Below are 72,089 nucleotides of genomic sequence, written 5' to 3' on the forward strand. Positions count from 1 at the left end.
TGATAACGGTCAACATCACGCGTAAATGGATGGCCACATTACCGCCCCAGCGAGGTCTTTTATGGACTGCATTTTGACCCAGCGGAGTGATCGGCTAAGGGTTTTGAGCATCTCTCCGTGATGGGAGGTGTCTCGCCTGACCTCCATGAATGACGCGCGGCGGTTGAAACCTCAAGGTTCAAACGGAAAGTGCCTATCTGTCTCACGCGGGGGCGCAAGTAGGATCCTGCGAAACTCTGCCCGGCAACAAGAGACGTCCGGGAATGGATGGAGGGTGCCAAACGGTGATTATGCTCTCTTGGTGTCGTGCTGTGAACACCGCCAAGGAAAAGAGCCGAACGCTGAGATGACAAAGGAGAACACGGTGGCGAGATGTTTACTACCTCGCCTGGTGTGCGGGAGGTTGTGGGTTCGATCCCGACCCTGACGCCTGCTGTATATTTGGAGTTTGCGTGTTTCTCTCCCTGTGGTTGCGTGGATGTTTCTCCGGCTCCTCCGGTTTTTCCCTCCACATTTAGAAACAGGCGTTTCGATGTCAACACGATGAGCTACTTCGTAGAGCTAATCTAGATTTTAGTAGAGTTAGTTTGTGGCTAAGGTCGCTTCTGAATAAGAGATATGCAGCTCAGTGGGGCTTGCCTAGAATAAAAAAAATCGTTTAGTTTAGAATACGAGCGATTCCCGAACCAACGTGCCAACCAAACACCTATTTGTGGACCTAGCCAAAATACTCAGTGCAAGACCCTCCGAAAAAAAGAGATCTTAAACTCAGTGATACATTTCTAGGTAAAATGCATGAAATAGCATGCATTTTAATGTGTGCTAATATAAATCAAAATACACAAACGCGTCCGTTCATTAAGACCGACGACTCAGCAATCACATGTTGTGTTTACTTCTCCCATGCAGGCACTACAGCCTGTAACTTTGCAACGATTTCCATGCAAACCGCTTACTATGAATCACTTCATTAGCAGCACGAGCCACCAGAGGCAAGGCCAGCAGGGGCATAAAATCAACCGCGCAAAATCCAGACGAGCTCCGTCTCCATAACGCTGCTCCGGCTACTAAATCACGTGCAGGCGATTCACGTTTTGCCGTACTGTGGTTGGCCTGGCCAGTGTGGTTACCCGTTTCACCTGGAGTGGCCGTTTTTACGGTTGGGTTTTGATGGACCGATTTACAAAGTGACGGGGATAGATCGGTGTGCGAAGTTCGATAAGTGGACACTGCTAACGTGAGTGGCAAGCGATATCTGAACCACAATGCCTTTATCAACACGCCCTGACCAGCGTGGTGAAGTATGGTCAAACAACTCCCCGTGACTGATACGACACAGAGCTGCCTTCATCCAGCTGTGAGTGGCTTGACAAAGGGCTCTACATGATAAAGAAATAAATATATATAAATGTGAACTATTAAAATAACAGAAGTTATCAAATGATAAGGGCCGCAGACAAAGGTTATATGCACATAATGACAAAGGACGCTTTTGGGAATTAACATTCTTTTTAACAAGTCGTCAAAGAGCACTTTCATTTAGTGCTATTCTGCATCTCCATCCCAAAATTACCTCCCACATTACTTTCAGTGTATGGTATACACACGTTTTTGTTTTACTTTTGCAACATCCCCAATGGTTTGGCAGTACCTCGTATTTCTTTGGCGTTGGCTTCCAATCTCCCTAGTCCACATTACCGTCTAACCGATGAAATAGAAAAACCCTTCTCACATTGCTGCCCCCTTTAAAACACAAAAAAACGAGACCAACCTTGTGCTAATGTTACTGATTTTTCTAACTGAAAATGATCATTGATTTATTAATAATACTGCCTCGCTCCTCGTGTACGCCTGCCCAAGGGCGTTCTCGTGAAATATCATTGCTCCCCGGGCCGCAAGGGACTAAGCAGGCTTTGGAGAAATAATATAAAATAAAAAAGAAAAGCGGGGCACGTAATAACCCCATGGCATGGGCCCATGCCTTCGAAAAAAAAACTAATTAATCAATTAAATTTGGACCCCTGGGTTATATAGGGCACAACAGCACGGTGACGAGAATTCAGCAATATAAGGTGGAAATAACGTCGGTCGCACACGCACACGCCCTGGCAGCGTCGGATTTATTGTGCGGTGAGCAGCTCTTCTAGGACACACAACCCACAGGGCCGGTCAGATCGCGTTCTCTCACTCGAGTAAGACTGGAGCTAAGGTCAGCGCTGTGGCATTTTACCGGCTCCAAAGTGTTCGCCCATGTTCAAATTGATCTGCGCTCCCTTTCATAGATTTATCTATTTATACGGCTGCTGTTTATTTTCACTGCAACACTCAAACACGTGGGGTCCTGGTAGAACTAGGTTAGCACCTCCGAGTAGCACGGTTGGCTATGTGCGGTGCAAAAGAAGTTCAACATCATACACGTATCTCGTCTCTCCATGTAGTTCCCTAATATTGCGCTGCATGAGAGCATCTCCATCCCGTATGGGATGTGGGTGTCATTTGACCTTGCGGGTCAGTGAAATCAGGAAGCATAGAAATACATTACAACTATTTATTTTGCTGCACTGCCTTCTAATGCTCACCTATGTAGACCCCCAGCAGCCTGGTGGTCACCCATCTCAGCACTCTCAAGTTACAAGCCTTCTTAGCTTATGCAATCAGAGGAATTCTGGGTGATTTGGTCATCGGCTTCCTCATGATTCGGTCATCTATTTACGCAGAAAAGTTTCACCGAGTTCTCAACACTCTTTTGTCAGGAGGGTCCTGCATTGGGATATTTGGCCAATTTTGTTTTAACGAGTTTTCCACATGTGAGAGATAACCTCGCATAAACAAGGAGAGAGCACTCAGCTCTCTCCAGCGGGTGTCAGGGTTTCGCGTAAATATCTGCATGATCCACCAACGCTAGCCTTTGAAGCGCTGCACCGCAGGCATGCAGGGCCAGCACGCCTCTAACAAGTGCATGCTCTCAACGTTTTGACGCGAATGCTGTCGAAATGCGTTTAGAAGATGTGGAGGAGCTCGCTTCATGCGAGTCGCAAGCGATCGCGAGCAGTGGTAAGAGACACCGGGGGAGGCATTTGCATAGCAGTTGGGATGTCACCAGACGAAGAAAGAAAAATAAAGAAGCAAGTGTTAATGTATGCTCCACATCGTGTGCACTGCAGGATGAAACAGCTGCTAAGGCAATAACATCAGAGTCCACGCGCAGGTAATACAGTGTAGGCAGCACACTATGCACGACCTCCACAACCAATAGGTCACGTCGCCATTAAAATTGATCGCTGCTTAAAAAGTAAATCTATCAGTGGCACTCGCCATGTGAGAATTACACTCATGAGGACCCACATTAAATCTGGACGCGTGGGATCATCAAGAAAAATGAACTAATAAACACTCGCATCATCTAGTGTCAAAAATGCTCTTAGGTCAAAATTTTGAAAGCGAAAATTCAAAAGTCTGTATCGCCGGTCCATTGTTGGCTTTGAGCCAGTGGTATAAATTCATTTTTTTACGGCGGGATTAAGTTTTTATTTACACATCATTATCAATAAGTCTCGATCTGCCCATCTTTATTCTACTACTTATATTTCTTTGTGCCTTACTTGTGTGTGTGCACGTGTATATCTTAAAATGTGTTGCACTTGAGGTGGTCAGATGAGTAATTCTGTGTCAGAGGCATGTTACCTTGTTAATGTGACAATATATCTGACAGAGTAATAGTCTGAAGCAATGCCGTGTCTCGGACACAGTAGTGCTCAGCCAGAGAAGACTTGGAGCCAGCACTGGTGAGATTCCATTTTTTTTTCCTTTGCATATTCATTTGCGTTTTAAATAAAGCTTACTTGAAAAAAAAAATTCGAGAATTAAACGGGGGTCACAAGACATCTGGACCGCCCTGTACATTGGACTGAATGGGGGATAGCCTCAGTCCAGTCACCAAAATACTGCACGCAAAAAAACCCCCATCACATCAAATTTGGTTTTCAATTAGTTTCCACAAATTCCCTCTCTGGTCACTAAACGTATACATTTTGATTTCCACGCAACAGACCGGCTCTGCGGACCACATGAGAAGAAGCACCATCTAGTGCTGTAGTGTAGAGAAAATGCCGATAAGAGCGGACATCAGACGGAGTTCTGTGATGTTGCCTTCCAGAGACCGTTCTCTCCAACCTGTGGTGGTGCAGTGCTTTCTGCAAGAGTTCCAGGTGGAGATGTCTTCATCTCGCGAGTCGTCGCCGTTGGCACAATCGGAATAAAGTTGGCGGAAGATTAAAAAAAAACGACTACGTTGTACTCTCTCTCTCTGTGCGCCACGTGAATTTCAGGCAGCACCCTTGAGAGGTTGCATTTGTGAAATGTTCTTCCCAGGCCCCAAGTGGATCGACAGTTGAAAAGCCCTGCAGGTAAAGATGCTAACGAGCCTCAATATTTACATTAAACGCCGACTGAACATGAACACTTGTTTGGCGTGTGAGAGAGCAAGTGCGTTGGAAAGTTCATCTGTATGCAAGTCGGCGTGTACCAGGCCTGCGGGAATCCACTGCTTGCCGTGTGCTAATTCACAGACACTAGTAGGAGGTACACTCTCTTTTATTCCGGCCTTCACAGCCTTCGGGGATAACTCTACACCAGGTCGGGATAACCAACATGCTGCCAGACCCACAGCTTGCGGAGGGTGACGATCACGACGACGACGACGACACAACGAGTTCCACTCCAGCTCGCAGCAGCCCCGACTGTGAGTCGGAGCTCGCCTTTTATCCTGCCCAGCGTGACCAGGCTTCGCCCTCGCCCCCCCCCGCACCCCTCTGGATCCCCCAGGGGGCTCAGTGCCTTGCCCGCAGGTGCAACTGGTAGAACGGGCTGCTATACCCCTAAAGCTATTGTCTACCAATCTCCCAGCGACACGCGCTACAGCGACTCATTCCATGTCACTACACATGTAGCAACCCCAACGTGAGTCCACTGCTCTCCTGTACAAGTAACTACCCCTGTGTGAACCCACTGTTGGATGAGTACCTTGTCTTGCAATGCGGGACGTGAAAGTTACTTGAGCCATACCTCACCACGCTGGCGAGTGGAGCTTGGTGAAGGCAGGGAGGTTGGTTGCTGCCCACGACTCTAACACCTGGTTATGCGTGGCGATCTCCCATCCATAGCACCATCCAGGCTCGGTGCTGCACAGATGACGCGATCTCACGAGCGATTGGGCGATTTTCTTATTGGCGTAGAGATTATACTTCACCACACTGGTTCTCGCGAGTTAGTAAAGCCAGTTGAAAGCGATCACTGGCCGCTGATGGTAGTCTTCGCCGGGATTCAAACTCAGGTAACCAAGTTCATCGTGGTGTGTGTGTGTGTGCGCTCCCCACTGCATTGCCTCCACTGCATTGCTCCACTGCATTGCTCCACTGCATTATTATGGCATCAACACTTCGTTTGTATGACACACACAAAGATCAAAGATCTAGCCTTAACAGACTGTTGGGGCAAGTGCTGTTAGCGAGCACCTATGAAGCCCGGTACGGCACACGAGGGAGTGGGTGGCCAACACCACGCCCGGCCGCCTTTGTCTCCCTAGTGGCGATGCTCACACATCACACCAGGTACTCATCTGAGGCTGAGTCGACCTAGGGGAGGCCCAGTACCGGTCTAGATAATCGTCACTGCTGCTGGCCGTGTGCGAGAATCGAACCCGGGTCGCAGGTTCGTAGCGCAGCGCGCTGACCACGACACTACCGTACCACCCCCACGCACACGCAAGCACACACGCAAGCACGCACGCAAGCACGCACGCAAGCACACACGCAAGCACACACGCAAGCACGCACGCAAGCACACACGCAAGCACGCACGCACGCAAGCACACACACACGCAAGCACGCACGCAAGCACACACGCAAGCACGCACGCAAGCACACACGCAAGCAAGCACACACGCAAGCAAGCACGCAAGCACGCACGCAAGCAAGCACGCACGCAAGCACACACGCAAGCACGCACGCAAGCAAGCACACACGCAAGCACGCACGCAAGCACACACGCAAGCAAGCACGCACGCAAGCACACACGCAAGCAAGCACACACGCAAGCAAGCACGCAAGCACACACGCAAGCAAGCACGCACGCAAGCACGCACGCAAGCACACACGCAAGCACGCACGCAAGCACACACGCAAGCGAGCACACACGCAAGCACGCACGCACGCAAGCACACACGCAAGCACGCACGCAAGCACGCACGCAAGCACACACGCAAGCACGCACGCACGCACGCAAGCACACACGCAAGCACACACGCACTCGGACCATAGAGACTTTCCTCGTTTATCCACGGTAATTAGAGGAACAACTTGGGGATTTGGAAACGTGTGTGAGTGATGGCGTGGTAAAACGCCATGCAAACAACTATTACATAAATTAACGGCCGATTATATATATGTCGTTCTTTTATATCTCCCTTGCCATTCATCCACACGTGCGTTGTGCGTCAGTGGAAGAATGTTCTGGCAATAAACTGCATTTAATCAGAATGGTCTATCCACTGCTATTTGAAGGCCTCGCCATGCCGCCATCTCTCACCGTTATTCTGAGATGTAACAATACTTATGGCAACTCTGCATCGCATGAGCTGATTTTCGTTACTCCGTCTCCTCACAGCACTGCAACCAGCGTGTGTTCCCTCCGTTGGCTGCCGCTCCAATGTGAGTCTCGACCCCCCAGTAATTATCTTTTCTCGCGACGTGTCCTGTCCACGCCACCAACTTTGTAAAGAGCATAGACATGCTTGCTTCACTTTCTCCAAGTTAAAATAATGTTTAGTCCATCGTCCGATTGACCTTGTGAACAAATGTTATCTGGCGGAATTTGTCTAAGCAAACAAACTCTGGACATGCTGGATACCATTGGCCAATATGCTGATGAGACTAAATATATTTAACGTCTGTCCCTTTGTTTCTAATGTATGTGTTTACTTACCCAGCTGCCTATGACTAATTCACCCACAATGTCCCAAATCCAGTCAGATCGTTTATGTTACTGTATCCATTTTCTGCAACCAGTGCTGACTAGCATGGTAAAGTATTGTTAAATGACACCCTCGGAATGTGGAGGCCCATATTCGGCAGTGGATTTACAAAGGGATGTACGCAAATACACTTTATAATTAGGTGACATCCAACTGGCACGGATAATATTTGCAAACGAAAATACATAGAAGGTATACTGTAGACCCAAAAACGATCACAATTTACCATAGTATATATTGCAAAAGGGTTTCCTGCTTTGATATAGATACTCGTTTAGATAACCCAAGTCTGCCTTGCAAGAGAGAAAGAGAGTCTATGCTGCCTTATTGGGGTGCCACGTGGTACACATTAAGGATACCCATGTACCACGACTACAGTATTCGTCTTCAGTGAAGTTGTGACATTACACGCAACTACTCACTCGTCTCACGGCTAATGAGCGCCGTGATAGAACAACAGCGAAAACACTTTAAAAGAGAAAGTTTTAACTTGTACGTGTTGCATTCATTTATTGTAAAATAAAATCTAGTCCACATCTGTTACATTTTTTTGTTAAACTGTATTTGTTATTACATCGGTATAGACGTTAACCCAGGTTGCCCTTGTCTAAGAAGCGACACTGTTTAATGTGTCTGAACAACAAAGTGTAAATTGCAGAAAACATCGTCAACGCGTCAACTACACGTGCCGTTTGCCTTCTAGGTAAACTCAAACAAACTGCTTCCTCTTAACAAAAAAAAAACCTCAATACATCCGTCAAAAACACTTGGGAATCAATCGGAAAAAATATATATACAATAGGCGACGTTTCTGGAAATGGCCCTTCTTCTTAGCACATGCAAAATTTGAATAAACTTGTTGATGAACAAAATATAGGATTGATAAAACATTTAAGGACTGTCAATTATTTCATGCGCTATGAAGAAGGGACGTTGTCCAAAATGCCACGTATTATATAGTTTCCCTGTGAAGGCGGCAGTGTTATTGATGTTGGGGCTCATGATGACTTCCTGAGCATTGCACACGTTTAATGACAGACCGTATCTGGCCAAGAAACTCTCAATGAATATCAAGGCTTTTTCAAGAGTGTCCTGAACTGGGATGTCTGGCCAATTCCGTTTTAAACAATATTGTGTATGTGTGTGGAAAGCAGTGTACTTGGAGAAAACCAAAGCACATGATGGAGTAACACTCACATATCTACGCACACGCATTCAAAAACCCCACTATCCGTATTGCCATACCATAGCCATCTTTGCTTGAAGCCCTGGCGGGTTTGGGAGTTTCACAAATGACTCACGTGAACCACCAACCCTTCTCTCCAAAGCACTGGATCACACGCGTGCATAGCCACCGTGACCTGAAACAATACAGGGCATCATATCTCTATGTGATGTTTAGTCTTGATACTTGTTCCATACTTGGCCACCCGAGATGAATTCCCAGGCACGCCGAACATCAGTGGCCAGTGACAAGTAAACTGCTCCTACCACCGTGACCGACACGGCATCGGGGGTAACCTACATCCAACAGTGGAGTGACACAAAGGGGGTTGTAAACACGAGTATAATTGTGTAATTATTGTTCTACCTGGGTAGAGACGGCTGTCAAAATTTGACGACGCGTTGACGAAAAGGCTTCGCCGTTAATTGTGACCGAACGTGTGAAAAGGCAATTAATGAATTTGAATTTCAAAAAATCCTCATCAGACGTGTCTGGATATTTCCTTTCACGTGAAAAGAAATATAGATAGTCGCCGCGCGCGTCATCCTATTAATTAGGACGGGCGGCAGGCGCTGATTAACGAATACCTTGAACGACACGGGCTGTGTGTGTGCACGCGCGCGCTCTGAATGAAGTCAAATCCAATTAAATGAGTAGTCGCACTCCGAATTGTCGCGGCGCATACCGCACAATTTAATTGTTGGAAAATAATAGACTGCCGATTGGGGCAGTTGCAACTACGTGAGCAAGTTTCTTTAACCTCCCCGCCTCTGTCCACCCAGCAGTTACAAAACATGTACACCACATTCCATCGGCAGATTGGGCGTGGTGGGATAAAGCGTGAGTAACCCATCCAGCGTGGAAGAGTAGGCCAAAAACAACCTCCCAGAGGGAGCTCTCGAGAGCTCCGTCGAAGTGGAAGTAGCCTCTTCCACCACAGCATTGGCTTGAGTAAGCGATTGCAGGGACGCATCTTTTACGAGGGTCGTTGTCATGGCCAGGGGACACTGGGGCTTTCAATCGGGGGGGTCACCAGGTTCGATTCCATAGCCCCCCGCAGCGGTTGAAACCAATGTCTCTGCCTGCCCTAAATTGCACCCCCGCCCTCCCCATCGCCGTCTCACCAAACGGTGGGATAAAGTGTGGGTACGCATACCTATTCCCGGGTAGAGGTGTTTTGGGTTAGATCGCGTAAGTCGTTAAACCCGCCACCAGCCGACACAGCCAACCAGTAAGGGTTGTCACGTAAACAGAACGTGCCAATTCGTCACTAGTACAGCACTAGTGTATAGTGTAGAGTAGTGTAGTGTATAGTGTAGTGTACTGGTACAGCACACCGGTGTGTTGGAGAGCCAAGACACAACATTTACAATCTGAGTACCACGTGGCTGTCGCCTGATGAAGCTAGTTGTATTACAGGCGAAACATCGTACTCAGATTATAAATGTTGTGGCTTGGAAAACCATTACCGGGTTCCTGACTTTCCAAAACCGGTAATCGATTCTGAAAACGGTTACCGCTTTCAGAATGTAAGCATATGCATGTCTGAATGTGTGTACGTATGGGTGTGTTATTACAAGTGGATACATGCATATAGGATATTTGCGAATCTATGAATGTGTCTTTGTGTTGGGAGCGGTGGCTCAGTGGTTAGCGCACTGCGCTACAGAACCCGGCGACCAGAGTTCGATTCTCGCTCACGACTCAATACCAGTGACAATTATTTGAACCGCTCTCCTGGACCTACCCCTAGATCTACTCAGCCTCAATTGAATACCTGGTGCGATGTGTAAACGTCGCCGCGAGGGAGAGACAAAGGCAACCGGGCGTGGTGCCGGTGTGCCGTGTCACAGATCCCCTCGTGTGCCGTGCCGTCCTCGCCCCAACAGTCTGATTGAGATATCGAAGGCGTCGTTGGGCAAAGGTGTTGGCGTGTGAATGTACGAGTGTGTGGTGTGTGTAAAAGTGTGTGCGCGCGCGCGTGTGCGTGTGTGCCATGCGTGTCACACTCTCCGCTCCATTCACCACAGCTCGCTGACATCACCCGCGCCGTGCAGGGGGAGACCCCCCCGCCGCCCCTACGCGCACCCTCCTCCCCACCTCGCCGCCAGAGTGAATATATTTGGGGCAGAAAGCGCCACGCACGCCGGTGGTGGCTGCCCTCCTCAGCCAGGAGGTGGACACGGAGCGGTGACAATCAGCCCACTCTGGGTTCACTCAAGCAGAACTCACTCACGCGCCAGCGGGTCTAGAACACTCCTCGCGCACGGCGCAGGCAGGGGAGTGGGCAGTGAGCAGGAGGGACAGGAGGAGTGCGAGCGAGCGCCAGGGAGGAACATCGAGGGAGTGGAGTTGAGTGGCGCATTCGGTGAGGTACAGCGAGGGGAGTGGAGTGCGTCGGAGTATCGAGTAGTCGGTGAGAGAGGGAGGTTAAGGTCAGTCAGGGAGTGGAGTGAGTCGAGTGAGCGGTGGTGGTGGAGGGAAGGCGAGGGAGCGGAGTGCGTCGGCGGCGGAGGAGGAGTGAGCAGTAGGAAGGAAATGTGAAGTGAGTGAGCGACAAGGAGGGGAAAGGTGAGAGCCAGCACAGTGAATCGGATGAGTGAGTGAGCGGCAGGGGAGGGTGGGTGAGTGAGGCAGCAGAGTGTACGCAGAGAAGCTGATCACATTGGCTCCACGTGGCTCGGGCGAGTAGTCGTAGTAGTCTCGTAGACGCGGCAGCCGAGGAAGAGACAGAGTAGCAAGCCAGGGGACCATGGCCTCCACGCCTCCTTGCCCCTTGGTGCTGGGCACAGTCGCCGAGCAAGACGTGTCTTCCCGGCGGCCCAAGATGAAGCGACGAAGACGGAGACGCTCGCGAAGGAAAGGTATGTGGGTCCTGTGGGGGGGGGGTTGAGTCATTGATTCGAGTCTCTGTGTGGGTCCTGTGTGTGCTCGCTGACACCCCAAGGAGGCTGCTAAATGGGGCGACCTTTGTGATTGTGTGGTGACGGTGAGTTGCGGTGAGCGGCGGCACAGTGGTCAGCTTACCGGGCTACGAACCTGGCGCTCTAGGAATTGTAGCTAAGATTGCCAGTTATGGATACCACAAAGTGGAATCTAAATCTGTCCCAGCCCTCCCTTCCTCTGGAACGACTCAACTTTTACATATGTATGGATGTATGTAGAACTTCTATGTATGTCGAACTTCTTTCTCACCGTACGCAGCCAACCGTGCTAATCGGAGGTGTGGAGAAAGGACAACACATTTGAACACAAAAGGCAGTTCTAAAGAAATGAGTTTAAATCTAGATTATTTAAGAGTGCACAGCTCCAAGTGGCTTCGTAATATCGGAAGGAAGAACGTTCCAGACGGCCGGAGAAGCGCATCTGAAAGCGCGCGATGCAGTGAGACCGCCTTTGTTCAAAGCGAACACCTGGAGCGGTGTGTGACACACCAGCACTGGCGTAGTTGTGGCCACAACCACCGTGACGACCTTGAGTGCTCGCAAACGCCTCTCGCACTGGTGCCTTTGTTTACGACGGGGGGGGGGGGGTGTTTTAAGAGGCGGCTTGCTCAGTCTTCTCTAAGCAACTCATTGTGGACCGGTTTATCCAAACCTGCACACCCATCGCTGCTCTAGACACTCGCCGCGTAACTTTTACAGGTCCCCCTTGCAAAATGAGCAATCGTCTCGATGGGTTGCCAGCCATGCTGTCATCTCGATCTCGATAACATGACGCCGACAGAGCTCCCCACAAATGGGACATCACGCGGCTGGCGCTGTCACCCGGTGTGTGTTTGGGGTGTAGTTGGACGTGACTTTTGATGAGCGGTTGGTTAAGATTAATGTTCACGATGACGATGATAGTGACGATGAGCTTTGAAGCGCTGTTGATGAACGTCTGTGTCGCAACACCAGCAAGGATAGCAGAGGCGTCAAAACACCGGCTCTCCCGTGTATTTGCGCCACGCACGTGGACCGAAACGTCGGACATCATGCTGAACGACGAGCGGCACCTCGCGAAAACGTCAGAGAAGCTATACTGAACAATTCTAGATTTGAAGCTTTCGTGACTGCAAGGATTCATATTCTTAGGTTGTTTCGGTAAAGTCATGTAGGTGACTTTGCCGAAAAAACCTCAGAATATACTGAACAACCTTGAGAACTTGAATAAGTTTGATGTCGTCTCTGCGTTGGTCGTTTGTTTTTGAAAAGCGCTGCTCGTTCCGCTTGGCTCAGGCTCTATCCACAGCACGTGCGCTCGAGTGAGAGAAAGCGTCAGAGGTGAATACTTGCTGACCCTCCCCCCCCCCCCCCCCCCCCGGCTGGACATTTATGAAAAAAGAGTCTTTATAGCTCATGGGATTCCTCCAGTCTTAATAAAGATTCTGATTCTGCGGTCTGTACAACGGGCTTTGATTCGACTCGACTGTCCTCACGGTCAGTGGGCGATGCGTATCCCTGCAACGCCAAGCACTGTCGTCCGTCAAGACTGCTCGCGCGGTGAAATATTCCCAAACTTGTAAATCCATTGTTACGATTTGCATACGCGTAATGCGAAGTGTGTGTGTGTGTCCAGTGGAGTTGCGTGGTTGGCATGGGCCCTGGTGCACAGCATGCAATGGGACCACTGCCTGAATCCCCCCCCTCTCTCCCCAACCCCCCCTCCCCCCTAACCGCTTATTTGTAGCAGTGCGTCTGGGTTTCTCTGGCCCGTGGGCCCTCGTGCAATTGCACCGCCTGCACACTCGATCGACACGCCACTGTGTTTCGTGTGTGAGAGGTGCTCGGTAAGAGCACTTGCCCCAAAAGTCTGTTAAGGCTATACAGGGGGTTTTGTCTTTGTGGTGCACCCCCGTATAATTTACAAGAAAAACTACCGAAGCTAGGGCAGAATAATTTCGTGATTTTCATGGAAATGAAAAGCGAGGGCGCCCATTGAGGCAAGCGTGCTTTGCAATGAATATCTGGATAATAAAATTATTCACATGTTGATGTGTGCCTTTTATACATCTCACGTCTCAAAGATATCAATTTCGAATCGACATTTATTGCGACTGCATTTTCACTATTTGTTTTGTAAGAATCTCTCATTACAATGGGTTGTCACTTGGCTTCAATAAATAACTTTCGTCTGATAGTTGATCTATAAAATCTATTTTTAAAGCGGTGTGTTAAAATCGAATTAAGAACGCATTTCAAGCTGATGACATCAACGTTACATTGTGTACGTTTTAATTGTATGCTTGGAGCATGTTCATCCTGATACAAATATCACATTTAAACTGGTCAGTAATGTAGCGGCTACGTGCGCAGGCAGTGCAGCTGTACTGGGGCTCACCCCATCAGAGGGGCTCAGGTGATGAGCGACACAGAGGGGGGTGGGGGGAGGATTAAACAGGGCCTATGCCAACCTCAATATGCCACTGAAAATGATGTTAACATGATGTCTTCCTTCTTACAAATATTCTGCATCATCATCATTGTCCTTAAGCTTCCCCTAGTAACCGTAATATTTACTTTATAAAGTACAATTTCTTACTCAGGTATGATTTTCAGTATGTATGTTAACTTCTTTCGCATCGTACGTATCCAACCGTGCTAATCGGAGGTGCGGGAAACCCACAACAAAGAAAATTTGAGCACAAGCTCTACTTTGGTACTCCTTCGGGTGTATTGTTCAGTATAAACTGAATAGTTTCGACGAGGCATTCCCATGCAAAATATCTACTGTGGTATGGGGGGAGCGGTGGCGCATTTGTTAGCACAACCCAGCCACCTGAGTTCCTTTCCCAGCCACAGCTAACATCAGCCACACTGACCAGCGTGGTGAAGTATGGTCGTTACTGCCCTACAGCGAGCACCAATCATAGCCACAGTCCACAGTAGCCAAGAGGTGGGCGGGGGGGGGGGGGAGAATACTAATAACCTCTTCTCCATCCAAGATTTTTGGGGGATGCTTCCCTGCTGGGGTCGAGCAGTGGTGCACTGGTTAGCGCACTCCGCTTTGAATCTGGCCACCGTGATTTTCTTACCAGCCACGGCTCATGTCAGAGGCGAGTGATATCCGAACCGGTCCTGGGCCAGAACTTCACCAATCCGCACTGACCACCGTGGGGAATTATGGCCCATCAACTTCTCACGATTGAGACAATGTGGAGAGAGGCCTTTATCCCAGCAATGCAGTGGCAAAGAAGCTTGAAGAGTTTCGATTTAAAGCTTTCGTGACTGCAATGATTCATCTTCTTGGTTCTTTCGGTAAAGTCACGTAGAATGGAAATAATAAAATAATAAAAATAAAACATTATAAAATAATTCTCACGACGTTTCGGCCACAACGCAAGCAACCGATTCAGATTCAAAGAACACAGGATGAGATGTTACTATCCTTTGTGCAAGCACTTCCAAGAGTTCATGAACAGTGAGCCTGGCGAAATTTGGGGAGCGCATCGTCAGTAGTGTACCTTTGGTTCCTAGGGTGTTTCGGCCTTTCATACTATACACCCTCCCCAAAGGCGGCCAGCGACAGGGTGATCAATCCTACGCTTGCGTCCCATTCCCAATTAGTCATAGGAGTTGCCTTGTTGTAGATAGCCAACATCCCATGGGACTATGCATGGCAGGGGCGTCCTCCTCCCTGAGTCAAGCATTGTTGACCGCATACCTCCTGGTCTTCTCACTTTGGGGCCCAGCTGGGGTCTTTCCTCTTCATCCAGAGCCACTGACTGCTGCCTTCTGCCGCCTCCGATACAGCTCTGATGCCGAACGCTGGCTCTGGCCCTTAATTCCCAGGTCTCTAAGCAGTCTGGTTGTAAATGTTGCGACAAAACCTCTGCAGCCCACCTCCACTGGTCGGACTTCTGTGTTCCAGCCATGATGCCGTGCTTCGGCAGCTAGATCGGCATAGCGCAGATGTTTTCGCTCATAAGCCTCATCTACTGAGTCCTCCCAGGGTACTGTGAGCTCAATGATGAAGACCTTCTTGAGCGAACGGGACCAGCGCACAATGTCAGGTCTTAGGGTGGTGGTTGCGATCTCTCGACAGACCTGCTCTCCACCTGAGGACGGCTGCTTGCGTTGTGGCCGAAACGTCGTGAGAATGATTTTATTATGTTTTATTTTTATAATTGTATTATTTCCATTCTACGTGACTTTACCGAAAGAACCAAGAAGAAGAAGCTTGAAGAGCCTCTTTCTCCTCTACCCCCGCCAAACCCCACGCGCCACCCCTCCCATTTTCTAACGCACAAGCTCATTGTCTGCCGTTTGACAAGACGTATTCTACAATTAGTTATTAATAATAAATAGGCTTCGCAAAATAGCTTAATATTTTAAAGCTTTTTCCCCCGCCTCCAGTTGAAATGTTTGTCGAGAAAAGACGTGTGGCGTTTGCCCCGCGATTACCCCGGCGGAATAATTTTTGCGTTTGGGAGACGTCCCGTGGTAGCACCTTGGTGCCACGTCGCCCAATACGATGTCCTTCCCACGTCCTAGACTCCCCAACTCCCATCACTCAAAGCTGCCAGCGCTCCGACCGTCCGTCGCCCTCCACCTCGTTTGTGGTGGCGTATGGATACGAGGCGAGACTGTGCCCCGGAGCGTTTCTGATAGACTTCAGCAGTGTACTCCATCATGAAGCATACATTGCTTGGGCGAAGTGGGGGGGGGGGGGGGAGAGAACAAGGGAGAAAAAAAATACACAAACAGGCACAATGTTCGCTCAGATGTATTCAAGGCTGGATTGTTTCAAAGCTCTGGCACGATGTTATACGTCGTTTTTTTGCAGCAGGTCCATTTTAAGAAAGGTCGTTTCTCAGCCACGTAATCGCACACCGCACACTCCTCTTGTCAATCCACTGCTGGGCGAGGGCCCTCCGCACATCACGTGGGTCAGAAGCAGGCCGCGGCTTTAGCTTCGGAGCTGTTGTGTGTGTGTGGGGGGGGGGATGCACCTCGACAGCGATTCACCGTAATAGAGGCTTTGTTTGGGTTAGATCGCGTGAATATATTCTTAGGTTTTTTCGGTAAAGTCACGTAGGTAAAACATTTCTTGTGATCTCTCATTTACTTGACACAGCTGTCGTGGCTGTGACGGTTCCACCTGAAGACGGATGCTTGTGTTGCTTCCGAAACGTCGTGATTTAATTTTTTATTTTGTTTTATTTTACTTTTATTAATTTAAAATTTTTACCTCCGTGACTTTACCGAAAAAACCTAAGAATATGAATCCTTGCAGTCACGAAAGCTTCAAATCTAGATCGCGTGAATATAAATGTGTCGTTCAACCCGCCACCGCCTGAACAGAGCCAATTAGTAAGGTGTGCCCCGTCAACAGAACGTGCCAATGAGTTACTAGTACAGCACCAACCGGTGTGTTGGAGAATAAACCCACAACATTTACAATTCGTGTACGACGTTTCGCCGGTAATTACAACCAGCCTCATCAGGCGACAGCCAGAGTTGTGGAGAAATGTTCCTCTTTCGGTCTTAAATAGGGACCGAAATGTTCACCCTCGCATCAACTTCGGTGGGCCAGAGGGACATTTGGTGGTGCAGGGCCCAACTCAGCAACTCCCTAGCGCTGGTCCTGGTAGGAAGGGTTACATAGCCACACCTGACAATGCTGGTCAGTGAGGGTTGGTGAAGGCAGACAGCATGTACGCTGGCGCATCGTAGATCACAACAATTAATTTTTCTGAACTGCCCACGGCTGGCGATATAGTGCCGCGGTGTGTAACAACCTGTGCATTGTGGTTGCCCGTCCACACACTATCCAGGCTCAAACGTGCTTAGTTTCCAATATTTGACAGTATCGGGTGCATACCTGGTGATTTGGTCCTTGGCAAACATACATACAACCATTCATGCAACACACTAAGCTTTTATATGACCTTTAATGTGTAGTAGTCCATTAGAACGTGACAGAAATCAATCCAAAAGGACCTGTACGTCGATAATTTGACCCATAATATTCATGCTCAGCATTGCTGAACGCAGTGATCACTATCCCACTGCAGCGTGTGTGTGTGTGTGTGCACACGCTGGGGAGCAGTCGTGTGGTCGTTAGCTCGCTGGGCTAAGAACCCGGCAACCAGAGTTAGATTCCTGCTCATGGCCAACACAGGTGATGATTTAACACGTAGGCTTTCGCGACCAATGTTATTCATAATCAACGTTTTTGGGTTTAGATCGCGTTATTTATGAATGTGTCGTAACCCTCCACCACCCGACACGGCCAATCAGTAAAAATGTGTCACGTTGACAAAGACAAATAGTTAACTGCTTTAGCTCACCGGTGTGTTGAAGCCACAACAGGTGATGATTACACTGGTCAACAAAAAAAAAAATCTGGCCTGGACTTTTGCAGCTGTTTTAGACTAATTTCAGGGTGCTGATTCCAAATCTGATCTCAGATTTGCTCTATCACATCTCATTTTTATGCTATCGGCATACCCCATTTTCATTGATTTTACCCGAAATTCACTCTGTCACTTATGATTGCAAGTTGTTGCGAGTCAGTGACTGCTTTAGTGTTAAAATATGGTGCTGTATTTTAGGATAGTGTGTTTATAATATCATTTTATGGAGATATCCACAATTATTTAATATTTTTCTTCTGCAGTTTTAATTGAAAATGCAATATTTGATATCTCAAAAACTTGATGTGATAGACAAAAACTCATGCCAGATTTGGAATCAGCACCCCAATAATTACCTTCCAACCGTTGGAATACCTTATGCCAGAAAAAGTGTGTTGACCAGTGTTAGCTGAACCCATCCTGGGCCTCCCCACGATCAACTTAACCTCAAATAAGTAGCTGATGTGGTGTGTGAACATTGCTACGCGGAAGACAAAGGCGACCAGGTGTGGTGCTGTTGTATTACCCCCCCCCCCCCTCATCCCAGATTTTATAGGTGCTCACTAAGAGCACTTGCCCCAAAAGTCTGCCAAGGCTATGCGGGGGATCTTTGTCTTGTATATACACACGGGCGACAGATGTGCACTGTGGAACTAAATTGTGCGCGCAACATAATCATATATTGTTTATACATATACATGCTAATGCGTGAGCATAAAGATATACAGACTAAATAGCCATCGTGCGTCTGTCCAAGCAAATTTGCCAACAGCTGCTCATCGCTGGATGGGAGAAGGGGCCGTCTGTGTAGCCGTTCTGGTGTTTGTATCTGCCCTCTAGTCTGTACGCAGGAGGTGTTTTCAGAATACAGAGCTCATCATTGTCGTCAAAAATGTTGTTTGTTTGTGGGTGTAGTGAGGTGAGAGGTGAGGTAGGAACTCGTGAGTGAACCCCATGTTGCTGGAGTGATAAAGAACTGTAATGTGTATAGCCATAATTCTAGATTTGAAGCTTTCGTGACTGCAAGGATTCATATTCTTAGGTTTTTTTCGGTGAAGTCACGTAGATAAATTTTTTTAATTTAAATTAATAAAAGTTAAATAAAAATAAAATAAAAATCACGACGTTTCGGAGGCAACCTGAAGACGGAAGCTTGTGTTGCCTCCGAAACGTCGTGATTTTTATTTAATTTTTATTTTACTTTTATTAATTTAATTTTTTTATCTACGTGACTTTACCGAAAAAACTTAAGCATAAAATGTGTATAGCCCTGTAGCCCTTCATCTATCCACTATATGTCTTTCAACTCATCGGCCTTGTTTCACAATACTTCACCACGCTGGTCAGTGCGGTTTGATGAAGGTGGTGCCTAGGACCCGTTCAGATATTATTCACCACTGATGTTAGCCATGGTCAATTCGCACGGTTGGGCTCGCAAGGTGCGAAAAAGTTAAATATACATACATCGAACTCCGATAGTAGAATGCATCATATTCACACATTGTCTTGTCCTTAATGTCTTTCGCAAATTCGTTATAGATCATAAAAGTTCCACTGCATTTGCGCACGAAAACCCAAGGGAGGCAAATGTGCTAAACTCAATATAAAAAAGAAAGTCTAACTCTCGTATTAAAGCTTTCGTGACTGCAGGGATTCATCTTCTTGGTTCTTTCGGTAAAGTCACGTAGAAGGGAAATATTAAAATAATAAAAATAAAACATGATAAAATAATTCTCACGACGTTTCGGCCACAACGCAAGCAGCCGTCCTCAGGTGAAGAACAGGTCTGTCGGGAAGACGCTGTCTTCCCACGTTGTCTTCCCGACAGACCTGTTCTTCACCTGAGGACGGCTGCTTGCGTTGTGGCCGAAACGTCGTGAGAATTATTTTATTATGTTTTCTTTTTATTATTTTATTATTTCCCTTCTACGTGACTTTACCGAAAGAACCAAGAAGAAAAAGTCTAACTCCTTAATGTCATTCCCCAAGCTTTACTCACAGTGATGACTATCAAACTTATGGTCATTGCTATGAACATGCATTCAAATGTAATTCCTCTATTTTGAGATCATGCCTGTGGCCCAGCGCAATGGAAGGTGACGAATCGTGGATCGCAAAGATCTGCGAACATCACACACCTACCAGGCTACGACGTGGCCAGGAGATTGCAGCGCGGCAAGAGGGTTTGTGCACAAAATTCGCGCAGGTCTCTCAATGTTAACCCACTTGCACGGGTGAGTTTTCTCCCAAGTGTTACATTTTCCTTCCACACAAAAACAACACGTATTCGGCTAAACATTAAAACGCAGGAACAATGCTGAAAACGTCTTGAGACCCAGTCAGCCTTTCCTACATTAATAAACAGCAGTATGAATCATAATAGAGTTTTTTGGGGTTAGATTGCTTAAATATGAATGTATACAAATTGGCATGTTTTGTTTACGTGACAAACCTTACTTATTGGCTGTGTTGGGTGGTGGTCGGTTTAATGAGACATTTATATTTACGCGATCTAACCCAAAAAAAACCCTCTATAATGGATATTGTCGTGTAAGCCTCCGTGTTAAACTAGCATCATGATTGATTGCGGAGAGCAGTGACGCAGTGGTTAATACACTGCGATGTGAACCAGGCAACCTGAGTTGGATTTCCAACCACAACAAACATCAGTGGCGAATGATATTTGATCTAATCTTGATTTGAAGCTTTCGTGACTGCAGGAATCCATACTCTTTGGTTATTTCGGTAAAGTCACGTAGGTAAAATTAAAATAAAAGAAAAAAAACATTGATCTGGCCCAAAGCTCTCATATCCACAATCCACGCTTGCCAGCATGGTAAAGTATTGCCAAACAACATCTCATAACAACACAGCGTGGAGGGGCATGCATTTGGCAGCGGCTTGACAAAGGAATGCAAACAATAATATCGTAAGTATTATGGTAATAGACTCAAATGTGAAGGCAGAAAACGCTTTCTGATTCGGGCTTAACCTTGCGTGGATGCGTTTGCTAATTCAGATAGTGCGCTGCTTCTGAAGACCCGGGGGCAATACCAGAGCGTCGTCAGGGTACTGGGGCCGCGTGGCTGGGGTAACATCCACCTCCACCTTGCCCTCACCCCAACAGCCCCCCCCGTCCACCGCCCACCGCCCCCACCCCATGCCCCATGCCACCCATGAGCGCGTGGAGCTGTTAGCGTTGTGATGAGATCCAGCGCGCGGCTTCTCTCAAGCGATATGTAAATTATACGTGGCCTGTTAAACCGCCGCGGCACCACGGGCCCGATGTGCGCAACAACGCTCGGAAATTGACGAGGCTGCCTCTGCACCTTCGCAATTTAAATCTCCAGTAAACATTTCAGTTTTGGGATGAATAATATACATTCGTACGTATACACCGCATCATAGAATACATGTCCGTAGGAGTGTGTGTACACTACGCTTCAATGTACAGCGTTCATATTTGGTTACATGCTGAAGAATTCTGCTGCTAGTAATTTCCACGCTTCGTGGGCCATATGGTGTTTATGGTGGCATTTGCAAACAGGTCCTCATCTGTCAGTAGACTGAGAAAGTTGTAGGACGCCACCACTGATGCTGATGATGATACTCTTGGTGGCGGTGATGTGTGTGTGTGTAATTTAGGCCACCGCATGCAGTGCTTTGCAGATTGCTGGATGGGAGATAAAGGGTCCTGTGTGGGACATTTTAGAAGCGAGGTCTTAAAGAGCGCTTGTGATTGAGTTGCTAGATTGTGTACGGTTTCAAGAGAAAGTTCAGTGTTCTTCTCTACACGATAGGGAATGCTCTAAATGAAGCAGTCAGGTGGCTCAGAGGTCAGAGCACTGAGTTTGCACCACTATGATCCGAGGTGTGAATCCGAGGAGCTTCAAGTTATTAAACCGGATTATCGAGGGCAGTGAGTTGATGGTGGCTTTGATTGGTCACCAAATACATCACAAAAAAGCATAACGTTACATTTGGTTCTGCACCTAATTTGGCAAATTCCACCTCTGAGAATATAAAATATGGGTTTACCTGGCAAGCGATGAACAATACTTCCGGTTGGCAGGGCTGATGGGAAAGTGCTGCCCCCCCCCCCCCCCATAGCATGTGGATATGATGTCACTTGAAGGGATCTCAGAGGTAGCTCTGTAATATCCACTTTTGTGGGCTGTTTTCTGATCAGAAGGGTTGCATTGCTCTGCAAGAGTTCCGAATAGATTTTGTTTTGCCTCGTGATATGTCTCGTGGGATAAACTTTGGGGGAAAATACATTAAAAGCAAACAACGCTCACTAAAGAACGGCCTTGTATTGCCCGGTGTGGTATTGCAGCTGTTTCGCACACAAAGCTCCGTGGCAGCTCAGCAAGAAGGTGTCAATGGGAAGGCACTGGAATGTAAGTCATGTAAGTAATGTAAGTCATGTAAGTCATGTAAGTCATGTTGTGCAGTAGGCATGTACGGTGGAATACCCCGCGTAAAGTGGAGCAGTGGTGTCGGAGTCAGCACAGCACGCTATAAATCCGGCCACTTGAGTTTGACTCATGGTCACGGCTAACATCAGTGGCGATATTAAAACCTGTTCTGGATTCCCCCCCCCCTCGTTTCTCCAACCGCTAATGACCAGTATGGTGAAGTATGGTCAAACAAATTCCCATAATCAACACGGATTGTTGAGTCCTTCATCCACCACTGGGTTGAGATTTTGGCTGAAAATTATTATCACTACACAGACCATAATAATTTAACGCCAATGTGTTCTGTTGGAGGAATTAATCTCGTCCGAAGTCCACACGGCAGTACGTGGCTTACACGTTAAGAGATGATGATGATGATGGCATTGCAACATCACACGAACGCTGCTGATACCTTCTGCACAAACGGAGACCCAAGGGCACTCCACAATGCGAATCCAGTGAACGACTTCATACCATGGAACAGCTGGTGAACAACTCTTACTCATTCCCCAGAAACATCTCCAAAAATTCACTCCCCCATCTCCCAAAGCTCCTGACTGGATATTAAAACGTAGCATCATACTGAAAAATGTTGTTATTCTTCGATACTTCACGATGATGATGATGATGAGAACATTTTAAGTGTATACCTGCATGTCATTAGGTGTGTATTGCGTGTTACGAGGGAGCGGTAGTTTAGTGGTTAGCGAGCTGCGATACGAACCCTGCGACCCGAGTTCGATTACCACTCATGGCCAACACCAGTGACAATTATCTGAAGCGGTCATGGGCCTCCCCTAGGTCAACTCAGCCTCAAATGAGTACATAGTGTGGTGTGCAAGCATCACCACTGGGGAGACACCACCCACTCCCTCGTGTACTGTTCCGTCGTGGTGCTCGCTAACAGCACTTTGCTAAAGGCTACACGAGAGGATCTTTGTATTTGTCTCTTGTTACGTGTAAACACGTGTACGCACCAAAAGTGTGTGCACTGCATTTTGCAGCGTGCCTATTAAACCTGAGTGTTAGGAAAGGTGCCGGGAGGATAATGTTTGGTGCGAGCGGGGAGCTGGGGGCGCTGAGCTGCGGTGAGGCCGTGTAAAGTAATCAGTGCTCGTGCCAAAGGCTAATTAATTCTATGGATTTTTATGAAATAATGCCTCTTTATAGTATGGAGCGAATTTGGGGTGAAGAAAATCAATGGCGGCATTGGCATGGAGTTGTAATTGTGCGTAGAGGCATTTCACAAGTTAAAAGTAATCTGTGGGGACTAACTGTATTAAAATGCAAATTGTAAAAAAAAAAAATCCCTCCATCAACGTTATTATATCTACAAATAATGCAGGGCAGTGGTGTAGAAAACACGTGTATCGGAGTAAATGAACGCATTCAGGTGAGATTAAAATCGATGTTTTTTTTATATACCTTCAACGTTTACCCTCGGGCTAGGAGGAAGAATTAAAAAAACGTACAAAGTGTTGCACGCTAAAACTAAAATGTTTTTAAGCCAGCCCAGGAGGCATGGCAAACCTAAGAATATGAATAGGGATCTCCACACCGCGTCTGGTCGCTGGGCTCATTTTGTTCAGGTCACATTGAGAAATGAGAAACTCGCAGATTGAGAACGAACTTTGATTATAAACATATTTTCTGGACCCAGTGGAGGGTGAGAGAATGAGAAGAAGCTTTCCAAATTTAGCCCACGATATTGGGCGTCAAATTGTTGATTACTTTTGTTTTTATGTTATTTTTTTTTTGGGGGGGGGAGCATTTTCTTATTTTTTTTGGTAAACACGTTTTAAGCAAAGTCATGCAGTGTAAAATAGCTCGCGGACTGCTGCAAGGGAACACCTAAATTGGTGTTTATTTGCTCCAGTGGGTACGTTTAAGTGACACCCACGCTGGTGTGCCATGGCAGGTTTACTCTCTCCGCGTGACTCCGGCCAGCCTTAGTGAAACCGACTCGTCCCTTCCACGCATACGCCGAGGCCAGCGTGGGGTTAATGTGGGAGGTTGACTCCCTGCTGGAGGCTGCGTCAGCCATCTCCCTTCGGCACACAAAAACCCTCGGCCGCTGGAGGTCACTGTGGCCATTCAGGGTCCAGTAGTAGCTGGTGCAGCCCCCCGGATTGACCGATGTAGACCAGGTAGCCCTCCTGTGTACCTATGTTTGTTCTCTCTCTATGTATCTCTGTGATATATGTCTGCTTATATGTCTGTCTATATGTTTCTGGTTCTATGCTTTATCTCTCTTTCAAATTTAGCATTCTCAGGAAGAATGTAATCAACCAGGTAGGGTGTTGACTGTTATGTTATCCGACTCTCTGTTGTATTACATTCAATTTGTAAGTATACTAGATTTGTGTTTCTATTTCATTCATACCTGATGATGATTGCTTGTGTTGCAATCGAAACGTCGTATGCTAGTATTTAATTTTTTATTTTATCTTTATACGTGACTTTACCGAAAGAACCAAAGAGTAATTCCTGCAGTCGCGAAAGCTCCAAATTAAGATAGGTAGCCCTCCTGGCATGTTTAACTTGTACACGGTTGCTATAGCGGCGTATATAACAGGCTAACTACGGAACCCCAGGACACCATCAGTAGCTCCTATTGGGGTCCTAATACGAGTTGTAATGTCGTTAGTCACCCCAGGCCGAAGGATGACGACTACCATAATGTAACGGCGTTGTCTATGAGAGAGTTACGATAGTTGCTGGGTTTTCTTTTTGTCTGTGTGTGTTTTTCTGTCTCTCTCTCTCTCTCTCGTTGTCTAGATTGTGTTTTATTTGGCGTTGGGCTCCTTATATGACCCTCGGTGGTTCACATCGTTGCTTTTGAAAACTTTCCGCACAAAAAACCCGGCCAGTTTCTCCGCCTCCCCATTCCATCTATTGCCAGCCCTTTATTTATCCTCCTTGGAATTCCACTTTTTGTTAAATGGAACTGCAGTCCGTTGCGAAAGGTACGTGTTATTCTCAGCGGTGATCTTGCCAATTCAATTATTTAAATGACACAAATAAAAAGCCTAAACATTTTGTTCCCTGCACTTAAACTATATAACCATAGTCAACACGCGCCATTTAGCTCACCAATGGACGAGAGGTCCTTTTCCCTCAGGGGATTCTTTCCATTGCAATATTTTGAAGGATAACTCCTCTGAAGTAGAAACAACACTGCAACAATATCTGTACTGTATACGGATGTGTCGATTTGCAAATGATTGCGAGTCCAAATGCCTGTTCGGGGTCAAACTTAGTGTTTAATTCCTCCGAGGTAAAAAATAAACGAGTGCCACTTTGTCAGATGACGAGAACAGCAGCTGTCCTATGGTGAGACCTGGCCCTGTTATAGACATCCAGAATTTCCACCACCAATGGATTTTGGTTGTCAACAGGGATGCGCAACGCCTCGCATTTGCTCGAGCATGGGGTCACATCATTGTCGACTACAGGTCTGTAGGTATGTACGTCTGTGCGTAGCTATGTGTTCTGTAATGAATGTGTGTTTGAACTTTATAACAGCGCCTTGGACATATGCAGTGACTGCCACCATCATTATCATAATACAATAACCCAACTATCATCCAGTCATCGTCCAATCTAATAATTGTCATACAATCAATATTTATTACGTCAACTGATCCAAGCATTATGGGGACCTCATTTGCCAGTAAAAATATGATAATTGGTTCTTTACCCTTCTATCTGGCAACAAAACTGACACCTTTTTGCAAGGAGTCATGTTTGCATAGACCGCAATACCTGCAGTCATAATACAAACAAAAGAACATAACTCTGATAATGTGCACTGTCCTTGAAGTTGATTGGTCCACACCCGAGACAGCTTTCCTTAGAGCCTAGTCTCACATGGGTTGGACCAGATGACGCCTTTTGGCTGTCTCGGGTGTGGACCAATCAACTTCAAGGACAGTGCACATTATCAGAGTTATGTTCTTTTGTTTGTATTATGACTGCAGGTATTGCGGTCTATGCAAACATGACTCCTTGCAAAAAGGTGTCAGTTTTGTTGCCAGATAGAAGGGTAAAGAACCAATTATGATCCAAGCATCTTACAATCATCCAATTATTATCATCATAATCATTCATTATTATTAGAATAACAATAACACCATTATTATAATCCAAGCATTTTCCAGTCACTCAGTGATAATCCAGTCACCCTGACATCATCAAACTTGAAAACGAATTTCTTGAACATTGTTGTCTTTCCCCCTCGTCTACGATTAGCACGGTTGGCAACGTACGGTGCGAAAGAAGTTCAACATGCTTAATGCAACATGCGTACATCATGAACATGATGCTAACAACATCATCACCATCATCATCATCCAATAGCCGCTTCACTCATCCTGTCAGTGAGCTATCAGGAAAAGCCGTGCCACATGGCTCCCCCCGTCCCGTGTCGCTCCCCGCTCAGCCTGCGGCTCCGCTGTGGTTTCTTATTTATTTAAATCCTTTATATTAAGTTCACTTGCTTGCTTGCTTGCGCGCTTACGACCGTGCAAATCTTTCGGTCGTTTTTTAACCCACTTCCCGTGATCCAATCGAGTTGACATTTTGCACACAGACTCGTTGTGCGTGACAATTTATTTTCGTGGAAACATTTTTCCAAAATGTTCCACTTTTTAGGAATTTTTTTTTCATATTTTATTTAAAATACCAATGTGATAAAAATGAAACTCTTACTCAAGAAAAACAGAAATGAATAATAAAATAAAACCGATGCCACGCATATAAAGGATTTATAGTGAAAAACTTGGTTTTTACGGGTTAATTTTTTTGCCGCTCGAGTCTCATCCCCATGCGCTGCGCGGATACCACGAGACGGCGCCGATTCACTCGGCTCGAGTCGTCGGCGCGCCTGACTCGGGGTAAAATTAGATTACATTTAGTTGTTAATTCACGAGGGTGTGTAATTAGCATATCGTCTCCACTCTCGAAGAAAAAAATCTGCCTCCAGGCTTCACGTATCTTGATAATTTCTTTTTGGAAATCTCGTAAACATTCACAATTACCGACTTTATGGTTCCGCAGGTTGGACGTTTGTGTTTGGGGAGTTTAAGTAGTTTGTTTCACCATTTCCTTCATTGCTTGAGCAAAATGAGAGGCATTGCACAGAGCGCGTGTATTAACAGACGAGTGAATGAGAAATCCGGTTGGTGTTATAGCCAATGCCGTGTTGGAAACATCTTGGAAAACAGTCTTATCATTGTGGTAAACATACAGAGTAGAATTTAAGTTGCTGGGGTGGAGTGGTGGCGCACTGGTTAGCACACTACACTACGAACCCCGATTCTTGAGTTCGATTCCCAGTCATGGCTAACATCAATGGCGAGCGATATCTGAACTCATCCTGGGATGCAACTTCAGCAACCTACACTCGCCAGCGTGGTTAAGTAAAGTCAAACAACTCTCGTGACCTACACAGGGAGGCAAGGGGTGTTCTTCTTCCAGCAGTAGATTTACGAAGCGTTGTATTATTTAGGAAGCTGTAAACGAACGTATTTGGAATGCTTGCCATCAAGCTATTGTTCACAGGGTTGATATTCGTCAAAATATGCGTGGGTTTACAGGGAGTACCCCACGTGAAGGCAAAGGCACATTAGTGGACAAACATCCCAGTGGAGGACCCTCCTAACAAAAAGATGTTGTTCGAGACGCAGAAATGCTTCTCCGGGTAAATAATGAGCGACTTTAGTGCGTAATTTGCAAGAGCAGGTCTTTGAATGCTGGTGTCAAAGATAAATCACAATATTTACTGCAATGTTCATCATAAAAACATATATTGTTCACAGTCAAAATTGTAAATTACACAGGTCTCTCTCGCAAAAAAGATTCGTATATCACCACTGCTTTCTAAAAATGATAATGGCTGATAATCGAGAAGAATATATGGCCAAACAAAGCCACGCACTACTGGCTCCACACGTCTACCGCTTCTTAAGCGACTTGAACAGAATCCACACGTCAGACGCCGAAGCCGCAGAAAGTCCGCAGTAAATCCAGTGGCAGAATTTTGTTTTTTCCCCATTACATTTGTTGTGAGTTTTTTTTTTACAGCAACAATAACAACAACCCTTTGAATTTTGGGCCCGAGCTACCGTAGAAACACGTGGCTCTGGGGGGGGTGGCAGTTGATGGCTTGTGACCTTTGCCTTCCAGGCTCGGCTTGGGCGATTCGTACAAAACGAAATGCGTGAGCGCACAGTGAGACTCCCCTCCACCCCCCCCCCCCCACGGCGCGGTAGAACCCCGTGGAGCACACGGCGACCCGAATCTACCTTTCTTGCCCTGTGGCCAATGAGCAGCAATTATCAGAGATGCAGTCATACCTGTCAAGCCGTACGGTGCAGCCGTATTCTTGAACAGGGGAATTCAGCTTTTTTTTTAGGTCCATACGGCGTACATCCGTTTCAATACGGGCAAAAAAAACAATGTGTCTATTTGTTAGTGTTTCTCCTTTGTGATGAGACTTTTGGATGAACGTTGATATTTATAAGGGCACGGGGTGACCAATAAGATCTGAATTGGTCTGTAATAAGAAAGGGCACTGATAAGGGGTTGACAGGTATGTACAGTTGTGAGTGATTTAGCCATTGACTCGCCTGAGAGTCATGGCCCAAATACGCGGCAGCTCGGGTGATGATTTTCAGATTCAAAAAGTTGGATTTTTTGGGGGGGGAGGGGGGGAATTTCCAAGGTGAATCTCGAAAACTTTGTCGGATTTTCAGATCAATTTATGTGACGTAATAATTTTAACACCTCTTCGTGCTCGCCCACGCGACGCCACTTTTGGCGGTAGGAGCGCATAAGTGATGCATCGTAGGCGACGCTTCTTCCCGCGACGTTGCACTTTTAACTCTGCATTTCGGATCTTAAGCCCCCACTGTTGGATTTGTTGCAATTCATCGGGAACGCACGCACGCATCCCTTAGGAGCGGCTCTGCAAGCGGCTCGCAATCGTGCAGCTCTCCACGGCTGCATCTGCTGGATCTCCACTTGCACTGCGGTTGTCGTATGGAGCCTTAAGTGTGTGTTCGTGTGCGTGCGTGTGCTCTACGCATCTCCATAACCGATCCGTTATTTTGCCCTGGCACAAGCCGCTGGCAGCAGGAGAGCACGGGCAGACCGCGGTACGCGCGGACTCCCAAAGATTCCCCGACGCGCGTGTGTGTGTGTGTGTGCAAAGACAAAGATCCACCGTGTAGCCTTAACGGAATGTAGGGGCAAGTGCTGTTAGCGAGCACCTATAAAGGCCGGCACGGCAACACGAGGGGGTGGGTGGCCAGCACCACAACCGGCCCCCTTTGTCTACCCAGTGGCGATGTTTACACACCTCACCAGGTACTCATGTGAGGCTGAGTCGACCTAGGGAGGCCCGGGACAGATTCAAATAATCGTCACTTGTGTTGGCCGTCAGCGGAAATCGAACTCGGGTCGCCGGGTTCGTAGCGTAGCGCGCTAACGGCTACACCACCGGTAGTTCACTATCGCTAACAGCACTTGCCCCAACAGTCTGTTTAGGCTATACGGAGGATCTTTTCTTTTGTGTACTCAAGCAGACAATCCCCGCCACGCACCGGTTTTGACGGTGGGAATAAATTGGCCGTGGGGGGGGGAAGAAAAAAAGAGAAAGCAAGAAGGCGATACTCTGAGCAATAGCTCACTCTAATTGGGACCGTGCAATGGCTCTGATAGACAAACGCGCTGCAGGGAAAATAACAATAAAAACGGAGGGAGTGTGTTCTTCACACCAACGTGAGCACAAAGGAGGCGCAGGTTTAATTAGGGTAGCCGCTCCATATTAATTTCCTTTGGCTTGTTAAAACATTCCACCTTCACTTTTCGACGTCATTGTGCGCGCAGGGCAGGGCGTACAAAATTCATTAAAATTCTCGGGTAGCATTAACATTATTTCAAAAACTTTCTTTTCTGTCAACTCTTCGCAATGTTATTTATGGTTCTGAGTCACCCCCACTGCTAAAACACCACGAAAGCGTGCGAATCGAGGGAGCATGCTGATGGCTGATATTTATGTAGCGAGCATCATCCAAGTATTTCCTAATGGATGGCAACAAAGCACTGCTGGAGGCTTTGAGCAAAACTGAAAATTTAGTATTGAGGACTCCCATAACACAATCGATCTCTTACCCTCCCACAACCAAGCATCATCGTGACGTCTCTGAGCCGAACAATATAATTGTTGAGATAATTTCTAGATATGTAGATAGGCGCATTTGCATATTCTAGATACGTTATAGGGTCAAACAAAATAAAATTAAATTGCTACGTAAGCCGCCTCGTGTTAGAGATGTCTTGGTGGCGAGTGGTGGTACGGTGATTAGTGCTATGAACTCGGAAACCTGCGTGCAGTTCACGACCACCCCTCATCAGCAACCCACACCGACCAGTGTGGTGAAGTATGGTGAACAACCCCCAAGACTGACATGGTGTGGGGAGATGCCCACCGTGGAACAAAGAACGACTCGGTGCCTGATTCACAAACACAAAGGAGGCATCGCGGCATTACATGTCGCCACTCATTACGCAATTATCTAGCTCAACTGCCTCGATGTTCGATTGTAGCTGCTGCTCTCGGTCAACATCAGCCAGACGAAGAAGACGTGGATTGACAAAGGACTGTAAATTAATGTAAATGTCTGAACGGTCTAATTTTTTTGAAAATGCGCTGACCTTTCAGCACGACCACTATTATTCCGCACAAAGAAAAGACTTCGACATAGGTGTGTTAGGTTAAGTGTAATTAGGGTTCCATCTGTGTGCAAGTTAAGCATTGGCAAGATATGAAGGCCAGGCTTGGCTGAGCACCTTCAACTGGAATTGAGCCACGTCATCAGCTTTAAGCGACGAGGCCAGGCGAAGGAAGGGAGCTCGTGACTCTGAGCAAGCGTCAGCCTCTCCTGGCTGACAAGAAGTGTCCAAGCAGAGAAAAATAATAAAAAAGGCAAAAAGAGTCGAAAGCAGTTTTTCAAAAAACGAACCCTGTTTCCAATTTCTCTGCTCGATTGCACACGCAAAATAAAAAAGGGGGCCGAGTACAGGAAGAAAAAAAAAAGATGAAACATTAAAATTCCGAGAGTAAATAGCGGTTCTCAAAAAAAAACTTAGATCGGGAAACATGCACGTCCTCTGATGTGGCCATTCCTCCGGCTCTCAGCGCTGCGCAAAACAGACACGTGCATTTCGACCATTTATCTCAAAGTGACGGTGAATTTTTAATGCCGCCGTTTGATGGATGTCGCATAATGAGAAAAAATCTCTGCACGGCGAATGTTTCAAACGGGGCCATGCATCGCTCATTTCCCTGCGAGCAACAGTCATACGTTAAATTATTATTGTATGAACACATGGATAATAAATACGGTGTGTTAACGCTGACTATAATAACCTTCTTCCCGAGAAAGGGAATGCTAAAGAGGCTGCTGCCATTTCGCACATGAGTCACCGTTCTTACCGGGATTTTCCTTTCATTAGGTGCTGCTGCAATGCTCAAAATGATGTACGTGCGCTTGTGATGGCCAGATGCATGCACGCGCTATTCAGCAGCCTGGCTGCAAATTGGCTTCCCGCGTGGAATGTTGTTGCACAAGTAAGATAAGTAAGTGCACGCAGTGCTGTGTCTACATATGTACGTTATGGTAAATGTATATATAGCATACACACCTATAATGCATATATATGGACGGTCTGTATACAACATCGCGTACGTGTGTGTGTGTCTGGGGAACAGTGTTGTAGTTCGTGATTGGCGCACATCGCTACTCCGAAACCAGCTACTTGAGTTTGATTCCCGGCCATGGCTAACATCGGTAGTATATGTCCAAGCTGGTGACCTGGTACGGGTTGTAATAACATCATCACTGGGCAGAGGTGGTTGGGCGTGATTGCTGGCCGTACCACGTGCTCGCTAAAGGGGCATTGTCCCAACCGTCTATAAAAGACTACACGGGGGATATTTGTAGTTTTACGTGTACGCCTGTGTGTGAAGCGATGGCACTGTGCTTTTAACCCATGCAACATGAGTTATATTCTTTGCCATGGCTAACACCGATGCCAGGTCGTGTCAGAACGTATTCTGTTGACGCGGCTTTAAATGAGTACCTGGTGCGGTGTATTAAAACCCATCAGCAATGGGGAGATGAAGGCAGTTAGGCTTAGCGCTGGTCACACTGCCTCATCATGCGCTGTGCTCAATAGGCGATCACTAACAACATTTATCCGGAAACAATATATATAACTCTACGGGAGCTCTTTGTATACACGTTTATATGTGTGTGCATTGGTAATAGGGCTTCCTGCCTGTGCATGTTGACTTTGGCAAGAGCGATGTATTAGTAAACGACTTCAAAAACAAAAGCGTTCAATCATAAATTATTAAAATGAAACTAAATCTTGAACTGCACGCATTGCAGTAAAGACGTTTCACTGCAAAAGATGAGCCTACTATGGCAACTGGATCTTTTGAAAGGGTAATAACAAAAGTGCGTTTTGCAGCGAAGACTGGAATTTGATAAAAGCCATCGAGATGCTCGTGTGCTGTGTGGACTGTTCTGGCAGACAATTGTTGTTGGACAATGGATATGCAGCACAAGGTTAAGAAGGGACACTTTTCCGTGTATGCTTTGTCGTAACTAATTCTAGACAAGTTCGAATGAAAGCAGGTGGCTAGAGTTCTTGTTTACATCCAGAAGAAATTGATCCACTCTTAGAAAAAAATTATTACAAATATCGTTTGTCATCATTCACCGTGCCCTGCGTGCATTTATTCTAAGAAAAAAAATTCGGATCTATAAATGTAGCAAGGAGGTGGAGAGGTGGTGCAATGGTTAGCGGACTGCACAATGAGCGTCGCGCCACGGCCAACATCAATGGCGAGCAATATCTGAGCCGGTCCTGCCTCCCCTTTGTCCACAGACCAGCGTGACAAAGTGTTGTCAAACAACCCGCATGATTGACACGGTGTGGGAAATGCCTTGGTTCATCATTGTATTGATTGAGGGCTCTAACATTAATTGTATTACTAAAGGTAGCTTTAAGCTATTGTTCTTGGCATTCTTGCCATCTCAATGATTATTTGAACCTCCTTTACTCCAGTAAACAAAATTTAATTGAACGGGGGGAAAAAAACGAATGGGAAATCCAATGAATTTGTATTTATTTAAATCTTAAATATAAAGCAGAACTTACACCTGTTTTTTTGTTTGAAGCAGCAAAAACTGTCCAATGCCGGGCTTTGGCGTCATGAAATTTTCACAGCTTTTGCTGTCTGGAATTTCGAAGTGAACGCGACTGTTTTCAGCTCACCACGTCATTCCCTTCCCGAGTTGCCAAAATCGACATTACGTAGAAGTGGGTTAAGGTTAAATTTCCTTCAGTGAAAAACATCCGATTTAGTTAAATTGATTTCTTTCAGCTTTTCTTTCTTACAAGAATCACTTTTTCAGGGTTTTTCAGTGAAATATGAGGGAATATTAAATTAATCCAAGACAAGAATCCAAGTCCCAGGCAAAGTCGGGTAGTGAAGCTAGTAGACTATATATTAGGCCACCCAATGAAGTGGTGGCGCGAGTGGGGTTTGCGGTGTGGCTGTTGAAATCACTTGCGGAGAAAGTCCGCCCCGTAGCAAGCGTGAGGCTTGCTTTACATAATCCTGTGGGCGGCAATGACTTTCCAACTTCAATTTGTGGAAAGACCAGGTGTGGGCAATTACGGTTAATTAAACCACATCTGCACATAGCATCGTGCATTTAGTCTATTGACCACCATATATTATGCGTAAAACATATTTTACTCTGTGCGTGCGCATATGCTTGATGGGGTGGTCTGTACATTTGTTGACAATGAATCGTTCGCGGGTGCTGTACACGTGTCCATGTGTAGAGGCCATCATCCAGCAGTAGAGCGCCACGGTGACGAGATGTTAACTACCTCACCTGGTATGAAATATGTTGTGGGTTCAATGCAGACCCTGACGCCTGCACATGTGGAGTTTGCATGTTCTCCCCGTGGTGGCGTGGATTTTTCTCTAGGACCTCAGGTTTTTTTTCCTCCATAGCGTGCGTTGAGAGTATTTGACTGCTATAAATGTCCACGCGATAAGCGACGTTGTTGAGCCATCACTTGCGGCCAGGTCATTTCTTAAAAAAAGAGCAAAAAAAGCTCAGTGGACCTTACCTGGTAAAATACAACATTGTTTGCGGCCAGGTCATTTCTTTAAAAAAGAGCAAAAAAAGCTCAGTGGACCTTACCTGGTAAAATACAACATTGTTTAGTGTTAGTGGATTGACAAATGCCCGTGCACGAATGTAAAGTCGCATACGTAAATGACCTTTGAAGGATGCCGACAAAGACAACGGAACTAATATGGAACGAAAGCCTAAACGTTTGCAAAGAAGCGCGGAGAGTTGCACGCTTTGAATTTCACTGCCGGGGGAGCACGTGTGCATCGTGGATCAAACGCAACTCGGTCTTCATGTCGACCGCTAAGCATAGTGAGTGTGTTGCCTCCGAAACGTCGTGATTTTTATTTTATTTTATTTTTTATATTTTTTACCTACGTGACTTTACCGAATAAACCTAAGAATATAGTAAGTGCACTTGGGCAGAACACATTTCGAGACGCGATGATAGCTGTCGGCATGACAGACGAGGATGAGAACGTGTCCCGAGAGTACCGCCACCGCGGAGATGGAGCGATGAGAAGAGTTTGCATGGAACAGCAAGAAGGCTTGTGAGCAGTGCAGGGCTATGAGCGATGGTAACGGCGTGGAACGGTCTTGATACAACAGTCGACAGACAATGACTGGTTGTGATGATATACATCTCGGTATGTATGATCACATACTGCTTCTAGTTCACGCGTCGTCCCAGACACTTGTAAACATTTGAAATGGGTGCCAATCTTCATTGCCAGAAAGGGTAAAACCTGTTCTTATTTTTTAATACATTGTATGACGATGTTATGTTATTCTTTTTTTACGTTCATAACAATATTATAGTTGAGTGAAGAAAGCCGAGGCATGTAACTCATTAAATGTGCTCACCACACATGTAGATGATCTACATTTATAATCAGGGAAGAGCCCATTGATACCATTATAATAATTTCCAATGTGGAACGGAAGACAATGCAGTAACGCGAGTCAGATTTCAGTTTATTTTAAAGTACCATGTGAGCTAAGAATCTCTTAAGTCGGGTTTCATCAATAAAAACCACACACCGTTTCCACGACAGCCATACCACATCAGAGAAAAACAAATGACTCGTACAAATGAATGGAAATGTAAGAAATCATATCATTTAAAATATAAAGTGTATCTTAAAAATGTTTGCGCTAATTAAGCTATCAAATAAAGTGCAAGATTATGCATAAAAAGTTCCAGTGGTAAAACTAAGGGCAAATGTACAGCTATATTTGTCAATTCACTGCTCGATGTCCTCCCCGCTCTTGTGTGGGTTGTGGGCGTTACTTTACCATCTTTCACCCCGTGCCGGTCAGCGCAAGTTAATGATGGTGGGTAGCATACGAGTTCGGTACAACAATGATTTGTGCTGCACTGCCGTCTGCTCGTCACAAATATTGAACATATGAAAAGTTACATATTTTTGAAGGTTCAGAAGCAAAAAAAATACGATTCATTTTGTGTGCCAGTTGGTTTATTGGGTATTTTGAATATGTTTTTAATGCAGCAAAGGAAACAGTCAAAGGTGCTTTAGAACGCCCCTCCTATAGGGTAGTTGGCCTACTCTTCCACACTGGTCAGATGTCTTGTAAGAGGTAAGAGGACCTTCACTTTACTACACCTGACCTGTGGTGTGCCTATTCATACTGTTGGGTGGACAGAGAAGGGGATGATTTAAGAAACTTACCCCACTTCTTCGAATCCACATCCTACAGATTGCAAGCCCTCTGGATTGCAGTGAATAAATACATTTAAATAATTATACAATAAGAGAATTGTTTTTTTGACCCTTCTATCTGGCAACAAAACTGACACCTTTCTTACAAGAGTCATGTTTGCATTGACCACAATACCTGCAGTCGGAATGCAAACAAAAAACATAACTCTGATAATGTATGCACTGTCCTTAAAATTGATTGGTCCACACCCGAGACAGCTTTCTTTAGAGCCTAGTCTCACATGGTGTTGGACCAGATGATGCCAAAAAGCGTCATCTGTTTGTATTCCGACTGCAGGTATTTTGGTCAATGCAAACATGACTCCTTGTAAAAAAGGTGTCAGTTTTGTTGCCAGATATAAGGGTAAAAAAACAATTATCATATTTTGTTACTGGCAAATGAGGTTCCAATGGTGGAATAATTATACAGTTATGGTAGTTGCTTGTGCCGTAGTCAACGGACAAATGTACTCGTTGTACAAAAAAGGGCCTTTCTGGGACTATAAAAAAATACTTTTTCGTGAAATTTTGAAATGTAACCCGTATTTTCAAAAGCTCTGAAAACGACACTTGATTTGTTCGTGCGTCGTTGGATTTTGACGTCTGGGAAAATGGAAATGTCCCTTTCGAAAGATCAATGATGTCGGAGGCAACCCTTTAAATCATAATGGAGAGTCACGTCTTGACAGACACACACACACACAGACGCGCAGCGCCGGGCTCCACGCGCGCGGCACTCAGAGGCTCAGCTTCCCTTCCAACGTGACCTGGACCCGCAATCCACAATGGAGCAATTAAAATTCACACCACCATTCAAGGTTAGTGCTCTGCTAAACAGCCACTCTTTAATTGCCTCTAATGACCACGTCTGGTGTGGGGATTTTTTTTTATCCCTTGAGAGACCGATGGTTAAAAGTTGACCGCCTACATGCCTTTGGGAATGTTCTTTGACATTTAAGGCTCAGGGCCGTGCTAAGACCTTTTGGCCCAAGTTTTGTTAACCTGTATTGGTTGTGTTATGCTTGCGTATAGAATCAAATTTGTCAGTGAAATTATGACATGAGCATGAGGCCACAAGTGGTGGTGTTGGAAAGGAGGAAACATCCAGAGTGGCTCAATACCTGTCTGGATTGTGGCATGCTACTGGACTTTGAGAAAATATGAGGACATCATGAATGTGGTGATGATTAGGGCCAGATTAAGTTTGAGGCATCTCAGGGCTGTTCGACTTTGGGAAGGCCCCTCTTTCTCTGTCCATTTCCTTCCCTCGATAATGATACCACCACCCATGCCCTATGCAAAATGCCCTATTGTTATTTACCTTGCCTCTTTCAGTTCTAGTATTTTCAAATGTGATATATGAAATTGTAAAGGCGAATCAATGTTAAAATGAAAAGTTATTTGCCAATATTTTAATTTTGGCACGTAACTGGTAGCAAGTAGTGATAATGTGGCTTTAATTATCCAATTACCTATCATAGCACTACAGTGATGTGTTTGATCCATTCTAAACCCTATATATCCAAAGCACTAGGCTTGCAGCCCCTAATACCATTGAATTAATTGGGTTTAACCAATGAAGATTAATGAGGAAACGTTGGTTATATTATCTCTTATGGGTTTCCTCAAGCGATGTGTATGTGTAAAAAAATATTGGCTTGTCAGAAAGCATGGCTTTATAAGAGTGTTCATGCTGCAAAAGATTCGTATCTAGATATACATATTATCTTGATGTATAACCAAGTAGGAGCTCATTGATTAATAGAGGTCACTTTCAAGGGACACCTGGGATTCAATGCAAAGTGTTGTTGTGCTCCCATCGAGTTTTGCGCGTGTACCCTAAACCGGAAGCAATTAACGAGAGACAGATCATTAATTAACTATTAAATTAAGCTGGGCCAGGTTTGACAACCTGTGCTTCTCCTGACAAATGTTGGCTCGTCTCGGGAGAGTGAACGCGTTGATGGGGAGGTGTTGTCCACACGGCCCTCACGGGGCCACTCAAGAGTGTGGAGCTCAATTACCTGTGCCTCAAAATTCGCCGTGAATTTCCACCACCAAAAAAAGAGTTCCTCACCCCCCCCCACCCACCTCTCTACCTATGACTGTGATTTTTATTGTTGTTGTTAAGTGTGATTGAGCTCAGCTTAGTTGCCATGTAATTAAAATGTTACTGTTCTTGTGCAAACGGTAATTAATTTAACGAAATGTGTGCTATGATGACATTTTAATTAGAAATCTGGACCATCATTGTCAGCTAACAATGACTTACTTAAAAACATATATATAAAGTTATGGTCAAACACTTTGGCTTTTTTTATATGGAATCACAATGGTGCCACCTTCACTCGCCTGCACGCGAGCACTCGACTGCTGCACGAGGCTGAACTCATTCAGACTCTGCCTTCTCGACAGACCTGTTCTCCACCGGAAGACGGCTGCTTGCGTTGTGGCCGAAACGTCGTGAGATTTATTTTATTAAGTTTTATTTTTATTATTTTATTATTTTCCTTCTACGTGACTTTACCGAAAGAACCAAGAAGATGAGGCTGAACTCTTTGACTTTACGCTGGTCTACTGGAAAAACCCGGCCTGGAGACCGCCACGTCGGAGCAAACTACATACAGGAGGGAACCTTTGGCTGCCATTCCTTGAGCTCGTAGAATTTGTTTGTGAATTACCGTCGAATACGCATTTACGTGCCTCTTGGTCAAATATGTAATTCTTGACTGCAATACAGCAATGAAGATTGGAGTGACAAGGCAATGTACTGTGCTCCAAAAAGAATGCCCATAAATCCTGGTTCAGATCCATAGTTTCAGACTTCCAAGTCCTCTATATACAGCGCATATTAAGAGACCGAGTTTAATCCTGCGTTAATAATACAGGAATCAAAAGCGTGACATTCCTGCTGGATGATGACCCCCCCCCCCCCCCCCCAATGACCCGTAGGTCATGGGGAATTCTGACTACACTTCATCATGCTGGTTAGTGTGGGTTGGTGAAGATTGGGACCAGGACCGGTTTCTGATATCTGTTAGCCATGACCAGGAATAGAAATAGGGTCACAGGATCCATAGCGCCGCTGATCCCCCCCATGTTAATAACACACTTTGCAAAAAAGAAATGTTGAAATATTGTGTAGCCAGTCGCCCCATTAGCTTAAAATAAATACAAGATGTAATTCTCAGCTGCTCGGCGCCCCCCTGTGATAGTGTACCAAAACAACCCCAATTGTCTAGATTATTACAGAGGCTGGTCTATGCGACTAACAGTGCCGTGAAACTCCAAGAGCCGAGCAATTTGACTTCATCTTGCCAACTCTCCCACGGTCTTCCATGTTTTGCCTCTCTCTCTCTCTCGGTAGCAACTGTGTAGTTCATTTTCTCTCTCGTCAGTTCTCAGGACGTGTCCCGCCAATGTTCCCACTTTGATTCTCTTTACTTTCGCACAAGCCGCATGATAAACACAACATTAAAATGCCCGTGTGTTTAAGAGAGTGATGATGAATTTTGCCTTTCACATGTCGTTAATGTGCCGTTTGATTAATATACTGGGATGTATAGCTGTTGTTTGCAGATTTCCACCGAATCTGTGCGCAGCTGTCTCTTATAAAACTTTAGTAAGTTGGTCTCAGGAAAAGATTACAATGGATTGTTTAATAATAACTTGTGCTGTTCTGCTCTCGTTCTGTACAATCGTGTGTAATTTCAGAAAGTGTTACACTTTACCCGTATGACTCCCGAGTAATTGCGCAGCCGAGTGGCCACTCAAATCACTTCGCAGAATTCCATGACAGAGGCTTTCTGTTTGTTTGCTTGTTTGAAAGAAGTTTTCTGTTTGTGTAAAAGAGTACGGCGCCATGCAGTCATGTCCGTCAAATAGGCGTTGGTAAAAGCATTGTGTATTTCATTTGTAGTGTTGCACAACTTCCTCGTTGATGCCTCAACTTTGTGCCGAGGAATATTCGGCGTCAATATCCCTTTGAAAATCCTAAAACTGAGCGAAGGTATCCCCGAGCCAAAACGATGTCGACCATTTGGGGTTGTTGTTGTTGTTGTTGGATTATACTTCACCGCGCCGATCATCCCAGGAGAGTGAAGTCGGTGAAGTCGCGATTCACGGCCAGGGATTCGCTTGAAAAATCTACTTTTAATTTTTCACATTTGCGATGGATGTCGCGGCCTCTAGTGACTGCCGGGAAGTTACACGAGCCCAATACCTATAGCACAGCGTGAGCGTTGCAGTCGATGATGGATTGACGAGGCGTCGTTACGTACCCAGCAGGCCGAGTGCCTTGGCCACAAGCCACGTGGGTCTGCGCGTGCGTCCGTGTCAGCGCGTGCGAGCCACGCGTCCCCCCCGTCCTTGTTTCGTCTCGATGCAAATTGACAAATGGCCGCTGCCAGCCATGCAGAATAATGACACGGTATAAAATGAAGAATATTTTTAGCCAAAGTAATTATCATCTGTTTTCATAGCCGCGGAATTCATTTTTCACATTAATTAGCAAATAATTTCATCACGACCACCAATTCATTTCTGCGCTCATTATTACGTTGCTAATTGAGCCTCCCCCCCTCCCCCCCTTTCCCTTCTATTTTTTATTATTACTTTTTTGGTTCGTCGTGCGATATGCTTGGTAAACGAATATAAATGTCAAGACAAAATATAGGACCTCGACGTGCCTTGCATTTTTTTACGTAATTTTTTTTGGGAACCATCTGCTCTTGCATATGTATGTTCGTTCATCCACAGACGCATCACAATGCAAGCTCCCTGTCAGGATTTTTTGACACGTAATGAATATCTGTGAAGATCTGAAACGCATAATTTTATTGCGTCCTGACATGCACTAAATTATTGTGTCCTGTGAATGACACAAAAGCCAAGGTTTTTTTCCCATTAACTTTTTTATTCATTTAATAAGTGCCGATGAATGAAATCCAAATATTTTTGCAAGGACGGTTATATTTAAGCCAATAAATGCATTTTGGGCAAAGTCAATAAGTTGAAAGTTCAAATGAAACTCCACCTCATGGATTGTATCCAGCCACAGACAGTTATGATCAGGATGCTGCTGTGAAAATAGCACCGGTAGTTGTGACCACAAAAAACACAAGTATATTTTGGGAAACGGTGAGTTCACTCAACGTGTGCGAACACTCCGTTTCATTTGAATGAGCTTAGAGTTATTCATTCCACTTCTTCCTGTTTATTGTACATTTGTGTTCGCTTCGTGGGTCATGTCAGTCGGATAGAGCGTGCGGCTTCAAGTCTGCAGGTCACGCATGGAGTTGAAATCCCGCTCGGGAATTTGACTCGGCCTCTTCACATCTCCAGGGGTCGATGCAATCAAAGGAGCACCACTTTCTCCTACACTGATTCTTTTATCAGTTTATGTGAGGGGAATGACACAATGAACACGTTTTCTCATTGAAAATATGTAAATTTCAAAACATCACTGTCCTGGTCCCAAAAGCAAAGTTTGTGGGGAATAATAGCCATTGTCTGTACTTTTGAAGCATAAGAAATGAGAAAATAACACTTACTACCCAGGTACAAAAACAAATAGTGAATTATCCTATGGATGGACTGGCCCCTGACATGAGATTGTGGAATTTTGAACCAATGGTTCGGAATTGTAAACAAGGGATGAGCCTCGCTCCACAATCTTTGGCTTTTGATTTGATACAGGGACGAGTTTGTTGATGATAATGATGACAGTCTGTGTCACTCTGGGCGTCGCTACCACTGCCAATAACAGTCTGTTAGACTTTGTTACAAGTTGTTCTCTTGAGCATATCATTATGAGTGTGATATGTCTTTTGATGCTGCTGCAAGTAGTTTTAATTTCTGCATATCTGAGATGCGGTGCATTCCAGGGGTAATTCAGACTCTGAAGAAAACACGTTGCATAAGACATCACAAAGTTGTGCCAGTGGGTAAAATTAAACACCACGAAAGCTCTTTACATGAGCCAATTAAACCCAACAGTAAAATGAGAATAAAGTTGCCGCTTCCTTAAAGTCTTACACAAGGCACAGGTTAATTAAAATAAGATATATTAGTGTTTTCCTCTGTCACTGACAGGCTAGAAATATCTCAAATTGTATGATGACTGGCCTTCGGAAAACATCGCAGTTTATGAAGTCGTACATTTTATTGGAGAGGTAATTGGTGGCTTTGCGGTGGGGGGAGATGTCAGATTTGACTCGATTGAGGTGCAATTAGTTATCACCGATTGAATATATCCGGATGCGTTTCAGAAGTGAAGTATACTATTGCATCACTGAAGTGTAATCAGCTCTCAGTGGAGAATAAATGCATTCGGGGGGGGGGGGGAGCAGCTCACAGTTGGTTGAATGTTGAGGTTTAATTAACACTGTGGAGGTGCATAGGAATGTGGATGTGAATAATGATTCCGAGCTCATTGTCAACCGACTATTGGATGAAGGCATCCCCACACTGTCAATTATGGGGGGGGGTGGGGGCTGTTTGACCATACTTAGTTATGCTGCTCAGTGTGGGTTGGCCATTTGGGGAGGCGAGGACCAGATCAGGTATCACTCCATCTCAGGTTGGCGGATGCATGGCTCGGTGTTCTAAGCGTTTTAATACGTTTTTTTTATTATTTGCTGGTTTATTCCAGGATGTTTCTGTTGCGCGTCGTCGCTTTGGGATGTTCTGTGTTCATATTTTGTTTGTTGCGGTTGCACCCGACTTAAGAGCCGCATGGCTCACAGGGCTATACCAAATAAATAATAAATTAAACTTTAAACTTCAAACCACAGGCCCTATTGAAAAACAAAGGGCTCGCATCTTAGGGGTCGAATTCGTATGTTGACGAAGGAGGCGAAAAAAACCCCGGCTTTAATGATTTGTTCCATTGTTGGCAGAGATGACATCGGCAAAACTCGGGCGAAGTGGACGTACGTAAAAAATATATGTGCACTTCGCCCCAAGTGGGTGCCATGGTGGCGAGATGTTAACAACCTCGCCTGGTATACAGGGGGTCGTGGGTTCGATGCAACCCTCATGTCCGTATATTTGGAGTTTGCATCTTCTCCCCGTGGTCGCGTGGATCTTTCTCCGGATCCTCCGTTTTTTCCCTCCACATTTAGAAACATGCGCTTACAGTATTTGGCTGCTATGCATTTCCAAGTGATAAGCTACTTCGTTGAGCTATCATTTGTGGCCAGGTCGCTTCTGAAAAAGAGCTAGATAGCACAGTCGGCCTTATCCTGGTAAAATAAATAAAAATAAATATAGTTTATAGTAACCCTGCATTCCAGCATGCGCGACAGCGGCTGTGAGACGAGAACAATGAGAGCTCCGGCGCTTCGGGAGTAAGAGAAAACCACGCAGTTCAATCAATTAACGGGTCCTGCAAAAAAAATGGGCTCCAGATCAAGGTAGACACCTTCCACTAGCAATATCTGATTACTTTTTTCAGAGAAGAGACAGATTTGTTCAAACGTGCTGGTTCAGGAGGAATAATATTAGGAAGAGAGGGAAAAAAACACGTAGGACCCGTGCTTTCTTCCCCCCCGCTCGCTCCAATTGCCAGCACGAAAAGGAGCAGAGATTAGTCGCGTCCACTTGTTCTCATTGTTGGCCCAGACGCTGGCTCCCACGTTTTTTTTTCCACGTGTGAAACGCTCCGCTGACTTGCGCGTCGCTCGCTAGGGACACACGCCCCTTCTCTCCCCGCACGCTTGACCCTCGGAATGACGGATAGCGTGTCGACCACCGGGAAATGAGGTCAAGAAGCAATTTTCACCGACGGACACATAGAATGTGGTAGACGTCCACCGGGCGGAAAGTGGCACTCCTCAGCCGTGTTCTTCCCCCTGCTTTCACCGGCTTCTGTTAAAGTGACGTTATGACCGTAATGTATGACTGGAGGAGAGAGAAAGAGTGATCATTAAAGTGTCAACCCCATCAGGTGCCCCATCAGGAGTCCCTGACGTGATCACGATGCCATCACGTCACCAGCTCCCACCGTGGGGAGTCACGGTAACTTTATTTAATCAGGTAAAAATTGCCCGGTTCATAAGAGACACTTCTCTACAAAATGACATGGACCAAATCTGAACACAACAAGAATAAGAGACACACACTGCACGGTTTCCAACTCATCAAACGGTTCCGTTGTTAAACCTTAAATGTGTACATCATAAGGCAATCAATTAATTTCGTGCACATAGCATCGATGTCAGCCATGCTTTATCCACTTCTGGATGAAAGTGTTGCCAAGCTGTCACCATCTGTACAAATCAGAGTGCTGTATGTATACCTCGGGCAGCTGTTGAAGACAGGTCAGGATGAAATTGATTAAATAAATGGGTGGACAAGAGGAGGTTGGTGTCCTTCTAGAAAAAAAAATGAACTTAATAATGAAAAAAAGCACAAGAAAGCTTTTAAACTGTGTATATGCCCTACTGTGACATGTTAATCATAAACATGGATATAGACGCAGAACATTGAACAAAGGAAGCCTGGAGACGTGGCAGTGAATGGTTATGTTCAATCAGCAGCATTGAGTACAACAGTTGGCCAAACCCCTTAATTATCCTTGCATGCTCTGCCATTCAGTAATTATTTGTGGAGCCTAATTAACAGTCTCTTAGCGCCAGTTGGATCAACCACTGCTCCATTGCATTGGCCCCAGTGATCACGTGTCCACACCGCCACCACACCAAGTTACAAGACTCGTCAAATCGCTTTCTTGGGACCCAATACTCATGTTATTGGCTTATACGTTTTGCACGCTGTCAGTAATTGATTACCGCACGCGTTTACTGCAGGTGAAGGGGTGCAGGAGCACATGATGAATTAGAGCGTTTGCTTTATTCGCCTGGGAGGAGGTGGGCTCTCATCAGGTGAATGTAGCGGAGGGAGGAAGGAGGGGGGGGTCTGCGCAGCGTGGACCGACAAAACACAACGAGTGGCGTGCTCCGTGAGGTGCCCAGTGGCCGTGATTGATCCCGGCACGTGAAGTGTCATCGCCCGCTTGAGACCGTCGCACCAATGAATTTGCGTTACGTGGCTAATTGGCATCTGTTGTCGCGGGCGGTGACATTGATGGGCGTGCATCTGGCAGGTGCAAATCACTCTCCGCGAAACGGGTCCGCATCCCTCGACGCTAAATATGATCAAGCTGTAGCGTGCGTGCATGAATGCTCAGAGAGCCAAACTAAGGCGCCCTGATGTATACCTGCAAGCCAATTTACACTTCTTTGAAGTCCCATTCATTATTATTATTTTCCCGCAGAGAGCGACAGCGCCTTGCGAATGGCTACGTGCAGCAAAGAACTAAAGGTGGAGTGGCGTGGCGATGTGGGCGAATTGATGAACGGAGAGTACGAGTACATACATTCTACGCTTTAAGATTGTCGGATATTTTGCGCGATGTTTTTTAGTCTTGACCGTAAGACTCGTTCGCTCTCGTAAGTGCAGTTGATCGCCCTCGTGCATGGCTGCCGATGTATTTCCGGCTTTTCGCTGCGTTTTATTTCGGCTTGCTTTAAGTCGAGTATAACCTTTATGGAGGGAGGAAAAAAAATAGCCTCTTTAAAAAAAAACTCACGTCGTGAGGTGCACTTTGGGCTTCCAATAAGTTCCAAGTGTCGCTGACCTCTGGCTGACCTTACTTGGCGTTATGTTCTAGGGCGATTTTTTTTCTATGATTGCGGTTAACAAAAGGAAACGGTGGAAGGTGATGGGGGAGATCGATGAGTAATTATCAAAACTTGCGGATGGCTGCTGTAAAGCTTTCATTTAAGACACAGAATCCCTTGTGATGGTAATTGTTTTCAAGCTGTTCTTAAAAAAATGGAAAATGTGAGCTGTGGTCAAAGAACTGCTGCCACAATTTTTTTGTTCAGACGTGCCTGTATGCGTAATTTGGAGTTTGATTTAATTGCCTTTCAGAAATTTTTTTCTAAACTCTGAAAGGACTATATGGATTCCTTTGTAGTACATAAACGTAACTACTGCAATTCGCGGGGTCCCTTGTGGCTATCTACAAAGCTGTAAATGAAATTTCAAAGCCGGTCATACTTGCAGAAGGGGGTAAAAAAAAAAAGAATCCCTCACCCTAATTGCATTTTTCCATCCAAGTGAATGGTGGCAATTTGCCATTACGTGCGGCTCAGCTTTAGCTCTAAAGGCAAGTCGATCTCGGCCTCGTAAAGTGCCAGCCTCTTGTCGCCGGCTCTACCTGCCAATTGGGGACCCATGCAGTGCCGCGCGGGGGCCGCGACAATTTCAGAGGGGTTCTTCGCAACGCCGAGCCGGTCGTCACGACGGACCTGACATTGCGATTCACTTTGGCTCCTTCTTTCTTTCCTTCTGACTGGGTGACAAAGCCAAGAGTGAGTGACCTTTGCCATTAACATTGAGCACTTGCCTGCGGCTCCGACCTGACTGACATACTCGGGGTGGCAATTTGCGGCAATTTGTGGCATTGAACGCACACGCGTACACAGCCCCCTTTTGCCAAAAAACACTGCTGGATGAGTGTCTCCCGACGCTGTGAGGGTCATGGGTTTTTGGTTTTGACCATACTTCACCGCGCTGCTCAATGCACCTTGGTAAAGACAGGAAGCACATATGTTGTAGACCAGTGTAGTACAACAATGGTTTGTTTTTCTGCACTCACACTGCTGGCAAGACAGTACCGCAGCAGCCTAAAACACTTGTTAAGCATTGCGGTCACCCCACCTCGGCACCATCCAGACTCAACTCTACTTAGCTGCCAATGTCTGACAAGATCGGGCATCATTCTGGGCGATTTGTTTAACACGTAGGCTTTCACCACCAATATCATCCGTATTGGTCGCGACAGCCGATGGTGATTTGTTAACAGCCTTTCGCGACCTGCGTACATGCAAACCTAAATGGACGCACCGCGCACACCCATGCGTAATGAATACTTCAGCTGACCAAGAGGCATGTAATGCCGCTTCAATTCACTAGCTTAACAATTGGGTGCGTGAGAACGTGTTATTTACGCCTTGTTGCAAACGATATAATGTAACCGTTGCATTTAAGCGCACGTGGTGAACACTCGTGTGCAGACGAGATAGATACATATTACAGGAGCAATTGAGTCTTGAATTGGATCACAACCATGCAATTATGTCGATTAATCAAATCAATGGGAGGGGCGGTGCGTGGGGCGAATCGCTAAATGCCACTGTTCCATATTTGTGTTGTTTAAAGATTCCCACTAAAGTTACTGTGTGTATATATACAAATGTGTGGGGAGCGGTCGTGTAACTGTTACCGCGCTGTGCTACGAACCCGCTCACGGCCAACACCAGTGACGATTATCTGAACCGGTCCTGGGCCTCCCCTAGGTCGACTCAGCCTCAAATAAGTACCTGAGGTGGTGTGTAAACATCGTCAATGGGAAGACGTGGTGCTGGCCACCCACCTCCTCGTGTGTCGCGTCGGCCTTCATAGGTACTCGCTAACAGCACTTGCCCCAACAGTCTGTTAATGCGACACGGGGGGGGAGTCTTTGTCTATATGTACATAAATAAATGGCAAACACAAAATGTTATGGCAAGATGTTAACGTACTTTACTGCAGAACGACCAATAACCCCCCTGACGGCAGTGTCTGTAGAACTCGACGATGATATTGTAGTACAGCGGGGGCTGGAAGTAAGCACACCTTATATAAGCACAGTTCTGATATAAGCAACACATGCTTACTTTACACTCCTTGGGACTGGGGGTGGCAATAGGCAACTTCTCATCTCAGCACACTACTTCACATATAAGCACAGATGGACTTGCTCCCAATGAGTGTGCTTATATCCATCCTTTGGCGCAGTTGCGAATTGCGTGATTCAAACACGCCATACAACAGGTTGCCAAATGAACTCGCGAGAGACACCAGACCATGGAAAAATATGTTCACTAACATCACCTTTGTCTCGACTAGACACTCCAGCATTGTTGCGCACATACAAGTAGGAATGCGGTCCATTATCTTTGCCATTTGCATTGTTGCGAAGTGTCCTGTGTTTGTTAATAAGGTTTTACGTCCATTACTCTCCGCATTAATTTTCGACAATCTGCGATAAGTGTGAGTGATTGTGTTTCTGCGTTGGAATAACGCACGCGGTGGGTGGAGGCGGGACACACACACACACATACGCGCACACTCACACGGTATAATTAAGTGCTATGTTGCTCTTTGTTTAGATAAACTCACCGGAATAATCCACTCCGTGCCCCGGGATGACGAAGACGACACGAGTGAGTTTGAATTCTCACCTTTCACAGCGGGAGGGGGGGGGGGGGCGGGGTGGGGTGAGGAGGCAAGGAAGAGGGGACCCTGTGGAGTGGGGTGGAGAGAGCAGACGTTTGGAAATACAGGTTGAAGAATGGTTACAAAAGACTGGTTCCAAAATTGAAGCCTGTCGAATGATCTGCCATGGGGATTTAAAATGCCGCTCCCCACCCCACCACCACATCCCACCGCTTCAACACAATTGGGGCTTGAGTGACCACGCATGCATGTGCAGGGTAGGGAATTGTGCGCGGTGCTATTCTCAATTGAAATATTTTCACTTTCTTTGCAGAAAAGTATTTCGCCATTCTTCATGCAATCTGCCCGCTACATATGTGTGTCCTGACTTATTTTCCAGAAATGTAACGTTACGTTTCACAGTAATTGGGGTCGTATGCACACTTGCTTGGTGATGTGAATGCATTTTTTTGTTACGTTTGTTTTGATTTTATTATTTTTGTCAATTGACAATATGTATTATCGTGTCATTTAGACAAGACGAGGCTGTGAAACTTAATGGCCAGATTATTCCCCTTGTAGACCTGTGATGATTTTACATTCGAGTGCAAGTGCATGCGTGCGAATTTACGTGCGCATGTAAGTGTTTGTGTGTGTGATTCCATGTATGGGGAGCAGTAGTGTAGCGGATAGCGCTCTGTGCTACGAACCTGGCCACCTGGTTCGATCCTCGCTCACGGTCAACACCGGTGACGATTATCTGGGCCTCCCCTAGGTCGACTCAGCCTCAAATTTGTACCTGGTGTGATGTGTAAACATTGCCACTAGGGAGACAAAGGCGGCCTGGCCTGGTGTTGGCCACCAACCCCCTCGTGTGCTGTGCCAGCCTTCATAGGTGTTCGCTAACAGCACTTGCCCCTACAGGCTATACGGGGATCTTCATCTTTTTTGTGATTCCATGTACATGCAAGGTGCACCTTGCCTGGCATAAGGGTCGTTGTGACGTCACCGCTACTTAGTGGCGAACGGCGGTTGTTGATGTTGTTGTATATCCATGTGTGTACGCATATATGTGTGTGTGTGTTGATGTGCATGTATATATTTTTTACGGGAAGCGGCAGCGTAGTGGTTAGCGCACGGTGTTACAAATTGGCGATCCGAGTTCGATTCCCGTCACGACCAACGTCAGTGACGAATATCGTCAACAGCCCTGGGCATCCCTTGGATTGAATCGGCCTTCAAGTGAAGCACCTGGCGTGGCGTGTAAACTTTAGCCCTTGGTAAGGAAAGGCCTCTCAGTGTGGTGTTCACAACACCACCTCCTTGTGCGCCATGTCGGCCTTAACAGGTCCTCACTTACATTAATTGCCCCCCACCCCACAATCTGTGAAGGCTTCGTGGGGCACCTTTGTCCCTTTGTAATGACGACTTGACACACTTCTCTTGAGATGGCACTTTATTGAAGACACGGTCACTTAACATCAGGCGGAGACCCCCACTGCAACAGCCCCGAGTCTCCCACGCATCTCCCCCTTTTATACCGACACGAGGCCATGCCCACCTTCTCGATCATTCTCGCTGACTCTGGACGCTCCCTCTACTGGCAGACTCCGCCATCCTCTTCCGTCACCTGACCACGCTGCCTTCTCGAACTTTCCCGTAGCCACCAGTCCCTTCACACTCGCAACTGATACCCCTGACATTACCTCCCGTGGCCATTAGTCCCCTCACACCGCATGCAGGCTCTATTGACATTACACTTGTATTCGTCTGTGTGTGCTCCAGGCTCGGGCAGCGTCAAGGAAAACTACGCCCTCTCCGATGGCGAGGAGACTCGCCCACCTCCACCGCCCACCCTTTCCGCAGAAGTCGCGCCGGCCGATTCGGTCAGCAACCCAAGTTCCAGCGTCACCTCACCCTCAAGTTCTACCGTTTCACTTCCGCCTCCTCCTCTTCCTTCTCCGTCGAAAGAAGAGGGGGGCACGAGGCAGGCGCCGGCTGCCACGGTGGTGCCTAAGATCCGCGTGGCTGGGAAGGCCAGCGGCAGGAGGAGGAGGTGGAAGCTGCGGCGGACCTGCAGACGGAGGCGTCACGCGCTCCAATCCTCGCTTCCGTTCTGCCCGCCGCCCAAGTCGGCGCTGTCGCACCTCAACGAGCTGAGGCCGGGACTCAGCTTTCAGCTGGCATCGCACACGGGTCCTCCCCACGCCCCGCGCTTCACGCTCGCCGTCGAGGTCAACGGCACCACCTTCGTCGGCGCCGGCGGGAGCAAGCGCGAAGCCAAGCGGCGGGCGGCCGAGCGGGCGCTGCGCTCCTTCGTGCAGTTCCCGGATGCGTGCGAGGCTCACCGCGCCATGGGCCCCGCGGCGAGCCTGCCGGCCTGCTTGGACTTCGCGTGCGACCCCTGGGACCCGAGCTACTGCGACCCGGAGCGAGGCCTCGCCGACGACGGCCTGCCGGAGTTCGCTGACAATCGAGACGAAAACTCGCAGAGTGCGGCGAGGACGGAGCCCAGGAGCTGCCCTCCGGGGGAACTCCACGTCAACCCGACAAAGTCTCCTTGCTGCTCCTCCTGCTGCTGCAGCTGCAGCGGCTACTGCCGCCATTTTACAAGCTTGCCGGCTCCCAGCGATGCCAATTGCCTCCTCAAAGATTCGGACGCCGCGGGAGCTTTTGTCCGACCGGCTCCCGCCGGAGCGTACGGGAGACACCCGGGCCACGACTCGTGCGGTTTGCCGCAGCAGAGTCCGCACCGAGCGGCTCCCTGCAGGCGTTCGCTGACCAGGGTCCTGCAGCCGGGCCGACCGTCCGGCGACTTGCACCCCCTTCTGCACCCCCTCCTGCACCGTCTGCGCAGGACGTCTAAAGCGGAGCCCTACAAGAGGTCTGCGATCAGCCATCTCGGTTTGGTGATGCCTCAGACTGGGGGCAGGAAGGCTGGTATGCCTATCGATGGCCAGGGCTGCGTGAAGAACCTGCAGCTGAGCGTGAAGGCATGCGCTTTCCGGTAGATCACAGCTGATGTGTGCATTGTGGGTCGCCAGTCGTTATAAGGAGAATCCTCCCTGCAGACAAAGCGAGGTGACCTGCGAAGAAAAACGAACGATCCTCTTGACTACTCTGTCTCATGGGCTCTCATTTATTCGGCTTTACAAATAGTAGAAGATTATTAACAACTGGTTGGCACATATTAATTTAACAACGCCACTTCGGTTTGATTCATTTCCAAGATTGAGGGTCACGTTTCAAAAATACTTTTATTGGTCTCCATTTTATCATCTTGTTAGTGTTGTTTCTCTTTCTTTCTATCTTGTTTGTAGAGTTGCGTTTGCCTACTTAGCATGTAGCATGTAGCTTGTATACACATTTAAATAAATCATGGTAAATCAATTCCCACAAATGTGACAATGTATGTGAGAAGGAACATATCCAATTTATTGTCTAATAGATATGATCAGTTTTCTTCAATGGGAATGAATCGCTTGGTGTTGTTCAAGGAACTTCCGAATCGTTGCAAGTGGGCCACAGCACAGGCCGAACCCGTGTCACCAACTCCATGGATTGCGTGGTAGATGTCGCAGTGAAATCGCGTGGTGAGCTTCTTCAGCCAACACTTCTGATACCCATACCCCCCTTCGCCTCCTCTCCATGACAAATAAAATTCACTGCGGCCCTTCTTCTTGGCAGTCGCCCGAAGAGAGACCACCACGCTGAAATGACGTAACCTGCCACGGGACGAAAGCGATGGGGTGAGAGAAAATGATGATTTGAACAAACAAGATGATGGTGACAGACTGTCATCGTTCGGGGAATCGCCGAGGTGGTAGAAATCGGGTGCGGGGGTGGGGTGGAGAAATAAACAACAATTAGGAACAATCCCTGACGGGCAGAGGAGGGATGCAATCCCCATCGCCGGGCTCCCAGGGACAGCAATAACGAGACGGCGCAGCAGGCCCAGGTGTCACTCGTTACCTGAGATGATGAACTACTTACCCCTGCCCACCTGTCTGTTTTGTGCCACGTCCTGTGTGCCCTTTGTGTAAAGCGCTTTGCAAACAATTTTTTTCTTCTCTCCTGATTTTGTATTCTTCTGAAACGGCACGCGCACGAGGGATGGTACAAAAAAATGTTTTATGACGGCGATGCTGAAAAAGTCGCAGAGGGTGTGTGTTCTTGTACTTTATTTATCGTATATCCATAAAATGTTCGGCCTAATAAGCTATTATGATGGCGCATTGTTACGTACGAACCATAAAATAGATTTACCGGCTTGGTGCGCGCAGGCTAATGTAGTGAGACGTACTGTAAGCTTCCAATGTGTAAGTGTACGCTGTACCTTTTTAATATACTGTTTACAGCACTATCTGATCGCTCCTTTGTGTGCATTTCAAGCAGTCGCTTGAGGTTTGACCCTGGTTGTCGGCAAGGGACCTTACCAAGGTATTGCTTCCATGCCAGAAGGGGGATCCATGATTTAGTTCAAACATATTTACGAGTGATGGCATGGTGGGCAGAGTGATGGCAAAGTGGCTGGAAGCACTGCACTATAAACGTAGCACCTGAGTTTGATTCCCAGCTATGGCTAACATCAGTGATAAGTGGTAATTGAAATGAGCCTGGACCACTCCTTTTTTTCACCAAATCTGCACTGACCGCCTTGGTGAAATATGGTCAAACAACTCCCATTACCAACATGACACGGGGAGGCCTTCATCCAGCAGTCAATTGGCAAGGACGGGGGTGTACATTTATATATTTATGTCATGGCAATGATGCTGATTATACATTCCTAAATAATGACACAGATCACTTTTGGGACGCAGGTTGTTGATAAAAAAAATACATCTGTGTGAGCGGACAAAAATACACGCGGCTAACAGAGAAAAGTGAGATTCCAAATCCAATGATGATGCACCTTGCTCACCTCTTATAATCTCACCTTCCTTGGTGAGCCGTGCACTTTTTTCCCATTGTGTGTTGAACAATGCACTGGATTTACTCTCATTCAAGACAGTCTTAACTCTGATGTGGTTATCGGCTGCATGCGTGACAGGTCTGTAGACGGGGGGGGGGGGGGGGGGGCTGGATGGATATGTCTGGATAGCACAAAGCGTTCGTAATTTTTTTCTGTGAGACTGTCGTTCCCTTAAAATATAAAGCGGCACCAGCGTTGTCAATTTGTTCTCAAGCGCTGCAGTTTTTTTTTGCTGTTTTCTTTTTGTGGCGGGAGTTATTTAGTAGGCTATTGATCGTGCTTATCGGCTGAGCCAGTGGTTATAGCTCTCTGTTGGGAGATTGTAAATCATTGCCATGAGTTGACAAACCATATAGTCGTGCATTAGCTTTGAATTACTGTGTACTGGGTGTGCGCTGTATAATTTTGCTTCAGAAACGGATGTCCTAATTATAGACCCCACATCAGCTTAGCCAAGGCTAACACTGAATGGCCAATTTAAAGCATGGCTGACAGTACTGTAGTTGACCATATCATTAAATAAAAATTAGACTTTTTAAAAAATATGGTTTAGCTGTAATCTATTGGTGTTTTCTCCGTCGGGGCTATTGTAATGATGTAAAATTAACAATTTTACTCGCATCCGTTGCACCCTATAGTTTGGACGGTATGGAATAAAATTACAAAATACATTTGTGTCTGTTTCATAGTTACTTCATTGCCCTCATCACGTACGTATTTCTGAGTTTTAACAATTTACTCACATTCAAGGCAGTCTTAAATGTACCACGTGACCGATTGCCAAACTCGTCCCACGTGACGTGAAGGGGTGCTGATTAATTTGAATCGACATTGTGTCACGTGGGACACGTGCGCACGAGCTATCATTGACTGAATCAGCGCTCTCCACGTCACATGGGACACGAACGCACACGTATACACACACACACGTTCTCGATATTAATTATAATCAGCACTCCTATGCCCCATGGGACACACGTACACAAATACACCAACCGTTCTCTAATATATATGAAGCATTGTAAGCAGAACTATGTTCACTACATCACGTGGGACAAACGTACACAGGTCCTTCTATAGTGTAGTATTTAAATAGGCGCGCTTTCGTCGCATGGGACACACACGTACAAAGTCCAAGATCTTCAATTTAGCCTTAAAAGACTTTTGGGGCAAGTGCTGTTAGCGAGCACCTATGAAGGCCGGCACGACACACAAGGGGGTGGGTGGCCAACACCACGCCCGGACGCCTTTGTCTCCCAAGTGGCGATGTTTAAAACACCGCACCAGGCACTAATTTGAGGCCGAGTCGACCTAGGGGAGGGCCAGGACCGGTTCAGATAATCGTCACTGGTGTTGGCCGTGAGCGGGAAGCGCTACACTGCCGCTGATTCTTGGAAAGCAGAGTTGGAATTCACAAGAAGCCACAAACAAACGCCTCCTCGTGAGAAACCCGACAGCGGAGAAGATGGGCCACAACAATACACCACATCCACTGCACAAAGCGTGGCAGCAAATGCAGATGAATATAATTGATGATGATTCACAAATGGGAAATAAATCAATAAAATCCCCTGTCAATGTGCGACTGTGGTCACCACCCAGAACAGGCCACGATTCGATTCGCGACACACAGCGCGACTTCTGCGGAATTTATCTGGCTCGATCACCTCAATATAATTACATCATCGTTGTTGCTCTACGTGTCTACATCATCATTAGCCACATGAAAATGAAGATTCGAATAAACGTTCGATACGTTACACGGGGCATACACCAGTAGTGACTGACTCAGAGACACGAAGAGTAGGAGGCACTCTGTTTACTATACGGCCTGACAATAACACTTGGTAACTATGGTCCCCAGTCAGGGCAGCTGGTAGACTGTCTGACTGGCGACGCCGAGTCGGTGAAGACAACAAACAAGAAGAACGGTGAAGACTCCAGCAGCACGACGGGATCCCACTTCAAACGACAGCCCCGAGCTCCCCTCCCGGGGCCCCTCTTATACTGGGGGGCGTGGCCTGGCTCCGCTCCCAGCCACGCCCCTGGCGACGCCCCCTTCTGGAACCTACCAGGGGGTTCTCGATGTGCCCTTTCCGTGACCTTTCCCCTACATCCCTTTCTGGTCTATCACGTGGCCTGCTGTCAGTCAAGGCTGCTGCAAGCTGCAGTTCCCCTTCCCAGCCAGCAGCCAGCGCTGTGCTGCCACGTGAGCGATTCTATGTCACTACACACGTAATCACATTTGCTGAATTGCTTTGTTAAACAACCCTGCACCTTTACACGCACGATGTAAGCATGTTGTGCTGCGTTGAACTGCAAAAGAAGTTAATGGAAACTAAACCAATTGTTGTATTTTGTCGGGTAAGGCCCATTGAGCAAAATAGCTATTTTTCAGAAGCGACCTGACCACAAATGATAGCTCAAAGAAGTGGCGTATTACGTGGAAATGTATCGCAGCGAAACACTCCCAATGCATGTTTATAAGCGTGGAGGGAAAACTCGCAGCACCCAGAGAAAAGTCCACACGAGAACATGCAACTCCAAATATACAGAAATCGGGGTCGGGATCGAACCTACGGCCTCCTGTATACCAGGCGATGTTTTAACATCTCGCCACCGTGACGTGAAAACCAGACTTTGGGGTAGCGGGGCACATTGTGAATAAGAAATATCATCGGCCAGTGGCATAGTTTTCTCTCCGACCATAGTTGCTATTTCCATGAACTTCAACTCCTTGATTCCTTGACAAGGGGAGAACTTGGACAATTGTATTCCTGCATCACGGCAAGGCTCGTGCCATGCACGCTGCGCCACATGTGTGTTTTGTTGTGAAACGCGACCCATACGTAAAACACAGGGGCTGCTGCCAAATCCAGCTTCCATTACTCTGTCTACAGAAGGCTCTGATCGTTAAATTGCAATTAACATTTCGCGGTTGATTTCCATAAAAAAAAATGCTCATTCAATCAAACGCCAATTACAGACAGGACAGGAGACGTGGCACGGCCCACGGGCGTGAACACAGTATATAATGATGCACCGCACAGTACTTCGTAGGCAAATTAGCCTGGGTTGTAGATACAGATTCGATCTCTCACTCGATGGACGTAAGGCATGCCACTCAGGCACATATATCATACTAGTTCAAAAGCTTGTCTTCGCCGGGAAAAAAGTTTTAAATAAATATCATAATGAACTCTAGATGGGTTTTTTATTACAATTTTTTATCTACAATCATACAATAATAACTACTCCAAAAATGTGCATTTTTCTGAAAAAAAATTGTTGATGTATTCATTCAACTTGTTATATTTAGAGATATACCCATTGGAAACCACTCAACTTAATGATTCCGTTCTTTGTTGTTATTATAAAGAGAAACACATCAATTAACTTAATACTCTTTGAGGGGAAGCTCCTATCTTTCGTCGGTTTCTAATTATTCAGATTTGAACATTAAATGCATATTTTTTCGTTCAAAACCACTTGAATCGGAAATATCTCAAAAACAATAAAAGATGGAACAATAGTTATTGATTACATTTTATTTTCTGTTTAATGCTCTGTCAAACGCAAAAAAACGCAATGTTATATTTTTAACGGTTTCTGAATGACACGCACAAGCATGTTCATGTGACACATCAAAATCGAGACTTGGGGGCCTTAAAATGAAAAAGCTACGATTTTTCTGATTTTTCCTGTTGTTTGTGCCCGAAAAGTTCAGCTTTCTGCCATGTCGGGAAGTACCATAGAGGTTTTTGAGACATACAGATGAAGGTTTTTATTTATATAGATAGAAGATACCGTATTTTGTACAACTTAACTGACGCACAGCACACGTTTTGGGTGCCTCCTGCTTGAAGGAGCAGATTATATTTCTGATCCAGAGAAAACGGCAATTGAAGGTGGTGACTTATCGGGAAATTAAAAATCTGTGGATACCAAAAATTTGAGGTGTCAGGAGATTCCCGCTTGGTGTAAAAATGCGGTTTGGAAGCCTCACGGAAGAGTTGCAGTGCGCAGCATGGAAACACGCTTCTGATGGTAAGTGCATCTCAATGTTCGGAGGATTTTAGACTTCGCTACATCTCTGTTCCTATCCCAAGGCTCCCCACATCACACTCTTCGCGACCTACCGCGGTCATCCATTCGAATACAAATAAAGGTATTGAACGACAAACAATGCTGACAATTAATACTGTTTAAATTGTACTATAGCTACAAATAAAATAATCGCATGTTGCCCAATCATCAGGTACGTGCAGCGTGTGTAAAGACTAGACCATTTGTGTTTGCAGAATATTGGTGAAGGAGGAAAGAGTACTATAGTCGTGATTTGGGAACCCTACTCTCTCCATTATTTAACTAATAAGCAAGTAGCGACAATTGTACCGCACTGAACAGATGATTTACTCTCGCGACAAACGCGTCGAATCGTGCGTGTTGCTCGCAATGTTGCAGATTATTATTCATAATCACATTCAAATGTTACTCTGCAGGATAATTGGGATCAAACGAGATGGGCAATATAGATTATTGGGGGGGGGGGGGAACGATTATTACAAATTGAATCGCGCTATCCACTGTCGCCTGTTTTGTGTTTTGCTGGAAGGCAAATTAGGCAGATAGATGTGACGCTTTGTTTACAGATATGTGCAACGTATTTTAAGTCAGTGCTGGTTCGCGTCTGGTTGTGAGGTCTGTCGGAACGGTTGCATGACATAGTTTTGGTCATGCATCGGTGCATTTGAACAATACTTTTGGCGTGTAATGATACTTCACCACGCAGCTATCACCTCGGAAAGCCACTCCATCTTTCACCCCCCATCACACACACACACACACCTGTGTCCCACCATAGGCGATACATACCCACACAACTCCCCTCCGGCTGAACAAATCACCTGGGGCAGTTGTTAAACAGACGGGCTGTTTTCACAAATGCAGGCAACTTCGCACTTTTAGAAAATATGGACTTGTATACGATGGAGCTCTGGTACGGCGATTAGCGCGATGCACTATGGACCACCCTGCCACCCGCGTTCGACTCTCTGTCACTGTGAGCGGTGGCAAGTGACACCAGAACCGGTTCTGGGACATCAGCAACCCGCACTGACCAGGGTGGTGAGGTAATGGGGAAACGCTTTCATAACCGACTAGGTGTGCTGTGAAGAAGGACCATTGCCTGAAACGTTGCCCATTATATATTATTCCTTTTAAGGCCACATTGTTGTTGACGAACGTGTTGGGATTTTCTTTTTTTTGACGTGTTGTGGGGGAGGCCTTCGCCCATTGACATTCACGAAACTGAATGGCGCAATCACTATCCCGGCGTGAACCTACGGCGTGAAAGAAGTTCAACATACATACAAAAGACTCTTTCATCGGAATACGGCCGACAGCACCGTATTCAATGCGCATTTTTCCCGAACCAAGAAGAGTGGACGAATTCTCTCCATCACAATTTTGGTCCGAATTGATTGACATACTCTGGTCAAGTTAAAAGACCACTTCATAAATACGCGTATTATTATATCTACGTAAGAATAAATGCACGTCCAAAATCGTTCAAATCTTTCCCTGTTGACACATTTATCTCAATTCAAACACTGTAGTCATTACATCCCGCTCGCACCTGATGATCGCTAAACAATATCCCCGCGTGACGAACCGAACGTGCATGTACCTGGGTGTGGGGAGCGGTGGTGTAGCGGTTAGCGCGCTGCGTTATGAACCTGGCGACCCGGGTTTGATTCCCGCTCACGGCCAACACCAGTAACGATTATCTGAACCGGTCCTGGGCCTCCCCTAGGTGGACTCAACCTGAAATGAGTATCTGGTGCGGTGTGTAAACATCGCCACTGGGGAGACAAAGGCGGTCGGGCGTGGTGCTGGCCACCCACCCCCTTGTGTACCGTTCCGGCCTTCATAGGTGCTCGCTAACAGCACTTGCCCCTACAGTCTGTTAAGGCTATACGGGGGATCTTTGTCTTTGTGTACCTGGGTGCAGCGTGTAATGGCCTATTTTGCAAATGAATGGATGTACCGTGGCGGCGTGTTGCGAGGACTACCCTTATGGAACCCCATACTTTACCATCATCAGCCATGATCAATCCACTGGTAGATGAAGACCCCCTCAAGCCAATTGCCATCCTTCGCGATCCAGTGATGTAACCGGCAATTCACCCAGCACCCACATGTGCATGGTGAGCACAATGTGGGCATCTCTCGCCCTGTGCCTCTTGGGGTTCGGGTGGCGGTGGTGGCCTGGTGGGTCGGCGTGTGTTTTTGGATCTGCTGCTGTTCGTGTGCAGGGGAGGGAGAAGGGTGATGAGGGAGTGGAGCAGGTGTAACAGCCACTGCTCGTCTTCTTGGTTCTTTCGGTAAAGTCACGTAGAAGGGAAATAATAAAATAAAAAAAATAAAGCATAACGTGGTTTAGTAACTGCAGCTACATACTATTAACATTCCTTCCCTTTGTTAATGCTGCCCCCTATCCCCTCCCTTTGATGCTGCTAATCCGGCATAATGCACGGGCATAATATGACTTTGAAACCCCCCGCCCACCTCCTACGCATTTACCATAAATATGCTAAATTCATCTTGATATGCAAATTATTTTGTCAAGGCGCTCTCCTTCCCCGTCCAACCCAGCCTAAAGATACGCTCCAAGCTTGGTGGTGTTTCATTCTTCACCTGAGGACGGCTGCTTGCGTTGTAGCCGAAATGTCGTGAGAATTGTATTTTATTATGTTTTATTTTTATTATTTTATTATTTCCCTTCTACGTGACTTTACCGAAAGAACCAAGAAGATGAATCCCTGCAGTCACGAAAGCTTTAAATCGAAAAATAAAAAATTAATTGTTTTAAGATGTATGTTTTTAAAATCCTTATATTAAGTTCACTTGCTTGCTTGCTTGCGCGCTTACGAGAGTGCAAATCTTTCCGTCGTTTTTTAACCCACTTCCCGTGATCCAATCGAGCTGACATTTTGCACACAGACTCGTTGTGAGTGACAATTTATTTTCATGAGAATTTTTTCCCAAAATTTTCCACTTTTTAGGAAAAAAAAATTCCTATTTAATTTAAAATACCAATGTGATAAAAATGAAACTCTTACTCAAGAAAAACAGAGATGAATAATAAAATAAAACCGATGCCACGCATATAAAGGATTTATAGTGAAAAACTTTGTTTTTACGGGTTATTAGCCACTGCTTTGGGCACAACGTGAGATTTACCTAATGGCGGAGTGAGACCGTGATGGGTGGTGCTCGTGTTGCTCTGCGACCCGCATACTACCCCGTGCCGTCTGCACGCTGACTGCTTTACTGAGGAGACACACGTGGAGTACTTCTAGATTTGAAGCTTTCGTGACTGCAAGGATTCATATTCTTAGGTTTTTTTCGGTAAAGTCACGTAGGTAAAACATTAAAATTAATAAAAGTAAAATAAAATAAAAATCACGACGTTTCGGAGGCAACACAAGCTTCCGTGTTCAGGTGGAACCGTCATAGCCACGACAGCTGTATCAAGTAAATGAGAGATTGCAAGAGCTACCACTCCGTATATATAGCTCTTGCAATCTCTCATTTACTTGATACAGCTGTCGTGGCTATGACGGTTCCACCTGAACACGGAAGCTTGTGTTGCCTCCGAAACGTCGTGATTTTTTATTTCATTTTACTTTTATTAATTTTAATGTTTTACCTACGTGACTTTACCGAAAAAACCTAAGAATACGTGGAGTACTCTTCACGCCTTCGGCCTGTGTTGTTAAGCCGCTGATGAGGACCTCGATCCTCACGACTTGGGCACCGAAGGGGGAATTTGAGAATAGTTCACCACGCTGCAGGTCCCTCCATCCGAGCACACTCCAGGCTCACTAACACGTGCTAGCTTCTGATATCCGACTAGATTGGTCGCTTTCTCGTGAGTTGATCATCGGTAAACAAGCCAAAGGTCCGCTGTACAGTCTAAATAAACTGTTGGGGCAAGTGCTGTTAGCGAGCACCTTTAAGGCCGGCACGGCACACTAGGGGGTGGGTGGCCAACACCACGCCCGGCCGCCTTGGTCTCCCCAGTGGTGATGTTTACAAATCACACCAGGTACTCGTTTGAAACTGAGTCGACCTAGGGATACATGCAGACTGTTACCACATATATATAAACACACATACAGTATATATAAACACACATATATACAGAGATATTAAAAAAAACGAAAGCAGCAGGTGTTTCGGAGCCATCTTCAACGCTGGTGTTACTCGAGATGCATTGGGGGCATAACCAAGGTTGAATAATCATTCCCATTTAAAAGCTGTGCGAATCCAAATTGTATTGCTTTGCCTGAGCAGTCTGCTAAAACAAAACAAGGGGTCCAGCAAGGACACAATTAAGGAGCAATTTATCGAGGTTAAACATGAGAAACAGAGGTGTATTAATAATGGATGCTTAATTTGTGAAGAATGCATTCGATGTGAATTGGTAATTTGTAATCAAAGGAAACATTTTAGTTCCGTGGGGGCTTCCTAAACTCTGCCAGAGAGATTGAGTCTGAGTACTGTGTATGTGTACGGAGAAAATCTGGCTGTAGAGTGGTGCTGTAGAGTGGTGCTGTAGAGTGGTGCTGTAGAGTGGTGCTGTAGACCGGTGCTGCCGTGGTGGGTAATGATGCTTTCGAGTGTTGGGGCAGAATGGTGCTGTAGAGTGGTGACTAGAGCGGTGTGTGGTGTTGCTGTTGGCTGCACATTTGTGCAGGAGAGCGGTGCAGTCGAGGTGGCTGGCGGGTGTTAGAGTGGTGATTGACTGCATAGTTGTGCAGTAGCAAGCACCGTAACCAATGGGCTTGGACACGCCAAGGCAAAGACCGCGATGAGTCTCATAGCCAGGGCTTCCAAACATAAATATATGAACAAAATACAGCAACGGTTTATCCACCTTTGTGGGCATCGTTGTGTGTCTTTTTTTTATCGGGAATCGCCGAGGCTTGAAACACCGCAACTTGGATTTATTCTCACTCCAGTGATTTCTCAACGATGCGCGCGGCGTCCGTGAGCGGTGTTGCAGGTGCAGTCATCTGCCCGGGGTTAAGGGGATTGTCTCCCCTCGGCCCGATGAGCCTCCACGGAGCACCCTTGAGAATAAGAGCCCAATGGCTCGGCAAGACCATGGCAATGCTGTTTCACGCCGCCGTTACAGCTCAAGGCCGATGCCCGGGTGCTAATACGGGCTGTAGGCATGACACGTGTATACAGCCCCCGCCCACCGAAACCTGCATGCGTAAGCTGAAGCACTGTTGACCTACAGTAAATAGATAGGTCAGTGTCAAGGTGAACGGGTCATTAGTGTACTTCCTTTGTCGTTCCACGTACAATTGTCTTGTGCACGGTTGAAACTTGGCTCGGTGGCGCAATGGGTTTTGCATGGGGCCCTGACGCCAGGAATGAACTGCTTTTAATGTTAAGTTTCACCCCCCCTCGCACATCTGAATAGCACGGTTCGCTACGTACGGTGTGAAAGAAGTTCAACATACACACATGTATAATTTCACTCCCCTATTTTCGTTACCCGGGGTTTATGCCCCTTTGGCCCGTGGTCCCCCCCCCGGTGCAATGTTGCACCATCTGCACACTCAGTTTCTATTCCAATGACCTGTTCTCCAGGGTATGGTCTCACAGTTGTATTCTCACCATCTGACTTTTCGCATTTTCTTTGGCCACTGACCTCTTGGTGTCACTTCAGTGCTTGTCACGGCAACCTTCCCCTCCTCCGTCCTGAACACGCGTCCCTCTCGTGCATTCGGTGTAAGAATAATAATGGTTGTAATGCAGCTCAGTTGATTGTCATCGTCGCTATCATCATCATCAATAATCATCCATCAACGTCCTCCATCTATCCATCATCCATCCATCATTAATCGCCACCTACATCTATCCATCATGCACAACAAATCAGTGTCATTGGACCCCACCCGTGAGTTTGCACTCGGTGGTGGAATATTTTCCCAAATAATTTAAGAGGCTCTGCTAAGGATAGCGTGCTTCCTGTCATAGGAACACGTAATTTCCACCATTATCTCAGGCCCGTAAAAAAAGATGAGATTGACATCTCCAAATGCTCAATTTCAAATACGAGGACTGATTGTTGCAGTGTTAATACACTCTAATTGTTACTGTCATTATTACTACTACAAAGGGTATTCGGATATTAGTGCGGCGGTGGTTAGCATTCGACGCGTTTATTTGTGGCTCGCGTAACACGTGTCGCCCAAACACACGTTACTCACTGCTGGAATAATTCTCGAGAGATGGATGTGCCGGTAATGGTGCAGCAGACACGGGGACCTTTTCCAGCCGAAATGCCATTCCGTTAATGCCACCACGCCACGCCACGCGACGTCACATTAACATTTTAACGTCTCGTGTAAGTGGCTCCGTATGCATGGTGCAAATGATGAATGAAGGCGGGTGCGATGAACTTTGTGCGTACCTGTGCACTACATTGGACGCCCGGACCCTTGTCTTCTCTCTCTTCGTTGAAGCGCTGGAGGGTTGCCGCTGCATTAAGGATTTCTCGTGAATTAAATAATTAGTTCATCAATTAATTAATTCATTAATTTAAACATTCATTTATTAATTCATTCATTCATTAACTCATTCATTAATTCATTCAGGGATTCATTCATCAAGCACACGTGTGTATTCGTTAAGCGTTCGTGTGCACGTTTACATTTGTACTCGCTGTTTTGCGGGTACGTACTTTTTAAAAATCCACAACTTTCCTGAATAAAGACACTTCTGGTCTCAGCGGGCTGGTTGTAAAGGATATCTGTGCCATCTGTGTACATATGTAAGTCTATATGTCTACGTGCAATTATATGGCTTAATATGCCCGTTTATGGGCTTCTATATGTAAGTATATGGGTATCTTAGAGTTTTGGGGGATTTTATATAAGTGTAGTATTATAGCGGCGGCTGGTGGACAGCAGCGGCAACTGTGGTGGACAGACAGCGCACACGCCGGTGGGGCGTGCACGTTGTGTTGGCAGCGGGGAGGAACTCGGGAAAGGGTCACGGAGGACCCCATCTGGAGGCCCCTGGAACTTGCCAGCGGGTTCGAGAAGGGAGGCGCGGCCAGGGTGGAGCCAGGCCACGCTGGGAGCATAAAAGGAGCCGAGAGCGGGGGGCTCAGGGCTGCCGGTTCTGGGAGTGGACTCATCTCGTCGTCGCTGTCGTCTCCGCTAGATATTGCGCTACGAAGGAGAGTAGTTGGCTATTTCAGTCAGCGCCGTCAGTGTTAGGCGGCGAGTGTTGTGTACAGGCTGGGCTGAGCTACTGTGGAGAGTGTGCGGACGAGATCGTGAAAGTTGTTAATCAAGAAACTGCCTCCTAGAAACTCAGTCTCTGAATCGTCGACACGACATAAGTACACGAGTTTCTTTATAATATATGTAATAAGAGCCTATGTCCGGCTCACGTGGTGATCGGCTCTGCCGGTCCCGCTTTACAGCCAATGGGGGGAGAGCCTGAGAGCATGGCCTCGGCGTGATCACGGGATGTCAGCTAGGGTGATTGGTTCTGCTGGTCTTGGCCTCAGCCAATAGGAAGACAAGTAAGAGGCGTGGTCCTGGGAGTTGATGGGGAATCTGGAACATTCGGCGCAGGCTATTAAGGATTGGCTGGAGGGTACCACGTGACCCAGGCGTTAAATAAGGAGAGAGATCAGAGACACGTGGTCAGACACGGAACGAAGAGAGAGAGAGGCCACGCGCGAGCGGGGCTCCGGGTGCCACGTGGCGCTGCGTCTCTTGTGGGCTGTCTGCCCGCTTCCCGTTGCCTGCCAGCAACTGGGAGTGTTTGTGAACTGAAGAAGTGAAATAAAAGGACCGATTCCACAAGCCGTCTCCAAGAGGTTTATTACAAGTACATAGGTGTATAAGGCTGGGATTCTATTATATTTTTGTTAATTAAAGTTTGGAAGTATTCGAGTCTATGTATGTTTTAGGTCTCTTTTTGAGTCTAAAGGTTTATGGATTGCTATTCAAGTCTGTTCACATCTACACTGTTTTGTTAATTTTAACAAATATATCCCTTGAAGAGAGACTTACGGGGATATGGCTCTTTGTCAATCTGTTGCCAGATGAAAGACTCCCCATGCCACCATTATCAGTCATCGGAGTTGATTGGCATTACTTCACCACACTGGTCAGTGCAGTTTGATGAAGTGGAGGGTGCTCTGGACCGGATCGGATATCATTCACCCCTGATATGAGCCGTGGCCAGGAATAATTGAACTCTTACCAGGTTATAAATAAAGGTCATCTGTCTGGAGAGATATGAGAGGTTTTACTTGTTGACATCTCTGCATCAATGTGCACATATATGGGTGTTCTTGCCTGCCTTGGCAAGATGTATGAGAGATGTACTAGAGGAAAGAGTATGCTCTAACTGTGACCAAATCGTCTGGAATGCATCCCGTTTCATCGGAACTGAGAAGCTAAGCAGGCTTTTGAGCATGGATAGTACGATTAGAGGTGACTAGTAAGCACAAACCAGTAGTAAATGATGTGTGGCGATGTGGTGGGCAGCAGAGGTCAATGCTGCCACGTAATTTGTTGACCCGTATTCTACTTATAATACTCCGATTGGTGCTCCTGCTGTTGTGGAGTGACTCATGCAGCCAACTATGGCTGCAAGGTTTTGGTAGTACATGTTGTTTATGTCATTTATTGTGAAAATTCCGTCACAGTTCCTATGATCACTGTTTCATTGCTTTCGTGGCTTTATTTTGGTGATTTCGAAAAGTGTATTGGTTTAGTCATGTTTGTTTGTTGTAGTACAGCGTTAGACTAATGGCCTTAATCTAAGTTGTCTTGTTGTTGTTGTTTGACTTGCATCCCACTGGGATTTTGCACACAGCGTTGGTGCACGGTGTTTTTTCTGCAATATTTAGCTGTCTTTTCTTGGATTTTCTGTTTGCACTCAGTAACATATTCACTTTAAGATGTTTTTTTGTTCATGTTTTTGTTTGTTGCGGTTGCACGCGATTCAAGAGCCGAATGGCTCACAGGGCTATACCTAATACATGAACTTGAAACTTGTGCTCCTATGTCTCTTCTCCTTGCCACGCCCCCGACCCTCTACGACACAGACGGCATGGGGAAGCCCTTATTTCAGTACACGTATTCTCTACGCAGTAAATCCATCAGCTTATGCAAACTGGTCTCTATTTAAAGAAGACGCAACACAAAAAATAGAAAATAACTCGTCACGAAAAAAAAGACTTCTAAAGAAATACCAAATTCGATGTCACATTGACTGTTCGTGAATTTAAGCGGGTTTGGGCGGGACGCGTCGCTCGAAGGGATGGTCGTGACGAATTGGACGAGACTGTTGATGGAATGGCAGCCAAAGAAAGGAAAGAGACCCGAGAGAGCGACCATAGTGGGGACTCAGCAATGGGATCGGCTCGTGCGCAGGAGTCAGATGGCATCGCATGACCATATGGGATTGTAATTGGTTTGGGGAAAGCTTCATTCAGCAGTAGATTGATCATAGCTGATGATGATGACGAATATTATTTTCATCTGTATGTGTGTTCCACTAGCGCAGGTATTAGCATATTTGCAGCCGAAATTATTTCCATGACATCATTCACAAACGCAGATCATCGTGTCCTGATGTCATGACCCAAATCCCAATTTTCTAAATTACCACAACCTAATTAGCACAAACAATTGCTATCGGTGCCTCGTGGTCCCATTGTAACTGCGGCATCACAAGTCCCCTTTGGACGAAAAGAAAATAAATAATTAACCACAATGGGGGTGTCACTTGATTAAATAAATGGCATTGATTGAGAACTGCTGAGTTGAACTTGGCAGTTTGTGATGAGATCACGTCGTTAATGAGGCCAAGCCTTTTCCTCTCTCTCCACCCTGTCTCTCTAACTTGACTATTTATTTGCACATCTCCCAATATTATGCTCAGATGGATGAACGCCGCACTTGGAATATCACTGCGCGCGGTAAATCTGGCGCGGCGGCTAGTAGCAGTAGTGGTGGTGGTGTTGGCGACTGCTGCTCCTGCTGCTACTGCTGCTGTTACCCAGTTGGGGGGGGTGGCGGGGCTGTGACGGTGGCCGGCGAACCTCGACCACATATTTTAAGCAACGAAACTATCGACCTTGCGGCCGCGTGCTTTCGTGGGAGAATACTCGAGAGGACGCCGTGGATCAATGTGTGCCGCTGGCGTGGCGGTGGAAGCGTGTAGGACCGGCCTTGCGTCATTAAGCCCGCTGCGAGGCGCGGCTATATCACTGAGATGCATTGTCCGCGGAGACCCTAATGGCTTTGAGCTCTTGAAAAATCGATGTCTGCTGCTGCACAGAGCGCAGAGAGGGGAGCTAGCGACACGGCAGTGTGTGTGTGCTCAGTGGCTTCCAGGAACTGGTACATATAGACTGTCTATGCCTGCATATACTGTATGCATATACTCGGTGTGCAGTGTATATGTACTGGAGGTGTGTTTTCGAATGTTCAGATGAATCCGAAAAATTAAATTAATGGTAATAAAAACTCGCCGATACGAAATTTTGGGTCCAGAGGGTAAAATAAATGTATTTCGGATTCATCCTAAAATATGACGTCACGTGAAATAATGGTGAGCACATGACGTCATTTGCGTGCTTATTTCCCACTAAAACTTGCGTCGTGTGGCTTTATCCTTAAAATATATATATATACAAAATCAACTAGATGCAGCTCTAGAGAGAAGTTGGCCTACTCTTCCACACTGGGTCAGATATCTTGGAAGAGAGTGTCCAAACGTATCCCCACTCCACATGCGACCTGCCAATCGACGAACTGAGGTGGACCCATTTATACCGATGAGTGAACAGAGGCGGTAGGGAGATTTAAAATAAATAAAACTTGTCCCCATTGTATCAACTCCTGCGCCGGGATATCGAACCCCTGGATTGCAAGCCCAGTGTGCTAACCATGAGACCACGGCAGCATATCCATAGAGAGCGGCGTTCTTCATTGCAAGGGGGGTCACTGGCGACCCCTGGTGACCTTCAGTGCGGGCGCCTAACTTGCGGCCCCCCGACAATACACAAATATGAAAACACCCCGTCACCAGCATCATCGTCGTCCTCGTGCTGTCAGAGCCAATGGGTTCAAATGTTTGGCGGCCCTCACACTGATTCATGTCTTGTCTGAAAATGTGTGAGGAACGCCGATATACAGCAGAGATGTTGAGTAAAATATACATCAATACGTGTGGAAATAAGGTTGGTGGGTCATGCTGAGATGGAACTGCGAAGTGCGTGGGACAATCACCTGTAGAGGAAACGAGGGTGCCTCCGGGAGGTTGCTAACGGGCGGTAACAAGGAAAATGTGATTATTGTTTTTTTTTCCCTCATGTCTGCGAGGAGTGTTTTTTTTTTCTGACCGCTCCAATATCCACACGTGCAATCATACGCCATAGGAGGATTGGCCAACATATCCCCAGGGCCCTAGGGCCCTCTCTTGCAAATTAGTTTTGAGTCTCAGTCTGACATAAAAAAAAACAAGAGGTTATCGAGAAGCCCAATGCCGTTGATGCCACCGTACCTCGCCATGGCATCCATCCTACTAGATACCGGAGTTGCAAAGTCGACACCCAACCTCCAAGGTTTGCTGTTACAGTAATTCATCATGTCAGACTCTGTTTCATAAATCTCGCAGGAACCTGATGGATCTTGGCATCGCGGACCATGCACGATAACAAAGGCGTGATGGGGCCTTTATTCAGCAGTGGATAGATCATACCTAATTCTTCTTTCGTGTGTCATTTTTGGCGATTGCAACAGATTACAAATTGATGTCGAGATCCGATATCCATGCAACTGCTTCAGGCGTAGCAGCGTGAATTTGTTTCAGATTGCCGTTGAACGATCCGATTGGGAAGTCGTTCACGAGATGTTGCACGGTCTGAGATGTCGCAGCACCACAGTCACACACTGGATTCTCGTTCATTTTCCATGCATGGAAAAAAGTGTCCACATCTTTCATGGAGTGTCCAGAGCCGAATCGAGGAGGACCACATCTTCCTAGGTAGGTCAGATCCTGGTTGGAGCATTGTGGGGTCGCTGATGATGATAATGATGTTTGCATTAAATATAAACACAAAGTTCCTATGTATTGTTAAAAAATAGACACTACGTAGGAACTTTGTGCAGGCAAGTGATCAACATGTCAAGTAATAAATCTTGACTTAAAGCTTTCGTGACTGCAGGAATTCATATTATATGGGTCTTTCGGTAAAGTCATGGAGATAGGTTCAAAGAAAATAAAAAAAATGTAATTATTTTCTTTGAACCTATCTACGTGACTTTACCGAAAGACCCATAGAATATACTCTTTGGTTTTTTCGGTAAAGTCACGTAGGTTAAAACATGTTTTATTTGTTATCTTTTTTTTTATCCTTGCAGTCACGAAAGCTTCAAATCTAAAACCCATAGAATGTCAAGTAATATTTTAGTTGTTGCTTTCAGTAACAAAAATAATCCCTTCAATCAGAACTATTTCATTGGACAAGATGAGGTTGGTAGGTGTGAGATCCCATGGAGACTAGAACTCTCCTTCTCAAGAGAGAGCCAGAGTAGATGGTTTTACAGTTCTCCCTCTGCCTAGGTGCTTCACACTGCGCTCACCTTCGCTAACGTGTCCAGGTTTTGAGTTTTGGCATTTCCTGTTCCTCCGCTGGACTCCCACGGCCATATCCCTTACCGCGACATTCATCTTCTTTTCAAAGCATGGGTGATGGCATACGTAAGGCAGCCCTGTGGCCTGATTTGGAATTTCAAACAAGCCGTTTGCTTAATGCGTTAGGAATCATGGCTCATGATAGCGCATGCTGCTAGGGAGAGTAAACGACCGTCATTCTTCCTGCTCCCTGCTCTTCCCCACTCTCTCATTTCTACCCCCCCCCCCCGTCATAACTGAGCAGCCAATGTACCTGTTAAGGCAGCAACGAAGCCCTGTGAATGACCATAACCCGCCTGATGATGAACGTTCGCAAATAGAAATCGCAGATGATTCGTTCGACTTCTTCCCACGTGAAAAATCTGTATTTCACGAATAACATGGTAGTCTTGACTTAAAGCATTCATGACTGCAGGAATTCATATTATTTGGGTCTTTCGGTAAAGTCACATCATTATCGCTAAAAACACAACTAACAATACAGTACTACATCCATCACTATCATTATTGTCACAATCATTACCATCACCACCTTCGTATCTATCAACACTACCACCATTACCATCATCATTACACCATTACCAGTTGCTCCACCACCACCATCACCATTCTTATCATCATCTCAACCACCGCCGCCTTTATCTTCAGCATCACATTCACTACGAGCACCCCCATCACCACCGTTATCATCGTCATCGATGAAGACCAATGACAGGGAGAACAGCATCTCTCGGAAACGAGAAGGGAGAAAAGTGCATGCGCCAGAGAGAGAGAGAGAAACCCGTCATTGAATTGTACGAAACAAATCGTCACGAGCCCGGTTCTATTTTACGCGATGACAAAATGACAGATCCATAGCAACGCAAGGCTGTGTGCAGAGCGAGCGGGGTACATCGCTCTCGCTGCCCGTTCTCCACCGCTGTCGTCCGTCGACGCTCAAGTCCGATGTTAGAGCGAGATTATGTTTTTTTTGCGTCGCAGCATTACTTCTCCCCCGAAGCCCCGCGGAGCTGCGGGTTCTTCGCTCCAATATCTTGGGCGTCACTTCCACGGACGGGAACTTGCGCGGTTAAAGGTCTCGCATTTGCATCTAAATGGTGTGCAAATTGCCGCTCTGGTAAATTGGCCGCAAACTTGATAAGCCCACCAGAGGGCAAAGCGAGCCTGCAAATTTGTCGAACAATGGCATGTTCATTGTGCGTGACATGTAAGGGAAGGCAAGTTATTTATCTGTTGGGCAAAAATTGAGTGCGCGCTTTAGCGGCATCGTTACATTAATTGTGGATATTTACATTAATTATTTACACTGCTGGATGAAGGCCTGGCCAAGCCACGTTGGTCATGGGGATCGTTTGACAATATTTCATCAAGCTGCTCAGTGCGGGTTGGTGAAGTGGGGGGTAGGTGGGAGGGGGGTCGGCAAGAAAGGTTCAGATGTCACTTCGCCACTTATGTTAGCAGTGGCAAGGAATCGAAATCCTGGTCGCCGGATTTATAGCCCAGTATGTTAATCACCACGTCACCGCTCCAACAAAATAATTGGTATGCACACATTAAGGCACTGAGTTGGCGGTGGTTTACAAACAAGAGTCATCAACACTGCCTCATAACACAACAAATGCACCGTAGGGTGATGTTCCAGCCAGTGGCTAGTGTTGGCGATTACAGTGCTGATTTTTTCTTTATTGATAAACCGCACGAGGTTAAAAACACAGCATGTGGGATGACATCATTCAACAGTGGATTTTTATAATTAAATAAACGGCGGCCCTTTTTTCAAACTAAAATAAAAACAATTGGAACGTTGAACTAGGGCTCTATGTGCAATGTTTTATTTGTACAATTGATTAATTAACCTGGCGAATCTAAGCAATTTAATAAAAATGATGTAAAGATGAGAAACGACTGCGGTGGTGAATTATGGCGCTGTGAGCAACTGACCTGAAAAAAACCGGTTTGATAAAACCGGTTTCAAGGTGATGACAGTCGGACCGTTTAGATATTATCTCTATCGTGGCAGTTGGCGTTAATATGCTGCCGTACAACGTATGATACACATTATGTGGTTGTTTATAGGCCTCAATTTGTGAGA

General features: G+C 46.3%; 1 protein-coding gene across 2 annotated transcripts; it reads left to right on the forward strand.

Moving 5' to 3' along the window:
• The first annotated feature begins 10,393 nt into the window (after positions 1 to 10,393).
• Positions 10,394 to 53,343, forward strand: LOC133344668 (uncharacterized). 2 transcript variants are annotated; one of them, XM_061554720.1, is made up of 3 exons: positions 10,394 to 11,119; positions 48,222 to 48,275; positions 50,053 to 53,343. In XM_061554720.1, the coding sequence occupies exons 1-3, from the start codon at positions 11,008 to 11,010 to the stop codon at positions 51,276 to 51,278; spliced, it is 1,392 nt and encodes a 463-aa protein (XP_061410704.1). In that variant the 5' UTR covers positions 10,394 to 11,007; the 3' UTR covers positions 51,279 to 53,343. The 2 variants fall into 2 exon arrangements, with proteins under 2 accessions (XP_061410704.1, XP_061410705.1); XM_061554721.1 differs by lacking the exon at positions 48,222 to 48,275.
• Positions 53,344 to 72,089: the final 18,746 nt, after the last annotated feature.

Source organism: Lethenteron reissneri, chromosome 20 (genome assembly GCF_015708825.2).
Source record: "Lethenteron reissneri isolate LAM-NWPU_2019-01 chromosome 20, ASM1570882v1, whole genome shotgun sequence".
Taxonomy (NCBI): Eukaryota; Metazoa; Chordata; class Hyperoartia; order Petromyzontiformes; family Petromyzontidae; genus Lethenteron; species Lethenteron reissneri.

Bases quoted from the DNA above. Each gene is read 5' to 3' on its own strand.
- LOC133344668 (XM_061554720.1), top strand. From the start codon at position 11,008: ATGGCCTCCACGCCTCCTTGCCCCTTGGTGCTGGGCACAGTCGCCGAG. The intron at 11,120-48,221 runs GTATGTGGGTCC...CTCTTTGTTTAG, and splicing joins GAGACGCTCGCGAAGGAAAG to ATAAACTCACCGGAATAATC. The intron at 48,276-50,052 runs GTGAGTTTGAAT...TGTGTGCTCCAG, and splicing joins GGATGACGAAGACGACACGA to GCTCGGGCAGCGTCAAGGAA.